This window comes from Mesocricetus auratus, unplaced genomic scaffold (genome assembly GCF_017639785.1).
Source record: "Mesocricetus auratus isolate SY011 unplaced genomic scaffold, BCM_Maur_2.0 Super-Scaffold_100008, whole genome shotgun sequence".
NCBI lineage: Eukaryota > Metazoa > Chordata > Mammalia > Rodentia > Cricetidae > Mesocricetus > Mesocricetus auratus.
In genome coordinates, this window is record NW_024429192.1 from 77,492,251 (window position 1) to 77,555,338 (window position 63,088).

At 51.6% G+C, this 63,088-nt stretch overlaps 1 protein-coding gene and 1 long non-coding RNA gene across 4 annotated transcripts; one reads left to right on the forward strand and one right to left on the reverse strand.

Annotated features, from left to right (window-relative positions):
• Positions 1-33,788: 33,788 nt before the first annotated feature.
• Positions 33,789-54,173, reverse strand: Pdgfa (platelet derived growth factor subunit A). Of its 3 annotated transcripts, XM_005080002.4 has the most exons (8): positions 52,820-52,953; positions 51,800-51,929; positions 50,398-50,494; positions 45,371-45,475; positions 43,153-43,340; positions 36,536-36,662; positions 36,027-36,095; positions 33,789-34,602 (listed from the first exon to the last, which is right to left on the reverse strand). In XM_005080002.4, exons 2-7 carry the CDS (start codon positions 51,860-51,862, stop codon positions 36,040-36,042), a joined length of 636 nt encoding a protein of 211 aa, XP_005080059.3. In that variant the 5' UTR covers positions 51,863-51,929; positions 52,820-52,953; the 3' UTR covers positions 33,789-34,602; positions 36,027-36,039. The 3 variants fall into 3 exon arrangements, 2 of the variants coding, with proteins under 2 accessions (XP_005080059.3, XP_021088579.1); XM_021232920.1 differs by lacking the exons at positions 36,027-36,095; positions 52,820-52,953; XR_005879033.1 differs by lacking the exons at positions 33,789-34,602; positions 36,027-36,095; positions 36,536-36,662; positions 52,820-52,953 and adding an exon at positions 53,286-54,173 and having other exon boundaries at positions 43,303-43,340; positions 50,402-50,494.
• LOC121142020 lies at positions 53,389-57,979 on the forward strand. The gene is made up of 2 exons (XR_005879034.1): positions 53,389-53,523; positions 54,173-57,979. It is a non-coding gene; the product is annotated as an uncharacterized LOC121142020 (long non-coding RNA).
• The last annotated feature ends 5,109 nt before the right edge of the window (positions 57,980-63,088 follow it).

The following is a 63,088-nucleotide window of genomic DNA, read 5'->3' on the forward strand; positions in this document are numbered from 1 at the left end:
AGCAAGCTCTCACAGCTACCTATGACCCCTTTAAGCCTTGGGCGGAGACCCACACTCTTCCCTGACTAGCCAGACCCACCAGCATCTGGGCCACTCCAGCACAAGGAATCCCATGGGGCTGAGGCTCCTGCCTCCCCAGTGCCTGGGCTGTCTAGCCAAAGGTCAGAAGTGGCTACATTTAAAATGCAAAGACCCGAGGCACAAGAACTAGGAGAAACCCCCCAGATAGCCAGAGCAGGACACGTAGGCCGCGCTCAGGGACATGATGATCTCATCTGTGTCACTGACCTGGAGGCGTGTATGTGTAAGGTAGAAAGAAGCAGCTCACTCAGGCCACAAAGTTCCCATGAGTATCCTGGGTCGGCTGAGCCCTTGAGGATGGGCCAAGAGGGAGCTAAATGTCAGATGTCCGCTGGGCCCCTACTTCTCACACCCTGCTGGGTTTCTCCTTGGCAGAAGCTCCCACCTCTCTGGGAGCCCCTTTATCTTGCCTCCTTCTGATTCTCAGACCCTCATCTGTCTCTACCATGGTCCCCACAGCTTTTGAAATGGGCAAGCTCCAATTCATTCCGACCAATCTAAATTAAAATGGGAAACTCTACACAGCCAGGGACATCCATGAACAACCTTTTATGGATTTCCAGAGATCTTGGCCTATATTAAAGCTCTATCTGTGAAATTCAGAAAATAGAGTCAACCTAATCATCCATAGGGAGTGAACGGATGGTGATATGTCCACACCATGGACTATTGCTCAACCCTGAAAACAATGAACCTATAGTGTGCTGAAGAAGAAAGACAGATTTAAAAAACAAAATAAAACATTATGTTATGTACAGAAAAAAATGAAAAATGTCACCGAGGTACTGGGGAATGTGACTCAGTACTCCTAACATTTATGAAAGCCCTGGGTTAAATCCCCAGAACCATATAAACTGGTGTGGTGGATCACACTTGTAATGCCAGTGCTCAGGAGGTAGAGTAAGGAGGATAAGGAGTTCAGGGGCAGGGCAGATATATGGCTAAGTGGGTAAGAACACTTGCTGTGTAAGTCTGAGAACTTGAGTCTGAATGCCAGCACCCATATAAAAAGCCAGGCATGGCTGCACACACCTATTACTCTAGCGCTGTTGGGGGTGGGGTCAGGAAAATTGCAGGGCATCTTGGCTGCCAGCCTAGCTCCAGGTTCAGTGAGAGACGGTGTCCCAAGGGAATAAGATATAGAGTGAGAGGGAAAAACATCTGACATTTTCCTTTTCCCTCCGAGCATATGAGTACTGGCACTTACACTCACATGCATGTATGCATATATGCACAAATGCACATACACCACACACACGAAGTTCCAGGTCATCCCCATCTAGATACTGAAATTTGAGGTCAGTCTAGGCTCCATGAGACCCTGTATACTGTATACATGCACTGAAACCTGTCAAAGTATATGCATTAAGTATGTGCAAAATTCAGTGGTAAAGAGCCCTGTCTGCTCTTCCAGAGGACTCGGGTTCCCAGCACCACATGGTGACTCACCACAGTCTCTAGCTCCAGTTCCAGGGGATCTGATGCCCTCTACACACTTCTGGCTTCTGTAGGCACCAGGCATACAGTGATGCACATATATACAGGCAAAACAGCTAGACACATGAAAAAAAAATCTTTTCCAAAGCATTTGCTGATTCTTGTATCTCAATTCCAAGTCAACAAAGCTACTTTTAAAAGGGATGTGATCCTGGGATAAGGAGTAGACATAAGAAAAGTAACCACAATCCTTATTGCCACAGCTCAGGAAGGGTAAACAAATAAACAGAATCCGACAGGTGTGGACATTTACACAGCTCTGTGCAATGATAACACTTCTCGATACTAGAGCCGGGAGCTGTTTCAGTACATTGAGCACTCGCCAAGCAGGTGTGAAGACACGAGCTCAGATGCTCGGCAACCAAGTAAATACCGGGCGGGTGTGGCAGCCTGCCTGTCATCCCAGCACCCCAGAGTAGAAACAGAGGGAATCCCTAGGGCAAGCTGGCTAGCCAGGCTAGCCAAGTCCACAGGCTCTGAGTCCAGCTGAGAACCCCGGCTTCAAGCATCAAATTCCAGCTTCCACGAGTGTGTGCACACTAGCGCGAGCGCGCGCGTGCGCGCGCACACACACACACACACACAAAGAGTGCAAAATAGCCCACATCAATTACACATCTTCGTCAAGCACTCGGTCTAGTGCTTCATTTGAGAGTGCACTAGGACTTTCCTCTCTAGGATTGTATGTCACACATTTGACACAATGTTCATGCAGAAAGAGAGGATTTTCAAGAGTTCGTTTTTTTCCTTCCATCTCAGACTCAGTTCATTTGGTTTGGGCTTAAGTTGAGTCTTCTCACTGGCCAACAAGTAAAATATATTTGAAAAAAGTAAGTCAGCTATGAAAGCCCAGGAAGCATTGGACAGGTTGTCTATAAATTCTACATAAAAAACAAAAACCTTTTGTTTGACAAAAAAAGACAGATTAAATAAATGCATAACAAAACGAGTAAGCATTTTTAAATTGTATTATAGACAAAGGGTTAATGACTGATATATAAATAGCTTCTACAAATAAAGAAAAGGGCAAACATTAAAAGAACAGAATGAGCCAAAGAAATGAAGAAATGACAGAAAGAGGAAATGCCAACAGTCTTTAATCATACAAAACATGCTCAGAAAATAGCCTGTGGAAAAATTTTAAAACTGAAGCATTTTTGTCTTTGAGAATGTGAATAAAAATGAATATTTTGGTGTTTTAATAAAAAAAACTTTAACTGTGATTCAGGGCACCATCTAAGTGATTCAGGTTTCAATTATAATTTTTATGATAACTAGATACATGCAAGTACTTCCCAAACTGTAGCTCAGCAGTAGAGCACCTGCCTAGAATCCCCCAGTGAGGGGCTGGAGTATGGCTCAGTGGTAGAGCACCTGCCTAGAATCCCCCAGTAAGGGGCTAGAGCATGACTCAGGAGTAGGTATACCAAAGACTATATTTTTTTTAAGAATTGAGTTATCTCGAGTCAGGTGGTGGTGGCGCACGCCTTTAATCCCAGCACTCTGGAGGCAGAAACCGGCAAATCTCTGTGAGTTCAAGACCAACCTGGTCTACAAGAGCTAGTTCCAGGAAAGCCTCCAAAGCCACAGAGAAATCAAAAGCAAACAAACAAAAGAACTGAGTTATCTTGTCAGTATGTGCAGATAGCATAATTTCTAATATATTTGATTTAATAAATATATTACTAATCTTACAGCATGTTTTCCTTAGCTTTTTAATGTGACTGTGAAGTAATTTAAGTCAGCCCTCTATCAATTTTCTTATTTTTATGGATTTACTTATGTATTTTTGGTGTGTGCATGTGTGTATACTTGTTTGTGTGGGTATGTGCACATGTGTGTGCATGTATGGAGGACAGCAGTCGATTTCAAGTATCTTTCTCAGTATCTCACTATCTTTTATGAGACAGGATCTTTCAGTGAATGTGGAACTCACTGTTAAGCTGGTCAGTAGTCTTCAGACATCTATCTATCTGTCTTTGCCTCCCAAGTATGGGATTACAAGGCCATGCCTGGACACCCAGCCTTTTACATGGAGGCTGGGGATTTGAACTCAGGTCCTCAAGCTTGAACAGCAAGCACTTTACCCACCAAGCCATCGCCCCAGACCTCATTATCTATTAATTTAAACCATCCTCTCTTTCCCCCAATCCTTCTCTCACCTGTATTGGGACAAAAGCCTAGCTTTGGGGGATCAGGCTGCTCTCCAAAAGCAGAGTGACATTTCCAAGCTTCAGTCCAGCTGCCCATCCATGCTTGTCAATCATCCTGCAAGGGAGGGATCAGGTCTCCAGCCTCCTAGCATGGCTCAGGAGGCAGTGGGCCTAACCCCCTATGGCCTTTGCCAGTCAAAAGCTCGAATTGCCTATGCTTTGCCTGTTCCCAGGGGACACACATTGCTCTCCATGCCTCTTACAAGGGGTGGCCCCCGGGGCCTCCCAGGAGAGATGACCAATTTGGCCATTTAACTAGAATCACAGTCACATCCTATGTAAACAAACAAATCTCTTGCCTTGAGTTTCTGATTTTCCCAGGAAGCATGTAGACTCAGGGCCGGGCTCCTCTAAGTAAACTTAGTACCCAGAGCCCAGCAGAAGGTGAACCAACCTGGGGGTCTCTAATACTAAGTGACCCTACCAGGACCCAGCAGACACTGAGGCCATGCCTCTGACCACGCCCAGCAGAGCCCGTGTAATTTATGATGACATCACCGAGCCATGTCTGGAGAAAAGTCCCTGCTCACAGGAAGGTGACATTTGTGGTGATCCCAGAATAGTCCCAAGAGCTGTTCTCCACCCCAAACCTCCTGGAAGCCACGCCCACAAGGACAGAAATCTCAAAGCCCAGAGCCTTTTGGTGCTCCAGTGGGAACATGAAGAAACTTCCAGAAGAGCCAGGAAGTCCTGGCATCCAGAATCCTGTGAGAAACATTTGCACAGGGAAAGAATGGATGAAAAATACTAATGGATTTAGGGGAAGGATTCTGTCTTGGAACCTTAGAGGGACCCAATTCCAGATGAAACACTTCGGTGAGGCTTTCAGACTCCAATAAGAGAGGCTGAGTTCTTGTCACTGCTTATATCAGCCTCAGGAAGCATACATAGTCACCACAGAGCACCGGCCTATGCAGGAAAGACCCCAGCCACCAGGGTCCACATCCAGCAAAGGAAAAACTATTGTCATTTTTGCTAAGGGACCCTGAGCCAAGAACTGAGGATCTGTCCAAAGTCTCAGCTGCTTAGGACAGGACATTATTGAGGGACCTTGGGCAGGGGGCTCTGTGTCTTATGCCTTAGATTCTGTGTTCATGGAGTACACAGGTTCTTGTGCCACACTCACGGGGTGCAGGAGGATTGAATGGAGTTTGGGGACTGCCTGGTACAGACCCTGATAGGAGCGGAAGCTGTAGGATAGCTGAGGTTGGCCTGTACTACCAGGACCTGGCTGCTCAGCAGAGTCCCTTGAAAGTCTCCTCAAGCGTCAACAGCTTTTGTGTGGCCATGAGATAAGGACTGGATGTCCATTATTCCCACCTTGCTCAGCTGACCCTACCCTGGGCCCTGAGAATTGAACCCAGGTCCTTTGGAAAAGCAGTCAGTGCTCTTAACTGCTGAGCCATCTCTCCAGTCCTGAATCTAGGTTCTTACACATACTAGTCAAGAACTCTACCACTGAGCCACAGCCCTTAGCCATCCAAGAATGTGAGTGTGTGTGTGTGTGTGTGTGTGTGTGTGTGTGTGTGTAAGGTACATGTGTGCATGACTGAGTCCGGATTTTTACATGGGTTCTGGAATTCTGAACTCACATTTATATATTTGAGTGGCATGTATTTTACTAATGGAACCACCTCCCCACACCCTTCAAGTAGTTTTTACACACAAACTCAGGCCCACACAGAGATGTGTGTAAGAGGTATGGCAATCACCCTGGGTCCTAGAAAAACAGATGCATCAAAAAATGAGGACAAAGTCCCCAAGGCACACAGGCTGGTAACAAAAGAGTCAGCACCTGACCCTACATTCAGCTGATCATTATTTAAGTTAAACATCTTCATCTTATAGTCTGGAGTTTTATCTTGAATTAGTCCTGAGAGACACAGGCGTAGGCTAGGAGGATTGATGCCTGTGGGTCTGCATACGCCCAGTGGGGACAGATGTGTGATCATACCAGCCTCTGGTACAGCTCAGGTCTGCCCCTCAGGCCCCACCCAGGGTGCAGGCTTCTTCACAAGGGATGTTGAGTCTGTTTTGGGTCCGCCATGCTTCTTAGCTCTATCTACCAGCCTATGGAACAGGCAAACTGGTGTCCCCTTGGGGGCTGTCACATGAAAACTTCACAAAAATCCTTTACACAGGAGGTGACTCAGTTCGTAAAGTGCTTGCTGAGCACGCATAAGGATCTGAGCTCAATCCTTAGAGCCCACATAAAAATGCCAGGTAGGGTGGTACACACTTTCAACCCCAGCTCTGGGACAGTGGAGATAGAGGAATCTCTCTCTGGGTCTCGATGGCCAACCGCGTTAGCTTGCTCAGCAAGTTCCAGGCCAATGAGAGACTCTTTCTCAAAGAACAAGGTAGATGGTGCCTCAGGAATGATTCAAGGTTTCCAAGACCCCCACCCGAGCAAATGACTACCTGCACACATGCATATGAACACACAGACACACAAAAGTTCACACAAGAATTTCCACTGAGGCCTTCCTCTAGGCTTTGGGGACACCGGTATAGATATGTCACTGTAGATACCAGGTGTGATCATTGCTCATTACCTGACCCTCAGTTTCCTCAATTCTGAGTGCAGGTGACAACCGCAGCTCAGTTCAGTGTGCCTGCTGGCATTTTAAGTGTTCCTCCTGTCCTCTCCCCTGGCAGGGACAACGGAGCTAGTTTCCTGATGCAGAAGCTAGGCTGGGAGTAGAAGGATCAAGCATCATTTTGGTTGGAGACATAAACTCCCATGGGGTCTCCCAGGAAATAGCCCACTCCTTACCTCAGCCTCCCACACCCCATGGGCAGCCGCAGGGACAGGTCCTGGCCACCTGCCAGCTCCCAGACATGCCTGTGGTGATTCCTGGAGCCCAGCCAGATGCTGTCACACGCCCCAGGGGCCCCTCGGCATTCTTGGCTTTTGTTTCCGATGACGTGGGATGCTCTGGGAAGGGGGGGGTCTGCAGGGAGGAGGATTCTATGGAGTCGTTTGCAGTGACAGGACCTGGGCCTCCCACCCTGGCACCAGGAAGCCCCTCCCATGTACAATTTCTGATTTCCAATTGGGAAGTGAATGATGGAGGCGAAGAGACAAGAGGGAGGGGCGAGCACTGGGTGCCACTCTGCACACGCGTGACATGGCAAAGGCTGGGTGCAGGGAGAAGAGATCGACTTAGTGCCAACCCATAGGGGCTCAGTGGTTGGCAGGGGCAGTGGGACCAACAGACGCTGTCCATGAGCTCCAGGCCAGCTGGACACAGCTGCTGGCATGGTCACCAGGCTTCCTACTGCTCCAACATGGAGGTGGTTAGCTTCATTCCCAGCTGCTCCACCTGGTCAAGGGTGAGCCTTGAAGGATGGTAGGATCCAACCTACCCTGCCAGGCCTCCCTTCAGCACTTTGGTTAAAGACAGGAGCAGCTATGCCCTATTTATATCCCTGGCTTCGCCACCCAGAGCCTATGTCCCCACAGCCTGTGAAAGAATTCCACTCGTATCTGTTTACACCTAAACTAAATGTTTCCTTAGCTCCAGCCTGCTTGCTGGCAGTGAACTTGGGACTTGGGCACCTGTGAACACAGGTCCAGCAGCTGAAGTGGACCCTCCTTGCTGGTCACTCAAAGGAGAGCCTGGCCTGAGCCACCCCCCCACCACCACGGCAGTAGGCAGGGGCAGGGCCGTGCAGCAGTGACCACCAGTCCTGTTGTGGTCTCATGGCTCCTTTTGAGCTTGCTCTGTCTGTCTTTCTCATCTGCAGGTAACCTTGGACCTAAGCAAGACCAAGACCCGGGAAGGGGTGCCTGGGTGGATCTGCAGCACATGGCTGGCTCCTGATCACTCTCTTCTGGTCACAGCTCTTCTTTGAATACTCCAGATTAGAGCCTTGGCCATCCTGCTCCTTCAAAGAGGCTCTCTCCTGCTCTGCCCAAGCCACAGACCACCCTGGGATCCCTAAGTTGGGGTGTATGTGTATGAAAATACAGGTCTTGATTCCTGATGCTCATGGGACAAAATGAGATCTTCCAGTACCCCTAATCCCTTGCTCTCAGCAGGTGGGATTTGAAACAGAATGGAATGTTCAAAGCCCTTTGGAAGAATAAAAACCCAGCTCCTTCCCCTAACTGGGGATCAACTCTCAGCTGTCACACTGGGCTTAGGGTTTTCCCACAGAAGACAAAAACTGTAGAAGGGACCAAGTATGGAGGCCTTGGGGTAGGGTGAGGATGAGCACTTTCCAAGAGGATCCTACCCAGAGTCATTCCCAGGCCCATATTCCTGCAAAACTATCCATAATCCCTGACTCTTCCAGTGGCCTCTGGAAGAAGCCCCAGGATTTAGACACATTTCTCAGAAGGTTACCAAGAACCCCTGAGGTGACGCACGGAGCTGGAAGCAAAGCAAGCTAGAACACTGACAAGAGGGGAAGCCTGCTTCATGTCATAGACGGTGCTCAAATATGATGATCTCAGAGGAAACTGGCCAGCCCTCATGGCCCCTCTTGGCCTTTAACCCAGCCTGGGAGCTCCTAGGAGAATTGAGAAATGACTGGGAGGCCTGGGCCAGGTACAGGAGATCCTGGAGCTATTCCTTGTCCACAAATTCTGGTTACCTCCCTGGGCCCTTGCTATAGCCCTGAGTGAGCACCTTGGACCCACTTTGCAGACAGAGACAAAGGCATGAGGACAGCGTGCTCATTGCACAACACATTGCTAACGGCAACGTGAGACCACAGAGCATCTGGGTAACCATCCAGACCCCTCTTAGGAGTGAGTCCACAAGGGGTTCTGCCACCCAACCAGCAGGACACACAAACACTTCAGATAGTCACAGGGTCTGCTGACCGGGCCTCCAAAGCTGACATGTGGCTGTAAGACCTTTATCCCCGTATGGGCAGGCCTGCTCATGGTGTGTCAGACCCTCAATGCATTAGAGACTACACTGGATCCACAGGTCCACCCGGCACCCTAGACGTGTGCCCCCTTGCAGGGCCTGAAGGAGAGGCTATGACTGAACTTCACACACCTTTTCCAGAGCAGGGCTGTCTGCAGTGCTCAGGCACCACTCTGCCCTGTGGAAAGGAGAAGGGAAAGAAGGGAGGAGGGAGGACAGAGGAAGAGGCAGGGGTAACTAAGGAAAAAAGAAGATAAAAGAGAAAGGAGGAAAACAGGAAAGAGAGGGAGGGAAGAAAAGAATAAGGGAGGGGAGGAGGAGGAAGAGGGAGATGGGAAAAAGAAGACGGGAGAAATGAAGCAGAACAAAGAAAAAGAAGTAGAGAAGGAAGGAGAGGGGAGAATTTGCAAAGAGAAGAGAGAGAGGAAAGGAAGAAGGAGGGGGCAGGCTGCTAGATGTGGAGCCCAGTCCTAATGGATTCATCAGGCTACCCCTAAGACCCAGGGAGCGTCACGGAAGAGGAGGAGGAAAGACGGGGAAACCAGAGGATCAGGGAGTTTGCTGTGCATGTGTCCTAGTAAGGCCAGGAGCTACACCCATAGAGTCTCACCAGTGTGACCATCCCCAGTCATGAGCTGAACAAAGATGACAAGGGATATACCAAACTGGATGGGAAAAGGTGTTGAGGCCTTCACCCTACACAAAGAACTTCAGGCAACTGAGGAAAGATGGGAGTGACAGAGGTGGCCTTCCCTAAGGAAGAGCGCAGCAACTGGTTGTTCAATGCCAAATGGCCAGCCCTGAAAATATACATACAAGCACCATTATATGGATGCACAGGCTATATTTAGGCAGATATGTATATATGTATGCAATAACAATTAGTGAAAAAAGAGCCCTTTCATTTGAAGGAGAGTGGTGAGGGGTATGTCGGAGGATTTGGATGGAGGAAAGGGAAAAGAGAGCTGTTGTAGTTAAATTACAATCTCAAAAACAAACAAACAAAAGTCGGACTGATGGCCAGGGGTCCAGCAGAAGGACTGATGCCTTTTGGATGGGTAAAGGGAGATGGTTGCCTAGCAACAGCAGAAAGTAAGAGGTCCCCTGGTAGAAGATAGAAATTCGAAGACACAACCTAGGTAAGGGCAGAGAAACCCCAGCCTTGCTGGGCAGTGGTGGCACACATCTTTAATCTCAGCAACCAGGAGGCAGAGGCAGGTGGGTCTCTGTGAGTCTGAGACCAGCCTGGTCTCCAGAGCAAGTTCCAGGATAACCAGGATTGTTATATAGAGAAACCTTGTCTTGGAAAACCAAAAAAGGAGGAGGAGGAGGAGGACAAGGACGAGGACGAGGAGGAAGAAGAAGAAGAAGAAGAAGAAGAAGAAGAAGAAGAAGAAGAAGAAGAAGAAGAAGAAGAAGAAGACGACGATGACGACTCCAGTCTTCTCTCTCCCCTCAGCAGCAGGGACCAGCACCTCCTGTTGGCCAGCCTGGAGAGAACAGGGCTGCTTCTGGCAGGCCTCCATGGGAAGAACAGGTGGAGAGTGGGTCTGGCAGGGCTGAGCAGGGACAGTTCCCATCCACCTGTTCAGCCAGTACAGGGACTCCAAAGGTCAACCCCCATGCAGACACTTTTTGAAAGGTCACACACAGCCCCAGAGTGCCACCTGAGCCACTTCATGTCTTCCGCTGCCTGGTGCAGAGCAGTAGTCCTGCTCGGCACTCTGACCACCACCCCACCCCCCGCCCTGGTCTACCCTACATCCCTACTGCATGTAACAGGATCTGCTAGTTATGCCCACCTCAGAGAAAACTAGACTCCCTAACCCTGCCCCTCTGGGCCAGCTTGCACCCTCAGGGCTCTGAGGAGAGATAATGACTCCTCCATGAATGATGGGGTTGAAGCAAAGCTCTTTGGGGCAAGGCCAGGGGTATGGCTGTGGAAGTGCATGGGCTCAGGTTAGTCCTAGTATCCTCTCTGGGAGACTCTAAGGAGCTTATGGTCAGTGGATGGGCTGCTAATCATTTCCCCATGAGACAAAAGAATTCCTACAGTGGGTGAGGAGTTGGGGGGGTCCTCAAGTCTAGGGATCTGCAGTCACAGGGCCCTTCCTTCCTCTGTCTTTGAGCCAAGAGCATCTTTAAGGGGGTGGAGATTTATGCCAGTCCTTGTGGTGCTGAACTTCAGGAGTGTATACCTAGCTCGCCACTGACGGCTTAGTCCTCCGGTCTCCCACAACGCCTGGAAGAGGAGGAGTCATTGTATCCTGTTCAGAGAGGGAAAGCGAGGGGCTGAAATGTGCGTGGCTGAGCTGGGATGCAAACCTGGGCCTCCAGACTCCAAGGTTAGGTTGTGAGACAAAGGGAGAAGAATGGTACCCAGAATAACAGTGGCAAGGGGGGCACCCCCGAGCACACAGACCATGTTGTGGCCTCGTCCTCATCCTGCTTGCCTCTCCAGGTAACTTAGCAGTATGTGACTGAGATGACACGAGCTGCATTTCCAAGCCCAGCAAATATCTGTTAGCAAGTGTATGTCCTGCTGAGTGCTAGGGTATGCTGGGACCTTGAGAAAGTCCAACTGGGCCTCTTTTCAGGGACCCCACAGTCTGATTGGGACAATAGAAGGGTAGGTAGATGGCCCCTGTGTCAAGGTCTGGACTGTAAAATTGGGAAAAGGACACAGCATGTCTGAGGGATGGATGCTTCAGGAACAGCTTGATCCAGGGGCAATATTTTGAAAACGGAGTAGGGATTTGCCACTGTGAAAAAGAATTACAAGTGAAGAGTGCTGCAAGCTTGTGGCATCTAAAAATGCACTGTCACGAGATCACCTCAAGCATGGAAAGGTTGGGTGCGCGGGAGCCCCATGTGCTCAGCGGAGAACTGAGGGAGCACCATGTGGAAGTTAGCAGGAGCAGGATCCCACTGTCCTGGTTAAGCTCCCAGATCCCCTACTGCTCCATAGCCCTTGCAATCTATTTCTGAGTTTCTCCCTAAAAGCCTATAGCTGGGATGGGCGGTGGCACTGGGCAAGCTCCCGCCCAGCAAGGGCAAAGCTCCTCGGCCAAGACACCAGGCACTTCCTGGCTTGGCTCTGCGTCTGGGGGCTGGGGGGGGGGTCCGGGGGCGACATTCCAGCTGCCATTCCAGCTCCTCCTCGACAATTTGTCCATTTCCTGCCTTGGCTGCAAATCCCAACCATTTCCTTCTCAGCCGCCTCCGGCCTCTGCCCGCTGCCTGGCCCTGCACTGACCCTGAGGGACAGAGGACGGTCTTGTCTTGCCAGCTCTGACACTGGAAGCAGTACAGCCTTCAACCCAGCGTCTGCCAAGAAGCCCTGGGGGACTGGGAAGAAGTGTGAGCCACTGTAGAGGGGAGACCCGACCTCCATGCCCCCCGGGTCATCGCCCTGCCACTCACCTGGCCCAGCAGGCATATCATATCCATAAAATCTGCTGTTCACATCCAAGAATCTAGGCTGCACCTGGCAGTTACAGCTCTCAGTGGACAGGGTGCTATGTGTAGTGCCCGCTTGGCCTGGGGACCCCATGCTCAACTAGGAAGGCTCGGTACCCAGATTGAGTCGACGAATGTTGTGAACTTGCCAGATGCATAGAGAGAAGGAGGGTCTGCAGACCCCAGGGGAAGGTTGGATACACCTGTTCCTCTGAGGAGGGCAGGAGCCTGGGAGTGTCCTCCAAGGAACTTCTTTAGCAGCCCAGAATTGTGCTGGAGCTCCAAGCCCCCTTGATGGCAGACATATCCCCCAATGAGCTCCTGAAGCCTGATGACAGAGAGTATGGTCAGACTGAGGAAACACACACACACACACACACACACACACACACACACACACACAGTGTGTGACCCTGACATAACAGGATCCTGGCTGCTCCCAGGGGAGACTTGCCCTCATGCTAGAGTTTGCACAGAGAACCTTAAAGGGCCACAGGAAAAAGTCTTGCCTTTAAAAAGCACACCGCTGTCCTATGCGGGTAACCATGACACTACCTCCTTGCTACCCACCAGTGCCTGTCTATGGGGTAGCAAGGAGGCGAGTGTCATCCTGATTCAGGGACATCTGCATTCCTCCTTGAAGGGTACAAGGAAGATTCTCTGAGATGTAGGAAGACTCCTGACCACCTGAGGTCTCTAGAGAACAGGAGGTCACCCTGAGAATCACCACCAAGGCATTGGCCAGGGCCTGTTCGTCCTGATCCACACGGCTGCACCTTGAATAATGTCCTTGAGGTTGGCAGCATGGGGCTCCAGGAAAGCAGGGAACATCCCATTATAGAGGAGTCAGAACATGGGCAAAACGTTGGTGACCTTCACATATAAAGGATGTGTTCATGGTAGCCACTCTGGCTGGGAGGCTTCCAGTAAGAGCTAGAAAGATTTTCCATGCTGGGCCCATTGTCCAGTTAATGAAGAGTATTGAGGCTGAGCTGGCCTCTGAGCTTTGGTGTAAAACAGTGTTCCTCAACCTTCCTCTTGCTGCAACCCTGTAACACAGTTCCTCCTATTGTGGTGACCCTAACCATAAAATTATTTCATTGTTACTTCATGGCTGAAATTTTGCCACTGTGATGAATTGTAATGTCAATATTTGCTATGCAATTCAACGGGTCACAACCTACAGGTTGAGAACTGGTATAAGAGCTCAGAGGAAATTTAAAGGCTGGACTGGACTACCATGCTTATTTGAGAAACTAATCCATAGTGGAAAGGGTTAATATGTCACCAGAGGTTCCTCCCAGACTCACCCCTCCCAGCCCCACTCCCCAAAGCAGAATCCTGAGAAAATCTCATTTCATAGTTTCCCAGAAAACCAGGTGCATGGCAGCTGGGCAACTGCGGCATGCGTGGCGGGGAGCAATTCCGAGGCAGAGGAAAGTGAAATGGAGACAGCGCTTGGGCCGGCTGCTGCTTCCAGGGTGATTCTCAAGTCCCCTAGAACCAGAGAGAACTGCATGGCCCCACCTACAACCTCTGCCCAGCGCTGTGCAAGAGCATCAACTACCCAGGACCAAAGGCCAGATATAAACCTAAGAGTGCAGATCCACTCTGCAGATCGCAGCATCTGCAGAGAGCGCTCAAAGAAAACTGTGTTTTATTCTGTAGGCCAGGGTCTCCCACATGCTAAGCAGTGCTCTACCACTGAGCCACACCCCAGCCCCTCACTTGGGGATTCTAGGCTGGTATTCTACCAATGAGCCACACCCAAGCCCCTCACTGGGGGATTCTAGGCTGGTGCTCTACCAATGAGCTCTATTTCCAGTCCTCTTTTAAAAATAAAGGTCTCTGTAAGTTACACCAACCAGACTTGAACACATTTGATAGTCCAGGTAGGTCTTGAACTTATGATCCATTTGCCTCAGGCTCCCTTCCAAGTACCTGGGATTACAGACCAGTACCACGAATGCCTGGCTGGGAAAACTTAAAATCTGCTTTTGGGCCAATGAGATGGCTCAGTCAGTAAAGTCACTTGTTGTACAAGCCAGATGACCTGAGTCCAATGCCCAGAACCCACAGTGGAAAGAGAACCAACTCCTGAAAGTTGTCCTCTGACCTCCACATGTATGCTGTGACACACAGACACACACAAACCACCACCACCACCACCACCACCAACGATAAGTAATAATGCCAATACATAAAACCTGTGTCTCAGTTAAGTACTCAAATATCCTTGGACCAAACCTTGATCCCAGTGAAACAACCAGCCTTTAGAGTTGCCTCCCGCTGCACCCATTTAGCCCAGCTTCACCCCAGCCTCCTGCGGGAAATGAGCCAACGGCCATAGGTTTGGGGTGGAGGGTCTCAGGATATTATATCCCCTTCAGAGCTGCACATGAAAGACTACAGACCCACCAGAAGTTCTGACTCTGGGAGTCCTAACCCTCACGACTTAACCAGACGTCTGTCACACACCGGACTCTGCAAGACAGCAGTGGTCTTTCCTCATGTCAGTTGAAGGCGCAGAGGCCTTCACAAGAATGGGTTTTGTTCAGGGTCCCAACCAAACTGTGGACACAGCTAGGAACCAACCACAGCTGGAGGAGCCCCTGGGCCACATCCTCACCCATGCCCATTGCAGAGCAGATGTGGCCTAGGGTGCAGAGGGGGTGGACTATGGTGGCCCTGGCTCTGTCCATATCCAAGAGTCTAGACCAGGCTGGAGTCCATGTGGCCCAGCCCCGCCACCCATCATCATACACAGAAAGAATAAACTGGCGGAGCCTATGACCATTGCAGGCATCTGTCGGCCTCCCTGGGGCCTCCGGAGCTGCCGGTTGGTAGCAAACACTGCTCTCCTCTAATAAAACAAATCATCCGAGGCTGTGGAAGCCACAAGAGGAAACAGCTGTGCGCTGCTGGCTGCGAACACGTGTTTCAACGCCCATCTCCGCTCGCCTGCTTCACTCCTGTGGAATTCTGGATGACTGGCCATTCTTTGGAGCGCTCATGCACCATCAGTCAGTTCAACAGGCTGCCTCAGAGAACCTACTGTGTACAAGACACTGTCACCAATTCATAACCATCACGTCCCCACGATCACTGCTCCTGATGACCACTCATCACAGTTGTCACCCCTCCCAACTACAACCTCCTCACAGCTGTCACCCACAGCCATCCCATGACAGCCACTCTTCACCACGACCACATCCTAAAAACCATCCCTCCCTCACAACCACGCCCCCAGCCACCACCTCTCCATCAGTATCACCTCCTTATGACTGCCCTCTCTTCTGAACCGTCATCACCCCCATAACCACTGCCATCTCTCACTGTGCCGCTAACCCTGTCACACCACCATCATGCTCAGGAAACTATTCCTTTTATAGTAAGGTGTACAAGGCAGCCCTGGCACTGAGCCACCTTCAGACTCCACCTGTTGGCCCTCCCCTCACCTGGATCCCATTGCCCATGGCCTAGCTGAAGGCTTGGTCCTCAGATGCTCACACTGGGGCACTAAAAGCATAACTAAGTCCCGTGTATGTGGAGGCTTCTCCCTTTGGATGACCCTAAGGATGCCAACTACATGGTAACAGCTTAACTACATACCCCCTTGACTTCCTAGGACTGGTTCAGGCTCTCCCTGCTTGTGGAGCTCCTGACTGGTGTTTATGCAACCTTGAAGGACCCCTGGCATGACTGTAGCCTGTAGGGAATGGTTACCATCCTAAGACTTGTTGTGGATGGTACAGTCTGTGTAATAAGCATTCCTGTCAGTCCTGGGAAGTGGGTACTTATGAGGGTCTAGCACAGTTTACTCCAGAAGTCAGTTTTCTGCAGCCTCCTGTGGTTGATAGACTGAAGAACAGATGGGGTATGGAGGGAGTCAGGTTATTTCACGACAGTCCAGCTGAAGACTCCTACTGAGATACAAGAAGCTGAGGTCATAGACAGGGTCAGAGAGGCCACTGGGGGCAGGCTAGTGTGTGCCAAGGATCTGCGTGTGCATATGTGTCTGCAACTGTGTCTCTTGCTCTCCCTAGGACAGCACTCATTCCAAGATGAACTTATCTCAAACTCAATGCACCTAATTACAGCTGCAAAGACTATGTTTGCAAATAAGATCCTTTCAAGCAGAGGACTTCTCAACCTAGCTAACGCTGTGACCCTTTAACACAGACCCTCACGTTGTGGTGACCCCCAACCATAAAATGACTGTGTTGCTACTTCATAACTATAATTTTGCTACTGTGATAAATCATAATGTAAACATCTGATATGCAGGATATTTAATATGCAACCCCTGTGAAAGGATCTTTTGACCCTCCAGGGGGTCACAGCCCACAGGTTGAGAACCACTGTTTTTGAGGGTACTACTCTCCAGCACACCTTTTTCCATAGCTCTTTCCTGTCCTTTATGGCTCTCTAAGCCAACTGACTCTGTCCCAAGAACATGAGTTCCCAGGATAGACACAGACCTTGATCTCCAGTGGCCAAGAGAGCCTGGTCCATGAAGCACACTTCAACCTTGATAGTAGATGGAGGGAGGGTGGCTGGGTGGGTTAGTAGGTGGATAGATGGGTAAGTGGATAAGTGGGTAGGTAGATGCATGACCTGATAAGTCAACACAGAGGCCATGGTGGCTCTGACTTCCAGATCTCTGAGGAGCCCAGGCATGTCTACCCCAGTGATGAACTTCAGAGTCTAGGACAATGACATAGAATCAGCAGCATGACCACACATCTGAGACCCCATTTCATTGACCCACAGGCTTACCTTGCTACATTCCTTCACCTTTCCCAGTGATGTGGGTAGGGCTGGGTAAGTTGATGGCCAGAGCTATGGAGGGATCTCCTGGGTCTCCAATGTGTCCTTGGATAAGGACAGTATCAGAGAAGCCCTGGGCATCCCTTGTGTCAGGACCAAGGCTGTAGGGCTACTAATATGAACAGCCCCAGGGACCCCGCTGTGGAAGCCAGGCAAACTTAGCAAGAGTCCTCCTCCTGCCCTTCCCAGGATTCCTTGGGAGTTCCATGGAGGGCTGCTAATGCCCAGGAAGCTTCCAGAAGGCAATCACTCTGGAACAGCAGTTGGAACTTCCTCACATGGCCTGTTCAAGCCAGACCCCGTATCTCCCTCTTGGAAAGAAGGGAAGGCCAGAGGGCCGGTGGTTCCCTGGGGCAGGCTGGAAGATCTGGGGAGTGTAAAGTACATCTTACAAATTAAGACAGTGGCTAAAATGAGAGAAAATGCCAGAAATAGCTCTGCTGACTCAGACCCCGCTCAGAGTTCTGTGGGAAAGCACCATGGGCCAGAGGGCTCACACCCCCCAAACCCTCACAGTTCCCCCCCTTGCCCACCCACCAGATTTCACACTAAGTCTGCCACAGCTCAGGAAAGAGGTAGGAGGGATTTTGGAGGACACTTTGGGTTGTGAGTATAGAAGCACCAACCAAGGACAGATTTAAACTGAGCCGTGGATCGTATCACATGACAGGAAACGTGGGATTCTCTGCTCTACTGTCCTCACTTGGCCTCAGACATCAGCCATGAGGTCTCATGGTTGAAAAATGATATGATAGCCAGGGTTCCAGGTATCACATTCTCATCGACCAACCTCAAAAGGGCTTCGTGTTCCTTTGTAAGATCCAGGAGGATGTTTCCAGAGCCCTCCTCGCTAGCTTTCTCAGTTGGTGGATGGAACAGCTATGTGTGCTTCTCCAGGCTACCTGGAGAAATGTTTACTCTTGGGTATAACTACTGAGTCGAGGCTGCCTGATCTACACTCCTGGGCTCAGAAGTGGGCAGAGAGATCTAGTTATGGCATGGGAGTTAGGCCTGCGAGTCTACCATGACTTTTCAGCTAGCATGGCTGCCCAGAGGAAGATCAGGCCTTACTCGGGTGGTCCAGCATCCTGTAGCTCAGTAACTTGGAGGGAGTGAGGTAGTGACATGTCCCTATAGCTGGATAGTGACTCCATGCTGAAGAGACATCCAGACAGGTTGTCACTATATCTGTCTACCATGAGTCTTCTCACAGTTGACCAGGGATGTGTCAGCCGGCCCAGAAGAAGGTATTAAACTTAACTAGCCCAGAGATCTGAACAAGAGAAGACTAGAAGGGCATGTGCCCATGCAGCAGTTCTGAGATGGATAGACATTGGAACGTGATTTTCTTCAAGCCACCTTGTATAAAGTAATAGCGAGGCAAGAGGCAAGGGATTGTTTTGTTTTGTTTTTTCTATTCCTTGCCTTTTCAGACAGTGTCTCCCGTAACCCAGGCTGACCTGTAACTCACTATGTAGGTGAGGATAGCCCTGCTTCACCAACCGAGAGCACAGATGACAGGCATGTGCCACCACACCCAGCTTGACCTCTGTACTTGTTAGAGGACCTCTACTTCCCGTTCTTTCACACTGCTGAGAGCCCGTTTCCACATCTGTAGGTGATGCTGACCAGAGCATTTCTGAAAGCAGCTAAACTGCATGAGGAATGCTGGCGGCCACCTTCACAGCGCTTGGCTACGATATAGAAGAGCTGTTCTTTGTACTATGGTTGATTGCTTCATTTATTTTTTTAGACGGGGTCTCATGTATCCCAGGCTGGCCTCAAATTCACCACGTAGCCAACGCTGGCCTTGCATTTCTAATCATTCTGTTTCTACCTCCCGAGTTCTGGGACTACATGCATGGACCACCACACCCAGCAAAATGTGACAGTTTCTTTTGTGGTTGAATGAGGAGGCATGTGCATAACAGTCAGGAGGCCAAAAGAGGGTGCTGGGTGGCCGGGCGGTGGTGGCGCATGCCTTTAATCCCAGCACTCGGGAGGCAGAGGCAGGCAGATCTCTGTGAGTTCGAGGCTTGGCTGGACCGACAGCCTCCAAAACAATACAGAGAAACCCTGTCTCGTAAAAACCAAAAAAAAAAAAAAAAAAAAAAAGAGGGTACTGGGTGGCCTGCTCTGTCACTCTCCATCTTCTTCTCTGAGTTCTCTAGGAAAGCACAGAGGACCAGAGGGTCAAACCTGGAGTTAGGCTAGCAGCCAGCATGCCCCAGTAATCATCCTGTCTCTGTCCCCTACAGTGGTTGGGTCACAGATGACTGTATGGTTACACCTGAACTTTCCAGGGGATGCTAGGATTTGAACTTAGGTCCTCATGTTTGTACAGCAAGCTCTCTTATTCACTGAGACATTTCTTCAGCTACTGAAGCAACACTCTGGTCAGAGAGCACGAGATCCAGAGCCAAACATTCCATGAGTCCCTTTTGGGACAATTCCAAGGTTTGCAGTGGGGGTTGGGTGGGGTCTACAAAGAACAGTAGACTGGATGCTGGCTCTCCTCTCCACACTCCAGCACCCAAGGCAAGATGAGCATTCTCCCTCCCACCCCACCCCTCTACTAATGAGCCATATAACTGTTTCTGAAAGCAAGAATTGTATTCTTTGTCACCCGTGAAATGACTCTCTTTCAACCTAGATCCCAGGTTCTATTTGTAAGAAAAACCATGTTAGGTGAGCCAGTGAGAGGCTTCAGCAGGTAAAGACACCTGTTGCCAAAGCCTGCAGCCTGAGTCCATTCCCAGAACCCACATGGTGAAGAGAGAAATTGTTCTTGACTTCTTGATGTGTGCCATGGCACATTCACAACATAGCCCGTGTAAATAAACAATCAGTGGATATACTTAGTAAAAGAGTGACGTTGAATAATGACCGAATCCCAAATCTCAGAGAGGTTTCCTTCTCACATCTGGCTTAAGAGGATTAAAGCCAGAGATAGTAGGACATACCTGTAATCTCAGCACTTGGGAGGCAGAGGCAGGAGGATTGAAAGTTCAACGTTAGCTTGGGCAATACAGTGACTTTAAGTCCCGCCTGGGTAATTCACTGCGACTCTCGCAATTTCAAAAAGCTAAACTAAACTAAAAGAAACGTAGGGGACCCAAATATTGGATGCAGGTGCCCTCCTAAGATGAAAGAAAACATTCTGGAATGTTCTTGGAGATTTGACTGTGCTCTCTCCAACTGTTGATGAAAGTTTAAACTCTACAACACCCCACTTCATAGTTGTGCTTTGAATTATGTCCATCAAAAATTCATATGTTAAAGTCTCAAGCCACCAGGACCTCAAAATGTCATCTTGTTGGAGATGGGGTCATTTGAAAGACTATAGAGGCCATGAGTGTGTCCAGGAAGAATGGAAAGGAGAGATTGGAACACATGACAGTCACAGACTAAGGAAAGAGGGTGTGAATGGCCAGGAGACAAAGAGGTGTCAACAGTTGCTCTGCAGCCCAAGAACCCTGTCCTGCCCACACCGTGGCTTTGAACCTCAGGTGTTATGGAAGACTGAGTTGATTTTGTTGTTGCATTCTGGTTTGTTTAGTTCACGCTTTTTATTTTTTGTGGGGTGTGTGTGTGTGTGTTTGTGTGTGTGTGTGCGTGTAAGGATACCCTCAGGTGTCAATCTTTGTCTTCCACTTTGAAAAGGCTCTCTTTGTTGCTCACAGGGGTAACCAGCCCATGAGCTTCCAGAGATTCACCTGCCTCTGCTTCTTAACCTGCTTTAGGAGCCCTGGGATTAAAGATACATGCTACCACACCTGGCTTGATATGGGTTCTGGAGATCCAAACTCAGGCCATCATGCCTGTGTGGCAAGTGTCTTACCCATTGAGCCATTTCTTCAGTCACATCTGTGGTTTAACCTGCTGACCTAAGGTCCTCGGCAGGAATATCCTAGGAGACACATATAATTTCATCCTCTTCCTCCTCTTCACCTCAACCCAGCAGAGGCCTCGGTGGACCTTAGGATGCCCACAATGGAGCCCCTGGGGTATGGAAGGTCATCCACTAGCCATAGATTGGGAGTTCAGGACTTGGGGTCCCAGTTCTCAGACAGCAACAGAAATATCTCCAGGGATCTTCAGAATAAGAGCAGCAGCCACCCTAGGCACATAGAAATCAGGGCGTAGAAATGCTGTCTCCCTAGAGCCTGGTTCATTTAGTCCCCAGAGAGGGTGAGAAACACCTTCTTTTCTAGGCTACTGGTCTCAGCGGGGCACCCTTGGTTCCTTCCACACCAACTGCAGGTAAGTGACACCTCTCCATACTCACTGTCAGGTTACAGGTCACAAGGTACTGATATCCTCAACTGACTCATCCATTGGCAAGTTCCGAGTAATGGGCGGCTAGGAGATCTGGCTGGAGAAAGGTGGATGAATGGATGGGGTCATCAAGGGTACACCTTTGAAGGGTATGTATCATCTCTAGAACCTTCTTTGTACCTTTGCTGCCTGATCACTAAGGAGATGAGCAGCTCTTCTCCACTGTGCCCTCTGCATTGGGCACCTAGGATGACGGGGTTGCTCACAAAGCAGGAGCACAGCTGTATTCCTAGTGTGTTTGTCCCACTAAAACACCAAATGAATCCAGCCTTTTCTCCTGACCCCAAAACATCTGAGGAATAGAACGAGAGGCGAGATGAAATATTCATAGCTTTGAGTCTATTCTCCCAAATGCGTGCAAATATAAATTGGATTTTCCTGAAATGGATATGTATTGCCTGAGGGCCATGAAACTGGGGACAAAGGCTGTGTAGGCACACACCACAGGCCCCCTTGAGGCTACACAGCCACACAGGCTGACCTGGGGACAGATGCTGGAGGTTGCTGGGAAATAAAGCCACAGTGCCTCTTGACCTGGAAAGGGAAGCCAAGGCCACGGACACTTGGCACAATAGAGAGAGTGAAGTCTAAACCCCTTAGGTCCCCATGGCCAGGCACCATGTGGTCAGCAAGTCTTCACCTGGTCTTTCTCATAAAATGACTGACAGCCAAGGGCTCAGTATCAAGTCTGGGGATAGGGACCAGAAGGTTCTGGTGAGGAGCTGGGCATGTAACCAAGTGGGTAGAGAGGTTACTACCCAAAGGATACCTACAGAGAAGCCCTGACTTCTGTCTCCAGAACCATATAAACCAGGCCTGCTGGTCCAGGCTTGTAATCCTCAAACTGAGGAGGCTGAGAGGAAAATTACCAATTCAGCTACACAGTGAATCTGAGGCTAAGATGTATGACCCTGTCAAAAAGAATTGCCAGGAGAAAGAGGAAGGTTCCGGTGGTTTTCTTTCCATTCATTGGATCCAGTAAACCACACTAGAAGACTCCATCACCCTTAATAGTGATGCCAGCATTGCCATTAGTGGATGAATGAGGCTTTCCAAATGCTTTTATATGAAGGACTTGATGGTCACGTATCATAGATGCTCACGGTTAACATATAGAATATCCCCCACAGTCTCTTATTGAAGACTTGACCCTACATGGTGATGCTAAAGAGGGGCGATTAGATCACAAAGGGCACTGGCTTCATCATTGAATCCATCCTTTCATGACTCCAGAGCAGAACTGTCGTCTAGGAAGCTAGTCTTGGTTGGAGACAGTAGATCATGAGAGTGTCCCTTGAAAGGTATATCTCAGGTTGATGGGATGGCTCAGTCACTACCTTGGTTGTCCTATGTGTAAGGGTTAGTCATGGACAAAAACTATCTCACAGAGGGGTGTGAGAATTCAGTGAGCACCACACAGCAGATGGCCCACGAAAGACAAGCCGTTGAAGCCCCTTGACTTGGTCTGTACTAAGGTGTACGTGTAAGTGACCGATAAGATCAGTGCCCATTTTCCCCTTGGTGGTTAGCATCAAGAAGCATAGTACCCAGCATAGTGACCAACCACTGGGAGGATAGGTGCATGGTGAATGGATAGGTGCATAGGTGGGTAAGTAGATGGATGGTAGATGGGTAAATTGGAAGGGAAGATGGATGGATGGATGATAGATAGATGGGTAGATAAATGAGTAGATGTGTGAGTGTATGGGAAAGAAAGAGGATAGGTGAATTAATAGACAGACAGACTGATGAGTGGATGCATGGAAGGATGAATGAATGATGGGCAAGTAGGTAGATGGATGGGTGAGTGGATGGGAGGGTAAATGGGTAGGTGAATAGGTGAGTGGATTGGTAGATGGGAATATTGATAGGCAAGTGTGTGGGTAGATAGATGGATGGGTGGATGGATGGATGGATGGATGGATGGGTGGATGGGTGGGTGGATGGATGGACAGATGGTAGAAGGATGGAGAGTTGAATGTGAAGCTCATGAGACCAGAGGCATTCCTCCACTCTGATGCCCGACTGAGATGCAGGACATCCTTCCCAGCCTGGCAACAAGGGTATCTCTGGGCTGGAGCTGGGCAGACTTCCCCTTCCAATACTGTTGGAAGATGCTAAATGAAGTTTGCTACCTGGGCTTCCCATGGATGTCAAGAAAGCACATGCTCTCCTCCATGCTTCACACCCATTTCTCAGCAAGGAAAGCAAGTGCTGGCTGACTTAGCAGAAAGCAGGATTGGAGCAGCTATACACAGAGGGAGTGGGAGCTCTGCCTGGGCCTTTTGGGAGGGGCCTCTGCAGCAGCTATATGGATCAGGATGAAGGATTAAGTGTTGGCCAGCTTTGTCTTTTTCCTATGTCCTTACCCCTCATGTTCCAGGCCCCCTCCCATACTGCAGAGAGAGACAGAATTTGCTCTCAACTGTTGGGGAGGGGGAATCCTGATTGTCTTCCCTGCTCGGGGAAGTTATGATCTGAGGCTGCAGCTTCCTAAGGTGTTGCCATGGAGACGGATTTTCTGTCATAAATAAAAGTGTTCTGGGGTCAGAAGCTCTCAAGCATAACTAGGCCAGATTTTTAGGGTGAAATGCCAGAATTCCAAGGCACCCCAGAGGATGAGCAGGGCAGACTCTTCCCTGAGGGTGTCCTTTAGGCTTTGTCCAAGTGGCACAAAAAGTCCCTCTCCACTTGCAATGGTGCCTGCCCTGCTTCCCTCCCCACCTCCACCTAAATCTAGGTTACGTTGTCAGGTGAGTTCTGAGGGGACCCCAGAAAGGAGTTAGCTCCTAGAGGTAGTACTGCCTTCTGGAACCCCCGCCCCCCTGTAGCTGTGCTGTGTGTCTTCAGACAAGTCCCTGCCTGTCTCTGGCCCTGGACCCCGTCTGGACAGGAACCTTCCCTGCAGGATTCTTAGTGCATTCCTCTGGCACCTCTCCAGTGGCAAAGATAGCTCAGGAATGAGCTTAGAGCAGGGCAAGAGACCCTCCAACTGGCATGCTGGTCACTTCTGAGGCCTGACCCCCCATCCCCACCCCACCCCCAACTTCTACCAGGCTTCTCGTTTCCCACCAGCCCTTGGAAGTTGGCTTTAGGGATTTCCTTCCGCTTGGGGGTCACTGCCAGGCAGTGTTTAAAAAGGTGGGAGAGGGGCTGCATCCTGGGAGGAAGGTATGCAGGTCTGAGGGGCCCCTGGACGCCACCCAGGCTGCGGTAGGGTGGCTAGCAGCCCAGGGCTGTTTGCCAGCTTCCCTGCCCCCACCCTTTCACCCCCACCCCTTACCCCGTATTAGGCTCCTCATGGCTTCAGGCAGGGCTCAGTGCCATCCCTTCACAAAGAGGCCCTAGGGTCATGAGAAGTTGCCAGGTACCCCATTTCCCTAAGTGGCTCCAGGTCCCCCTTTCTTACCCCAAAACAATGGATGTGGGAATCAGGGAGAATAAGGAAGGGAAAGAATGGAACTTGGAGCTCAGGGTAGGGGACCCTTGGAAATACAGACCCATTAAGATCTTAGTCTGTTTATTTTTTCTGCATCGGAAGCCCCGCCCCCAGTCAGGAGGTTCCCTAAAGGTGTGAAATCGGGAGACCCCTTCACCTTTAAACCATACAGGCCTGGTTGCCCCACCACCTGGGGTCAGTCAAAGCCCTTGCCAAGAGTCCCAGCCACATATTAGTGTGACACCGTGTGTCTGTGCCAGTGATTGTGTTAATGCACGTGCACAGGTATGCAGGTGTACACTCTTGTATGTGTCCTTGTGGGCGCCAGAATTGACATCAGAAATCTTCCTTTATCATTCGCCACCTTAATTTTTTTTGAGGAAGGATCTATCACTTAACCTGGAGCCCATCAATTTGCCTAGACTGGCTGCCAGCCAGACCCCTAGGAGCTTACTGTCTGTGTCTCCCCAGCCCTGGGGTTGCAGGTGCATGCCCCTATACCTGGCTTTTTAATGTGGGTGCTAGGGAGCCAAACTCGGGTCCTAGTACAGCAAACACTTCACTAACTGAGTCAAATCCTCAATTCCAGTGACACCGAGGTTTGGGTCATTGCTCAAACCCCTTGGTAAGGAGAAGACCCAACCCAGGGCAGGTGAGACCTCATCCACACTCCCCCAAGGATGTGTCCAGAGCTTCTGAGCATACAGCACGGCTGTGGAAGAAAGCGAGAGCTGTCCCCAACCTATGGGACTAAGACAGCAGACTCAGGCATGCCGGAACCCACACTGTCACAATGAGAAGAACCTGGGACCATGCACACAGTCCAGCTAGCCTGGGGATGTTGCCATGAGGGGGAATGGCAGGAATCTGAGACCTAGCTTTGGGGGATATTTAAAAACCTAGAAAGTTATTTCTCATGAGTGCAGATAATGTGTGGATGCACACAGATGTAGCCAGGGCACTCAACTGAAGGACAACAGGACATAGTAGGTATCCATCAGGGCTTCTGAGATTCCTGATCAGGTATGTAGCAGAAGCATTCTCTGTGTCCATGTCTATATGTGTGTGCACTCATGTGTGCATTGGTGTGTATCCGTGTGTTCCAGTGGAACCTCAACAAAAGAATACACATTTTCCCAAGAGCTCATGGAATTTCTATCTACCATGGGCAATATGCTAGGCCATAAAACAAGTGTCAGTATGTTTAAAAAGAATCAAACGCATGTGATTATGTCCTTCAGCCATATTGGAATGGCATTAGATGGTGGGTGAGTGAATGGATGAGTATAGATGGGTGGTTAGTAGATGGATGGATGGATGGATGGTAGAGTATGTGGAGGGTGTGTGGGTGAATGGCTAGGTGGCTGGTAGATGCACGGATGTGTTGATTTGATGGATAGGTGGGTCAGTGAATGGATGGTTAGGTATATGATGGTGGATGGATGAATGGGTGGATAGGTGGATGAATGGTAGATGAATAGGTAACAGATTGGTAAAGGTTGGTTAGGTAAATGAAGGATAGATGAATAGATGGGTGGTAGACAGATGGATAGGTGGTTAGATGGCTGAAAGGATGGATAGTGGATGGCTGGCTGGCAGAAAGATGGTGAATGAGTAGATTCATAGATAGATGATGGATGGTAGGTAGTGAAAATGGATAAGTACATAGGTAGATGGATGGATAAATGGTAGAAAGATGGGTAGGTAGATGGATAGCTGGGTAGATGGTGGGTGAGCAGATGGATGGAGAGTGGGTAGGTGGGGGGTGAGTGGATGGGTGGGTGAGTGGGTAGGTGGTGGGTGAGTGGATGGATGGGTGAGTGGGTAGGTGGCTATGAAGAAGATGGTGGATGACTGGGTGGGTGGGTAGCAGGTGGGTAGATAGATGGTGACTGAGTGGATTGCTAGGAAGATGGCAGCTGGTAGATGAACTGCTTGAGACTCAGCCGTCATAAGCCTTAGCTCTTTGCAGAGGCTAGTGCATGCCCTGGGCATTCTGGGGAAGTACTACTCTCTGGATGGTCCCTGCTACTGGTGGGAGGGGCAGTAGCCTCTGAGCAGTCGCAGGACTGGGCTCTGGAGGCCCAGAAGACCTGGGAGATAGCCAAGGGCCTGACTTACCAAAAGGTGAATGTGGCTCGGGGGTCATGTAGGATTCACAGTGTGTTCCCGGGTAGTTCTGCCTGACATCAAATCCCAGCAAGTCTGCAGTGACTGCCTTCTCTGGAGAAAGGCCCAGACCTTGGGGACCAAGCACGACTTCAAACCCCTGACTGGATGTAGCCAGCTGTGTGTAGGCTGCTTGCCCATCTCCAGGCACCCACAGTGTCAGGGGACCTGCAGGGCTAGGCTAAAACAATAAGCCTCAGAAATAGAGGCTACAGAGGAAACTTCAAACAGGCCAGAGTGCCAGCTGACCGTTGCCAGCAAAAAGTTGTCGCAGCCCACTCCAAACTGGCACAGCACAAGGGCCTTGAAGGAACAGCAGAGTGGCCACCCCGCCTGGGATTGCCCCGAAGGAGGCTGTTAAGTGAAGGCATTTCTGTCTGTGCATTCCTCATACACCCTGAATACCGGCCTTCTGGGCAGCGCAGTCCTAGCATAGGGACTTTGCGCACCTGCCCCAACTCAGGAGCCAGAAGGGGCATGGGGAACAATTCTGTCACCCCAGTAGAGGCAGGGGTCTTGAGCCACAAGCACCGTGGAGACGGATGCCCGATGCGTGGCAGGTCAGCCCTCCAAGGAACGTTGCAGGCTAGGGGCCAAATCATGAATACTCCACATTTTTTGGCAACTCAAAGGCCTGGCTGGAAACAGTGGCTGTTTTATTCTGCAGAACTCTTACAGTTTTCGTCGTCTGAGTGCCTGCAGCGAGAGGGTGGACTTAGGCAGTTGGGGGTGGGGGCAGGTGGCAGGCTTCTTGCACACTGTGGCCACCTCCCCGGCCAAGCTGGGCCTGGCTCCCGACCAGGCCCAATCAGAGTTATAAAGAATGCTAAAGGCCACGCCCAGGAATAAGAACCTGGCTCTGGGTACACTTGGCTCTTAGGGCCGGAATCTATTCAGAGATGCTGGGGGAATCCCAGCCCTTCCCCCCAAAAGTCCCGGTGCTGTGTGAAGAAACTTCCAGAAGTCTCTATCTGAAGGTTAACTAGCCCAAGTCTGTCCTAGGGGAAATGTAGGATGCACAGAGGCTGAAACAGGGTCCTCTCCTGCCTCCCTATGCTTCCTCATGGTAGGGACCTATCAACTTGCCCAACATCCTTTCTGGACCAAATCCTGCATGTTAACCACCAACCCCTGTCACAGCATGGACACCCAAGGGTTGCCAAAGGCCACAATGAGATAAGTGAAGGTGAATTCACACAAGCTCACAGTGATGTCACCTAAGGTCATAGCAAGATGGCCAGGATCAAACAACAAAGCTACCCAAAGTTACAGTGTCACCTATAGTCATAGTGAAGACATCCAAAACCACCATGTGGGTCATAGTGGGTTACTTAAAGTCACAATAGGGTGTCCTAAGGTCAAAAGGAGGGTTTATTCGAGGTCGAGTCACAATGATACCACCTGAGGTCACAGTAAGATAGCTCAGGGTTACACAGCACTCTCCTGCCCAGTCCTCAATGGCAGACAGATCATGAAAGAGGTGAGCCAGTGGCTCCCAGTGCCTACTTCCCAGAAACAAGTTCAGGTCTTCAAGTTGTAGGTGGGTGGTCCCTGTTCCAGCCCCAAAGGCAGGGTAGGGTGAGGTGGAGGGTGCTTCAGTTATTCCATGATGTGGGCAGGCCTTATAAAGGTCCTGACTGGGATCGGGGCCCTGTCTGCCCAGCCTGTGCCACAAGCCATCAGCCCCCATGCCTGCTTTCCCGCTGACTCTACCCTGCCACAGAGAATCCACATGGCAGGGTTGACCAGGGCTGAGGCAAACATGGAGCTGGAGAGGTTCCTGGTCAGACTGCTAAGATCCATCAATGTCCTCAATGGGGTTGAGAGGCGCAGGGGTATGGGTGTGTGTGGCCTGTAGAGGCATGGCCTGTGATCTGGCTGCTCTGTGGAGGGTTGACAGGTGGGCTAGAGTCCTTAAGTATGGGGTAGCCATGTTAGCAGTGTGACATGAAGGTTCGTGCAGGGCCTAGCACTGTGTACAAACACTCAAGGAGATGTTGATCATTTGGACGGCTTCTGGGCCCCAGGGTACTTTCCCCACTCACCCTGCCACAGCCCGGAGGCCACAGAGATACCACTGGGTTTCCCCAGCTTCCTGCTTTTGCGGCCTTGCCTGGGACCGGCAATTTGGAGACACCACAAGGTTGAATTCACCAAAGCCTGCATACCAAACAGTATATAAATACACCTTTTGCCCTTGGGTGGACAGTCTGAGCTCCTCAGAAGCTGACTCAGTTTCCCCAGGCTGACCCTCTTTCTCCTTACTGGGATCTTATCAGTGAGAGCCACTTACCCATCCTTCATCCTCTGCTTCGGGGGCTCCCATGCCCATGCACACCAGGAGCTCAGGAAGGAGCCTCCCATCTTTGCACAGGGACCCTCGTGACCCCCCTCCCAGATCTTTCCCAGCACCCTTAGAGCTGTTCTGTGCTGCAGCTGGGATGTCCATGGGGGTCCTGGGATTCCGTAGGTGAGAAGCAGACATCAGCTCTGGGGTGGTATGTCCAGCTGCCTCTGGGCTAGCAGAAAGCAGAAACCAGGTCTCTAGATAGATAGGCAGGAAGTTGTGGCTTGCAGGTGACCTACTTTCTCCTTTGCTTTTTATGACAACTGGCAAAGATTGAGGGAGCAGGCAGGCAGGCACCCCCGTGTAGAGACATATCACCCCCATCCCCCAGGAAGTTTACTATCCTTAGGTGTAACCCATGTTCAAAGCATCACGTGTGTTCATGGAGAAAAGCATGAAAGCAGTTGGGATGAGACTGCATGGGGATGTCTGTCTGACTGAGAGGCAAAGGGCTGTGGGGTACCAAGAGGCTAGAGGGAGGCTGGGGGTGGGGAATATGGAGGCAGCCCCTGCCCAGGACAGAAGTGGACACTGTAGTAGTTCTTAGTCTACCTGATAGCACTCCCAGCATGTCTACATAGCCTCCAGGAATCTACAGACCAGACAGCGACCCTGAACCCAGAGTGGCCATAGTGCCAGGCACAGCAGCCTGGAATGGGTCCATGTGGGTTTTGAGCCAGCCAGGGGAGGGTCTAACAGTACACCCAGGTGTAGCCATCCTTGAGAGTTTCCTCTCAAGGAACTTCCCACAGGCTCATGAGGCCCTGGCAGCCATTCTGAAGCCACCATCATTTATGATTACAGTGGTCCGGAAACCAGTTCTAAATAGTCAAAGGATGCTCCTAATGGGGACTTAACTCCTCATGCAACTGGGTCCCATGTTTCGGCCCCACAGCTAGTACACTGGTATTTGAAGGGACCACCTTCTGTTCACTGGCTTGCTGTAAGAAGAGCCACGCACTCAGCAGGCACAAGAGGCTGGCCACGCCCACAACCTCCTGAAGCTTGCCTACATCCCGTGCTACCTAGATTTTTATTGAAGTCAACACTCTTTTAAAAGAATGAAACTATTTTAAACTTCATTATCGGAGCCAAAAACAAAATATCACAACATGGCTGCTAATTAGACATACAGCTTGGGTTCTGAAACCTACTAAGGAGACCACTTCTTACAGCTCTCTGGAAGTTGGGGGAGGGACCATCCCATGGGAGGGAAGTTTCTGGCTGCATTATAATAAAACATCCAGCATCTGGGACTCCGCTTCTCAGACCACTCTGAGCTCCTGAAGCACCATTATAGACCATCTTGCCTTGTGTTAGCTACTTTTGGCTAGAGTCGTTTTAGAAGAGGGATTCTCGATTTAGAAAATATCCCCACCAGATTGGCCTATGGTGCATTTCCTTATTGATGACTGCTGTGGGAAAGGCCATCCCATGGGGGTGATATTATCCCTGGACATGTAAACAGCATTCCTCCATGGCCTCTGCATCAGATACTCCCCTGATTTCTCTGGATGCTGAACTGACTACAACTAGAAACTGAAAGAAATCCTTTCCTCCCCAGGTCACTTTTGGACAAGGTTATTGTGTCACAGCAATAGAAACCTAACTTAAGGCACACCTGTAGCTGAGACTGCACACAGCTACAAGTTGGCGGCAGCCTAGAGCCCAGGACTTGGGCATCATGCATCCAAAGTGACCATGCTCAAAAGGCACCTCCAGCATCATGAACCCCTGAGCCCCTCGTTACCTCATTCTCCAGGGGTTAGTATCCTTTCACCATCTGACCTGGCCTCACTGGGACCTGGAGAATGGGTGTTTCAGGGAAGTGGAAAAGCCATTCCCCTGGCTAAGGGACACCAGGCTTCCTCAGTAAAGAAAGCAACCCTTGAGGTAACCGCAAGGCCACTGCCTAACTCTGCCTCTCACTGACGAAGGTATACAAGTAGTACCCACAGGGTTCTGTTGACCTCCAGGCTGGATCTCAGGCCATGCTTCCTTTCTGATGCTGTGCATTGTGCTCGCTTGGGGACTATGGCTCCTGGGAGGATTCAGCTATGAGTCTTTTTGGACCATGTAGCTTCAGTAAAGGGCCCTTGAGACTAGGTCCAGCCAGAATCACAGCTTGACATGGGGTGTGCTACATCTTTGCTTTCCTGGGGCAAGGGAGGCAAAGGCTTCTGACAAGCCAGACTCAACCCAGTCCCCTCTGCTGCCCCTAGAATTGTGTCCCCATGCTGTCCATACAGAACTCTCCTAGAGGGTTGAGGGAGTAACCCCATCCTTAAAACAGTGACTCAACCAGGGCCAATTTTCCATCCCCAGAATTCCCAGGGAAACTGAAGGTAAGGACGAGGGGTAGCTGGGCACTCTCGGAGCCCATACCAGCTCTTGCCTATGGGACTGCTGTAGAGAAGCCATCAAGTGGTCCAGCTGCAAGAGCTGGGTCTGGTGTGTCAGCACAGCACAGCCCACCCATAGACCAGGGGGGCACGAGGCCAAGACAGAGGACTCCAGCAAGGGAAGACAGGTCTCACAAACCCAGCTTCAGGAATAAGGAAATGTGGGGCCTCCAGGCAAGTGTAGGAACCCGTCTCCATGGAAGTGCTCTGTGCCAGATGGGGACAGGTGTGACACACCTCCAAAGACAACAGAAGACATCAAGCCCAGCCAAAGCTCTGTCTTACAGATGCACAGAGAGGGCAGAGAGAGGCCACAGGACTCACTGGAGGAAGCCTGAAGGTCATGACCCAAAATTCAAGGTCATAAGTTCGTAGAAAACCTCAAGGTCACGGTAGAAACCATCAAGGTCACAACTCAAGAAGAAATAGAAGACCACACAGCACAGGGAGAAAGGTCATAGACATTCCAAGGTCATGGACCTCAGAAGGAATGTTGAAGGTCACAGAGCTGAAAGAAACCTCAAGAACACAAGAGGAAACTTCAAGGTCAGGGGAAGAACCCTGAAGGCTGGGTGTCAGGAGGAAGGTTCAAGGTCAAAAAGTATATTCAAGGTCACAGGTTCATAAGAGGAAGATTCAAAGTCACAAAAAGAAACACCAACGTCATAGGCACACAGGAAGGAATCCAAGAGTCATGACACAAAGCTCAAGGTTACAGGACAGACCATTCAAGGTCACAGTTCTGAAGTAATCCTCAAGGTCACAAGATACCTCAAGGACAATGGGGAAACATCAAGTTAACAGAGGAAAGCTTAGCCACTGAGTTAACAGCAAGAATGCTAAGATCACAGAAGGACATCCCAAGGTCACAGGAAGAACCATCAAAGCCAATTATCAAGGTCACGAGAACTATCATGGCAACCAGATGAAACAAATTAACAGCCGGAAAACTGAAAGCCAAGGGACTACTAGAAGAGCTTTGGTGCTCAGCCCACACACAGGTGGCGCTTGGGGAGAGGTGAGCAACAGCAAAAAAGCTCCAATAGGGCCAACATGCAGCAAAGTCTGTAGAGCACCCAGCAGACCATCACCCACCACGGCAGCGCAGCTCACTTTTGGGAGTGATGGGGGCGTGGGATACAGGGATACTGTCTATAGGACTGAGTAGTTAACATTAAAAGGCCCACAGGCCAGTCCTTGGGGCTCCCAGGCCTGCCAACCTGGGGACTTTCCCGTGAGCACCAGCCTCTGGCTCCCCTAATTTAAGGGACATGAAACACTGAACCAAGTGGTTTTGCACAGAGCAGCCTGGAGTGTGAGAGGTCTGGGTGTGTGGCTAGTCTCTGAGCCATGTTGTCACCTGGATACTGTCCGACTAAAGTAAGTGTGACCTGTTAAACTCCTAGACACTTCTTATGAGAATGCACAACAGCCCATGGGCAACAGGGACCTCTGATGGCCACTGAGTCACAAGGCCACAGGCTGCCCACGTTGACCCATCCACTGATACCCACTTTGGCACATGGTTGACTGGCATCTGGCTCTGTAGAGGGTGTTGTCCTCAAGCTTGCAGGCAGGACAGTCCCCTCTGGTCTGTTCCCATTTCAGTCAGGAGCCAGGACAGATAGCCTGTCACCCTGTCACTTCTCAGATCCCCAAGTTTTCACACCCCCAAATCAACCAAGGTGAGAGTGGGGGATGGTACGACTCCAGGAAGCAATTAGAAAAACAGGACCACAGAATGCCTGATGTGCATGAAGTTTGTTGATTTTTTTTCTTCTTTTAGTTCAAAATAAAAAATATATATATATAGCAGGCTCTCAGGTATATAAACCGATAATATTAAAAAATACAAAGTTCACCTTTACAAAAACAAAACAAAACAAGGAAACCACGCACACACAATTCTGTTTAACAGTGAAGCCCAACAGCTTATCCCAAAATAAATCTCAGTGCCATCTCGGCACTGCCATGGAAGCCATTTAGCAATGGGGGTAGCCACTCAGGGTTGGGGATGTGGGGGGATAATCCACAACTGAATGACTCCCACATAGTCCTCTCATATGACTCAAGCTAGGAGTTAACTCTAAAGGGACCGAGGAACACAGGAAGCCAGAGGCGCATCAGAAATGATGTATAGGTAGGTATACCATGTTTATTTTAATACACCTCATTAGTTTGGCTAGGAAAAAAATAACCGTCTCGCTGTCCCAACTTACAGCAGCCTCGTGCATGTTATCGACGAAAATGTCATCCAAGAGATTTAAAAAAAAAAAAGAAAGAAAAAAGCTTGGCAGAGAATAAAAAGAAAAAGCTTAATCACTTTATGGTGTAAAAAAAAAAAAAGGAAAAAGAAATTTCACGTAAGGCCGTCTGGAAGGTCCTAGGCAGACTCAAGCGAGGTGGTGGCTTCCAGGCCCGTGGGCATCTCCCAGCTGTTCAGCTTCCTTGCCTAGAACCAGCGGGCAGCATCCCAGGCAGGCTCCGGGTGTCCTCAGCGAAAAGCACCTGTGCCCACGGGCAGAGTCCAGGGCAGTGGCCAATACTGGCCACCACCAGGGTCAGTCCTGCAGGACGGCCCTCCTGCCACCCACGTCAGTCTCTTTGTTTCTTGTGGTGGGGTTTTTGTTGTTGTTGGGTTTTTTTTTGTTTTGTTTTTTTTAATTTTTTTAAGATTTTTTTTTTGTTATTTTTTGTGGTTTTGTTTTCGCTCTGTGACAAGGAAGCTTTCTCACTGTCTCTCCGAGTGCTACAGTACTTGCTTTGATGTCACACTGAACAAACGGACACTGTCTCTTTGTCCTCAGACACAGTTTTTCACGGAGGAGAACAAAGACCGCACGCACATTGGCAATGAAGCACCATACATAGTATGTTCAGGAATGTCACACGCCACGTACATCCGTGTCCCGGGAGAGGGCAGCCGGCTCATCTCACCTCACATCTGTGGGAAGAGAGATGAGTTGAGGTTATGACCAGAGAGAAAACACTGGGGCCACTTGGCCCCACACAACTTATGTCTTAAGATATGAACTTTGATGTGCAATTTTAAAAAATAATCAAATTTTCATGGTTGAGAATTGGGACTAGGCTGGTTGCATTTCACAGAAGAACCCATGCTCCCATTGCACAGATGGAGAAGCTGAGGCATAAAGTTTCTTTTGCCCTTTCTCTTATCTTTCTTTCTTCCAGCGTAAGGCTTGTGCTACTAGAGATTTGGCAGACATTTTGGGGCCATGAAGCAACTCAACTGAGAGAATAGATGCCACCAGTTACACTCTGTGTGTGTGTGTGTGTGTGTGTGTGTGTGTCTGTCTGTCTGTCTGGTGGCATTGGTGAACAAACACTTGCTATCACAAAGCTATACCCCCCAGTTCTATAACGAGCCAACAATGCCTCCACTCCAGGTTGCCAGCAGGACACAGGCAGTCATGGGAACAGCTGTTCCTCATTTGGAGAGGGTCTCTGTCAGCAGCAGGCCCATCAGAGCCACATGGAACACCCCAGGGACCTGCTCGAGGAGACACATGCCCAAAGCAGGCATTTCCAGCCACACTCCTGTGGGAGCCAGGGCTCTCAGACACCCTATCTCTGAGGACTCTCTTGCCCAGAATAACTGTTTGTCTTGGATGCCCCTAAGTCCCGTGTGCCAGGAGGAAGGGCTCAGCCAGACAGGCTCCAGTCCTCTGGGCCAGACAAGCTGACACTCAGGACAGGCCTGGGAAATGACATGCCTCACCTACATTCCCTACACTTCCGGGGAAAAACAGCCGTCACAGGGTGGGTTTGGAATGAGCATTCCTAAGAGGCTCTACGGCCCTTCTTTATCCAACCTGAGTCTTCCAGCTTGGAATATGAGAGCGCTAGCTACCACCATGGGGCCCAAGAGTCATTTTGAAGACAGAATCTAAAGTACCAAATAGAAAGGGCCACCAAGGACACCTGCTGTGGCTTCCCCTCCTGGTCTTACACAGATTGATGTCTACCTCCTTTTCCCAGGCTGCCACTGGTTTCAAAAGTCAACCGCCCCATCCACTTAAAGCTCTTCAGATCCACACAGCCTCCACAAGTCTCACCCGTCACCTTTAAAAGCCTCAGTCCTTTCTCCTGTCAGTGCAGTGGGCTGCCTCTCCCCAGGGAACTCCAGCAAAACCACCAGAGCCCCCTACCCTGCCCGCTGCGGGGCACCTGAGTGCCTGACCAATGACCAAGAGAAGGGCAAAGCTGTAGCTGCGAGGAGACCCGGCCCAGCAGCCCCAGAAGCACAGAGCCTTGAGCCAATCAGGGCCCATGGAAGCTGATTCGCTGATGTGATTGTATCCCAGCCCTGCGAGGGAGTCCCCAGCACACCCAGCGGGCAGGGCCTACCTGGTTGGCCGCCTTAGGTGGGTTTTAACCTTTTTCTTTTCCGCTTTTTACCTGATTCCCTACGCCTTCCTGTCAAGGAAAGGGCAGGGAAGGTGAGTGGCCTCCTGAGGGCCTGGGGTGGGAAGCCATGGCAATAAATACTAGAGTTGTTTATCTTTCAAAAAGAAAGCCTGATCCACCCTGGAGCATACACTTCCGGGTCTTTCTCTGCACCTGGACTGCCTGAACACTGGCAATGTACAGGTAGGCTGGGCAGGAAGAAGGTCAAGACCCCGGGCAGCAGGGCACAGTCTGAGTCCAGTGTCTACCATCCCATCTAGATGTGGCACTCCACAGGCACAGCTTACCTGACTCTAGCTCTGTAAGCCAGTGCGGACGGCTGGGAAATCTGGGCCTACTGCCTCACTCAGAGGAAGCAGCTTCCCCAACACTCTGTGATTGATTGACTTGGCTAGAGCCCACGTCCCTCGGGACCCACACACAACAAACGAGCAGAGCCCACTACTCACCTGTCTCCTCCTCCCGATGGTCTGGGTTCAGGTTGGAGGTCGCACATGTACACTCCAGGTGTTCCTCTAACCTCACCTGGACCTCTTTCAATTTTGGCTTCTTCCTGACATACTCCACTTTGGCCACCTGCCAAGGGAACAAAGCCAGTGTCAACACCATGTGCCTGAGGGGGACCTGCCAGGCTCACCCCAAACTGGGACTCAGATTTCTAACCTCCCCAAGGCATCTTCAGGCTTGTTTCCATTCGAAATAAGCCCCAATGATGCTAGGCCTGCAGATGCCATCCCAGCACTTGGGAGCTCAGAAGTTCAAGGCCAGACTGGGCTACACAGCAGGGGATGTGGCTCAGAGTAGCTTGCCTAGTATCCACAGAGCCCGAGTCCCAGCCCCAGCACCACATAAACTGGACGAATGTGGCAGCCTGTAATCCCAGGACTCAGGACAGGGAGGCAGGAGGATCAGGAACTTAAGGTCAACAACACAGGGTGATGAGGCCAGCTTGGACTACAAAGAGACTCCTAAGTGCCCCAAAAGATCTGAAGGACATCGGCAAAGAAAGGATGAACTGGGTACAGGGTGACAGAACACAGTATTGCTCTGACATTTGTGTTGTTAGTGAAGAAAACGGAGCCTCAGACAGGGACAGCCACCGTGTGGCTACAAAACTTGCAGAGGGAAGAACCTCCCTCAAAGAGTCATTTCCCACTCAACCCAGGGTCCCTGGAGACACACCAAAACAGCAGGTACCAAAAGCTCATATTAGACTCTAGAATCCCAGGCAAATCCTTCCATGGTCGTGGCCAGACGCTGACCACTACAGCCTGTCATTCCCAGGGCAGCACTGTCATGAGTGCACCACCCACACACAGATACAGACGTGAGCGGTGTACACAGCTCCCAACACAGGAATGCAACTCCACACTCCCTCACCATGCTCACAGAACAGTTGCTTAACCCCCCCACACACACACACCATCAGGAGCTGCACCAGGAGGCAACCTTGGGCCACATACCCTGCTCTATTCCAGCATGAGGTTGCGTTAGGGAATGCTCCAGGCCACCTCCCTCAGAGTCCAAACACTCATTTAACCCGCCTGGCCAGCCAGTGAGGAGGCAGGATTGTCACCTCCATGGATAGAAAAGAAAACTCAGGCACAGTAAGCCATCTCCTGAGATGACCCGGGGATCATGATTGGCAGCTTGTCCCAACCTTGATGCCCCCTGGGACATGTGCCACCCTCCCAACCCTGCATACAATCAGTGACAAATCTGTGTCCACCTCCCAGAACAGCCCTCAGGGAGCTCTACCTCACATCTCACCATACACTGGGGAAACTGAGGCTGTAATAGTGCTCAACCTACCCTGGGTGGCCTACAGCTTCTTGGGCGTTCAATGGTGGGGACAATGCCTGGCCCACCCAGAAAGCATTTTCCACTGCTCTCCTAAGGGTATTGAAGCCCAGGAGCCAAGAGGACCCAAGCAGGGGTCAGCCCTGCATTCCCGCCAAGGAACTGCTCAGAGCTCTGGGGACCAGACTCATCCAGACTCTGCTGTGGCTACCACCTTGGCTACATTAATGGTTAACATGGGTGCAAAGGGTGCCAGGTGCCTGGCGGGCATGTGAAGTAGTGTGGGTGCCTCAGGTGTGAACACAGTCTGCCAAGTATGAGCTCAGCATGTAGGGCGTGGGGCCAGGGGTCAGGGGTCAAGGGCCAGCCCAGGAGGTTTCGCTACGTCAAGAGGTGGGAGGGACAGCAACTAGGAAGAGTGAGGGCAGGGGCATCTGAGGTGTAGTTGAGCCATGCTGTCCAGACACCGACAATCTGACCAGTGAAATGGGCGCAGTTGTCACACCCGCCCAGGCAGGTCTCCAAAGAGCCCTCTGTAGAGGCACTCAAAAGTCAGGGGGGCAGGCCTGGAAACCCAGCACTCAGTAGGCTGAGGCAGGAGGATTGCTGCAAGTTCAAGTCCAGCCTGAGCTACATACTGAGTTCCAGGCAAGTCTGCTACAGAGCAAGACAATGTATCCAAAGAAACAAAAACCAACAACAAACAAATAAAAGACATGACATTAAAGAATCACCTAGACATGGGACAGGGCCACCTTGCAGGAGCTAGCTTCAACAGAAATCAATATTCAGACAAAGCTTCTGACTAAACGAGCCCCCAAGTTCTGTTCAGGAAGTCAGCATGTCCCCAGACGCACTGCAACCCCCAGGTCCTAAGCTCAGAAATGTGGTCTCACACTCTACCCCAGAGAACTGAAGGGCAACCCTTGTCCCTCCCCTGAAGGGCCTTGGGGTGGGTCAGGGAGGAGCGAGTTCTCCCAAAGGAAAAACATCAGCTAGTTCCCAGAGGAGCTGTGGGCGGTGGCACTGTAATATACCCCTGCCACAGTCCCTAGCCTCCAAAGATGTCCAGCAAACTTCAAGACTGCCCAGCTAAACCCTGGCCTGAGAGAGACCCTGGCCACAGACACCAGCAGGTGGGTGCTCTGCCCTTCCCACCACCACCTCTGCGATGGGGACCAGGTGGGTCCCAACCCAGGCGTCAGAAGGGCATTTGGCCTGGTCTTAGCTATAATCCTCCAGCCTGACTAGGCCCTTAGCTTTTCCCCATGGGCCAGACCCAGACCCTGGCTGCAGGGAAGGTACAACTTTCCCCTCTAAGCCTAGGGGTCCCCTGCATGAGGGGCAATTGATGAGCCGCTCCTGCTGGGGAGCCCCCTTTCTTCCAGACAGGCCCGTGTTTACCAGACGAAAACAAACAGTGGTTTATAGGAGCACCTGCGCTGGGAATGCAAAGATTCCAGCCGCTCTGCCACCTCTGTCTGGCCAGGAAATGGCTACCCCCCTCCCCAAGAACACGTTAAGAATACTAAATTTTCAAAACTGCCTCCTTGGAAGTATAAAGGGAGATGGTAAAGTCCCAGGCGCCCCACAAGCTATCCACAGCTCCCTCAAGTTCAACGCAGTGTCACCTGGCCAGGATATTGTCTGAGCATTGTTCCCCCAGGAGGGCTTGCTTAACCTGACTGCTCCCAAGCCCCAGGACAGTGACATCTATGAGAAAAGCCACTGTTGATTTTGAGCTGAACTTGGAGCACAGTCCCTCCTGCAGGTCAGCTGCACGGACTCTATGACAGCCTGTTTTAATAGAGGAGAAACCGAGTACAGCCAAGCGGACAACTTGCCCAGGTCCCTCCACACTCGTTTCTGCTTTCTAATAGCCTTGACTTAAAAGGAGCGAGGCCCTGAGGCCACACAGACACAGGGGCCTTGCCAGGCCAATAAATCCTCTAACTTGACCAAGAGGGTGTTACGTTCTGGCTCCCCAAGTGTCCATGGACATCCACTGAGGAGGGAAGCAAGGGGACAGACCCCTGTCCCACCAGCCTGAGGGCACCACACACAGCAGTTCAAAGGCAGAGACTCACAGTTTGATGGGCATCAAGTACACCCAGGGTGTCTTCTGCCATGCTGCCCCAGCCTCCTCAGACCCCCAGGCTCCTCACCAGACAGAGCCCAGCTGGGACTCCCCCTAGAACACAACTCCAGACCCTACCCAAGTTGGGGGCACCTTCCTTCTAGAAGCCCAGAGTCTGACCCAGCAGAGCCCTGAGCACGAGAATGAACCTCCCGACACAGCTCAGCAGCCAGTTACAACCCCTAACCTCTTGGCAACCCCACTCCCTGGTCCCTTGGCAGCCCCATATAATGTAGACAGGAGAGGCCTCACCTCTGTCCAGGCCAAACACCTCAGGTAGCTCCACGAGCCTGGCCTATGCTCAATGTGCAGGCCCACAAAGCATTCTTCAGCCTCCACAGCAAGGTCTGGAGAACACAGCTAGCATTTGGAGTCAGGCTGAGCATAACAGGCAGGGCCCAGGAGGCCAAATAGGTAAGGTACCAGGCTGCTCAGACTGGAAGGCTAGGGCAGTAGTTCAAGGCCTGCCTAGGCTACAGAGTAAATTCAAAGTCAGCCTGGGTAACTTAATTTAGACCCCATCTTACAACAAAAATTACAGAGAGTTGGGGCCTTGGCTTAGTGGTTGAGCACCTGCCTAGAATTCCCCAGTGAGAAGCTGGGGTATAGCTCGTGGTAAATGTTTGCCTATAATGAGAAGTCCTGGATTTAATCCGTAGCACCACAAGGAAGTAGAAACACACAAACTGGAACCAGGATTGATGGCACATATCATACAGGGTAGATATGGCTACTGTGAGTCTCATCATCAGCTCCACCCCTGCTGACCCTAAGTCTGGGACTTTTGGGCCCATCTCTCTCCATCCAGGTCAGCACAAGCCTCCACTCCAAATGCTGCAGAACTCAGCTCCTGTTCCGCTGACCTTCTGTCCCTTTTGCCTGCAGTACCTGGGGCTGGATGTCCCCTCCCAACCTTGGATGGGTGTCAGTGATGGTGCATGTGGGTAGGTGCTTAGGAGGGAGTATGGGATTGACTAGCCCAACCAGGACTAGACTGGTCCCTTTTAACCGACCAGGCTCTTACTGGGCAAAATGAGCCCTAGGGGGTAAAGGCACAGTCCCAGACAGCACAGAGAAGGAGTCACCAATCCCAATGGGCAGCAGTGTCAGTGAAAATGGACAGTCCCTGTCTCAGGGGCCGGAGACTCTGAAAACCTCCAAGTCAAAACCCCCACAAACCTCTCCACACCGCTCACCCTTCAAGCATGTCTCCAGCATGGAAAAACTGTTCCTAAACTCACATTGTCATAGTTCACTCTTGTAATCCCACCAGTCGGGAGTCTGAGGAGGTTTAACACCAGCCTGGGCTACATAGTTCTAAGTCAGCCTAGACTACACAAGTCCATCTTGGGAGGGAGGCAGGCAGGCAAGGAATGGTCAGACGGATTGATAAACAGTCAGACCTACCCTGGACCAAACCTATCACCTGTACTCAAAAGAAAAAGATAGCAGTTTCCAGACTCCTCAATACACCATCAGTGGGAACCCTGAGGCCCAAGGAAAGGCTGAGGCTGGTCCAGGTCACATGGGCTACCAGGGTGCTTGAACCAGCCATCATAGTATAACACTGCTGGTAGCCAGCATGCTATCCAACCTCTGAGGGTGGCTAGCAAACCCAGAGAGCACCCCAGACAAGTACATGGAACCCAGGGAAAAGTTCAGGGCTTTTGATGGGCTGTCCAGTCCTGAAGACGCCTGCAATAGTATGTGGGGTTTGCTCAGTCAAGCCCTGGAACTCTCGGGAGACTAAACAGCAGCCAGCAAAGTCAATCTCAACAACAGGTGCCCAGGTTGTGGATCACAAATGAGCTACTGAATACAGGTCCCTACGAAGAAAGAAGTTCTCCTGTTACCTCCCTACCACTGGGGCTAAGGGTCACGGCAGGGTTGGGGGTTGAGATGGATTTACCAGCATGGAAGAATGGGATCTGAAATCCTCATGCATAATTCTGGGGACCCTTCATCCAAGAAAAGTACAGAAGCCTGGCTGTGTCAGAAGTAGGTGTTATCCTCAGAGGCATTCTAGCCCTTCAGCTGTCTAGAGTCCCTTGTGCCAGCTCAGCCACCCAAATGGTCACACATTTAGCAAAAGGGCCTCAACCAGGCAGAGTCAGTTTTCAGACTGCAGAAGTCTAGAACAATGATTCTCAACCTGTGGTCACCACCCCTTCTAGGTCCCATATCAGATAGTTACATTATAATTCCTAACAGTAGCAATGAAATAGCAACAAAATAATTTTTAGTGGGGGGGGTCGCCACAACATGAGGAACTGTATTAAAAGGTTGTAGAAGGTTGAGAACCACTGTCCTAGAGTGACTGATGGAACACAAAGGCTCCAGCCTTGGCAACATAGACAACCAGCCTTCAACCATGCTCTCAGATTTATGCCCGAAGAGGGACCAAACCCCTGGTGGCTAGAAATCCCCCCTCATCCTGTAAGGGCGCTAACAACCGAGCCCCAGGAAGGCAGAGAGACATGCAAGCTGACAGGGGAACAGACCCAAGTTCCACCGTCATCTATAAAGATAATGACCACGCATGCAAACCATGGGCCCCCAAATACCTGCCATGGTGACTGTGGCTATTTCCTCTGAATTAAAACATTCCTTCCTAGAGGGAGATAGTAAGATCCAGGAAGCTAATGAAATAAGCTCAAAAAGTCAAGAGTCTCAAGAAGCCCTCTACACACATATGAACAGTAAGGACTTCTGGGGAGAAGAGACTCTACGGGAGAAAGCTCTAGGGATGTGGACATCTCCAGTCATCACCAATGCCAGGGCGGAGTTTTCTGTGCTACAGTCACCACACTTCAGTAAAGAGTCAAAATAGCTTCCTTGGCTCAGCAAGCTGGACTTGGATGGACTACCTTCTTTGGTTGACCATCAATGCTCAACCCAGATGCTACCCTATCTAGGATAAAGAGACATTCGTTCACAATTCCTCAATGACAGAAGCACACTGTAACCACTGAATGTCCCAGTCACTCCTGAAGGTCACTGAAGTCAGCCCCCTGGCTTGTACAAAGTTGTATGCTAACAACCTTAAGTCATACGCCCCGCCCCCCTCAAACTATCCTACCAGCCTAAGAGCATCCTGCAAGGCTGATGGCCAGAAAGAGCAGGGCTTACCTTGACACTACGGTGGTGAACCCTTGAGGGCTGGCACTTGACACTGCTGGTATTGCAGCAGCCGGTGCAGCGTTTAACCTCCACACACGGGGGCCAAATCAGAAAGTTGGCCGATGTGGGGTCCACCTGGCTCCGAGGTATCTCGTAAATGACCGTTCTGGTCTTGCAAACTGCAGGGATGGCTTCCTCTGCAAAAGCAAGAGTACATACGAATGAGAGACCTAGAAATCTACCAGTAGCACACGAATGATGACCTCCATTCTCCCCACCCAACCCAGAGATGTCCACCTAACCTGGGCAGGATGCATCCCTGTGGTAGCCTCCAGTATGACAGAACATGCTGGTTGCCAATAGGTTCCTGAATGTACAGGGCTGATACTCTTATCAAAGCTACAGACATAGTTCAAGGCCAACCTGGGCAGCTTAGGGAGGTCTTGTCTCAAAAGTGAAGAGGGCTAGGAAAATGACTTCAGTGGCATAACATTTGCCTAGAACCATTCCCACCACCACCGTAAGAGGCTGGGGGTGTGGCTCAGTGGTGGAACACCTGCCTAGAATCCCCCAGTGAGGGGCTGGAGTGTGGCTCAGTGGTAGAGCACCTGCCTAGAATGCCCCAGTGAGGGGCTGGGGTGTGGCTCAGTGGTAGAGCACTTACCTAGTATGACAAGGCATTGACTCTTTCCCTAATAGCCTTCTATTTGCTTTTGCAGACGAAGAAGTGAGACAGCAGAGGAGCAGCTCAACCCCAGTCTCCACATAGCCTGGAGCTGGGGACATGGTCATGAGAGCCAGCAAAACTACACTTATTTGTCTCCCAAGGAAGAGGCAGCTATTTCCTGCTCTGCTCTAATCACATAGGTGAACACAGTCAGTCTGGGGCCATCTGCTTGCCAGGTGTGTACAGTAGAAAAGAAATCCCCTCAGGACCCTGGGACACATACCCTTCTCTACCTCAAGCAATCTTCATTGACCTATTGAACTCTAACCCCCATTAGTCACTATATAATGGCTGCCTGGGACTAGCTCTGGGACTAGCTAATGTGGGGAGAGGCGGCTGAGGTACCAGGAAGCCTTTGGGGCCTACCTACTGACTCTCCCTGCTGCCCTATCAACACCGAAGGGTTCCTCAACCCTAGACTCAGAGCTGGAATGAGTAGAGGGCCAGGTTCTTCAGGATAGAAGAGACTCAGGCCAGCTAACCAACAGGAATGAACCATGCCTACGAAACACAAGAGATATGCAGATATGCATACCCACACCCCAGGAGCTGCACAGGTGTCTACAGACTCCCTTTGGGGTGAGAAAGGAAAGCATGAATGAACAAAGAGGCGGACCAGATTCCTCCCTGACCTCAGGGGCCTGTATTGTCCTCCTGGATTATGAGTCCCTCTGACAGAGGCCCCAAACACTGGGCCGGGCACACTGGGCAACTGGGCTTGGCCCCTTTGCATCTCATCACAGACCTTGTAGTCTTCTAAGTGACTCCCACGCAGAGGCTTTATCCCCCTATGCAGCTTGCAGACAATTCCCTGTCGTCGCCACCCCCCCCCCCCCAGCTGGGAGTAGGGATTCTATTCTCACTTCTGCTAGCAATGAGACACTGGTAAAATAAATCTCAGAGAGATCCACTTGCCCAGGGTCACATAGCAGCCAACAGCCAAGCAGTATGTAGGCAGCACCCTTAGCTGAGCCGGGACTGGGTGGGTCACACCTGCAACCCCACCCCAGGAGAATGCATAGGTCTTGAGAGAATCTAGTTTTTCCCAGAACGAGGGCCAGGTGGAACCCTAGAGACAACAGTGAACGAGGAAGGAGCACTGGAAGAGGAGTCCAGCACAGCCAGGCTGCACCCAGCTCGGCAGCTGAAGCCCAGGAGCATGCTGGAGCTCCATCAGGAACTGGAAATTAAGCTTGGCCACGTTTTCCAACGAAGCCTCCTCGCAGACAGGCCCTGACAAGACCGGGCACTTAAGGAATTTATAATGTTCCCCTCCTGGAAACTCTTGGCCCAGGCACAAGACTGCAGAAGGGCAGGCAGGAGACACTCAACAGAGGAGAAAGAGGGCAGCCTCCTCCACGGGGAAGGCAGGAGGCCAGCAAAGCCTTTGTTTGGTGGAGGGATAGGGGGCTGTGCCGAAGCCTCTGAATTAGCAGGAGCATTCACAGCTCCAGCAGTGACCTGCCCGCCTCCAGCTGCTGGACACCCTCCCATGCTCACCAATGCTTCTCTTCCTGCGAATAGGCACAGGCCGCTTCTCCGGCACATGCTTAATGGCATGGGACCTGTGGGCTCTCAGGCTTGTCTCCAAGGCATCCTCAGCCCCTACAAGTGGAGAGAAGAATATGGTAACCAGTGCCCACGTGTTTTATGTGCCATACCGTTGGGACCTGAACAGCTGAGGCTTCCACAGCAGCCTGCAGAGCAAAGGGACAAGGCACAGTGGCTCAGTCCCCGACCCCAGTCCCTCTGATCCCATATGGTTTCCAATGTGCATCTCCAACCAACTCCCTATCTTGTCAAAACGCAGCTCTCCTGTGAAAATCTGAGGTCCTTCCAGGAAGGCATTTAGGTATCCTCCCTTACCATGTGATCTCTGAAGGGAGCCCTTGGAGGGTAGCACCGGATCAGGCAGGTCCCAAGGCCACCCAGCTGGGCCCGGGTCTGAAGCACTATCCCTATCAGCTGAAGCAAAGATGGGAAGGGCGGCGGCCTCTCTCCTGCTGTTGTGTGCACAGGGCCTCCCTCTTGTAAAGCAGGCTTTGATGAAGTGTCCTAACCTCTGAGGGGCATCGGAAGCAAACGCCAGACTGGGCTGCAAGCCAACCTCCACTGTTCCTGAAATAAGCCTGCTCTGAGGGCCAGAGGCCATGAGAAACAGCGAAGGGGTGCGTCTGCCAGGAGAGTAAGAAGTGAGGCGTGCAGTCACAGGCCTGGGGCTAGCGTCCTGGGGGCCCAGTGAATAAGGTCTACAACAGGGAGTGGGGGAAAGCCAGTGCTTGAAGGAGTGCTCACACATTGAGGGCCACCAGGTGTCCAGCAAACATAGGGCTACCCTGACCCACAGAATGGAGGACAGAGTTAAGATCGGCCTGGAGAACGAGCCCCTGGAACACACTGCCCCCAAATTCTTTGGTTCCTGGGGACAGGAGGACATGGAGCTCCACCACATGCTGTGTAGACAGATCAGCCCCCAATATAATCTATACCTACCTGGCTTTCCCAGACTGTACCATGCAGACTCTATGCAAAGTTCCCCCTCCCTCCTGCTTCTTCCCTGGGGACACTCATATCTCCCCTGGGTCCCAACACTTAGTGACATTCCGCCCAAATGGAGGGCCCTCCTAGCAGGAGATACAAATGCCACCAGGTACCACACCATCCACAAACCAACAGGAGACATGCCAGCCTCCTCCACCCTGAGATGTCTGCTACCCACACATTTAAGATGAAAAGCAAAGACTCTCCTAAGGTGTGAATGTCAACGATGAATCCGAGCCCAAAAACTATTTAAAATGACTCAATGTTCCAATGGCACGGATTTTTTTTTAAAGACCCAAAATAAGATCAGAACTGCTCATGCAGTAAAAATTTCCCGTCAACCAACTGTTACAGAGAAGCATCTCTTCAACAAAAAGTGACATGATGAGTCATGACCTAGTGATGACCATCCTGCCATGGCCAAGCTAACAAGAGATGAATGGACCATCCACTCAGGGCCAGGGAGAGTGGGCAACGATGCCAACTGTGGTCCTTGGATGCCTTGGGCTTGCCTCAACATGCACACAGTAGGTGTCACCGACTTTGCATAGGCCAGGGCACTAGAATCTAGAGATACTGAACAGGACAGAGGACAAGTCAGACATGCATGTGGTGAATGAACCCCCTCCCTCAGGAGATGGAGGCAGGAGGAGCAAGAGTCCAAGGCCATCTCCAGATATAAAGTAAAGTCAAAGCCAGCCTGGGATACACAGCGTCCAGCCTCAGAAAAATAAAAATAAATAAAAATTTAAAAATCCAAACACCAAAAGAACGCTGGAACCCTCCAGGCCCAGTACACAGTAAAATTCCCTGACACAAGTTCTCCTGACTAAACTTAATGCAGACAGAAACTTGGCCACAGAGACTGGCCACAGCTCCTACTCAAGACAAGCCCAGATCAAGATAGTTGGTCATGAACCAGGTGTGGTGGCATTAACAGGAGGATCTGAAGTTCAAGGCCACCCTTCTCAGAAAACAAAAAAACAAACAAAATGGCTGCGAATGTAGCTCAGCTAGAAGAGGGTCCAGAACACACAAGGCTCTGGTTCCATGCCCAGCACTACATTAAATAAATGGAATTGGAGACAGGAGAGCATCCTCGGCAACATAAGGGAGTTCAAGGGCAGCCTGGGCTATACGAGACCCTGTCTTAAAAAAAAAAAACACCGGGCGTTGGTGGCGCACGCCTTTAATCCCAGCACTCGGGAGGCAGAGGCAGGCGGATCTCTGTGAGTTCGAGACCAGCCTGGACTAACAACAACAGGTGGTCACAAGCTAATGGCTGATCCACTACTGTGAATCTTTGATGTGTGGCAAGTGAGTTCTTTAGGGGCTTGTGAATGTTATCCTATGTGACACCGCAGAACCTATCATGAATTAGTGGCTAAGCCTCTATCAGGTCAAGTCAACTCCCTTTGTCCTATGTAGATGTCTCAGTGACAAATATCTGACGACTGCTGGAGGAAGGACAGACAGAGTCCACTAGCCCTGTTCTGACTACAGCGTTATGAGTAGCCCGGGATGGGATGTTTATGTATCAGTTACTCAATGACCCATGGGCGCCTGGCCAGCGGCTCTAGAGAACAAAGCTCCCGTTACACACACACACACACACACACACACACACACACACACACACACACACACGAGTCAACCTGAACTCCTGAGCTGTAGTTCACAGCAAGACTGGATGCCAGTCTCTGGACCCAAAAGCCACTTAGAGCTCCTTGACTCCACCATGGAATGCTCTGGGCTCAGGGACATTCTTGGCAATGTATTGGAATCCTGCCACCTCTGGAGCTGGGCCACACAGCTAAGGAGCTGCAAGGTTGGGAGGAGATGCCTTCAGGGTTTCCCCATCTGGAAAATGGGGATGCTGCCAGCCCATTAGACGAGCCATGTGCCAATCACAAAGCTCCACCCACTTGGATGAGAAGTTGGCTTGGAACACCCCTAAGCCTTTCTCTTGCTGCCTGCAACCTAGATAGAGGGACATCGAGACTCCACCTGGAGAGGCCACCCTTGGGAACATCCCAGTGATGATCCCTTTCAGCTAACTCTAAAACTGACCGACCACCACCACAGCTGCTTGCAGCCAGCCTTCTGCAGCAGCCTGAGTCACAGAGCTCCTCACTTCAAGAAGGAACTGAATGGGAATGAGGAGAGCTAACCACTCATGTCCACAAGCCAGACTAGACTCCAGTTAGTTTCCACACCAGAGCAGGGGGATAGATGGCCCATCAGGGAGACCCCATTTGGGGTTGATGTCACAAAGGGCCCTCCTCCCCCTAGCAAGCTGGGAGGGCGGCAGAAGCCCACACACACACTTGGTTCTCATCAAGTTTCCCATGGAGAACCCCAAGTGTCTGAAAGGTAGAGTGAGGAGGATGGATATTCTAAATCCCCTGGGACACATACACACACGTACATACACACATACATACATACATACATACCACACACACACACACACACACACCATTCTTACAGAAGCAATTTGAAACCTCCAGGGACTGCTTTTTCTTTTAGGACCCTCCTGAAGAGGAGGCCCCAATTCAGAAGCCTCCAGCCCCCCATTGGGCACATCAGCTTAACCTAACAGAACTGGTGCTAAAAGCATTAATGGTGGGGGGTGGGGGAGGCGTGGCTGCAAAGAGCAGCATAAGAATGGTCCCAGCAGAAAAGTGAATGGCCCATTTCCCCCAGTGTCCACACAGCAGGCGGCCCAGCCCTGGTTTAAGCAGGGCCGGAGAGGAGTCCGCCGTCTCCAAAGCCTTTGGGGACCAGCAAAAAACTCTGGGAGCATTTCCCCAGAGATCCAAGCCAAGTCCTCCAATCAAGGGATCAGATCAAAACCCCCTGTCCCACTCTTGAGCTCTAAGTGAAACCCTAGGCCTGCCACTCCTGATAAGGATCAGGCCAAGGATTTCCTGGGTCAAGAAACTACTGAAACGGGGCCACCTTGTTAAAAAATGATTTTGGCATGCAACAAAAACAGTTCAGGCCTCTCCATCACCATAATTAGGTACAAATTTCCAAATGGTTAGACCATGTGATTTTACTTAATTCTCTCACCACTCCCCCCTTTCTGAAAAGTTTGCAAGGAGAGGGAAATCGTCACTTAGAATTCTTCACTTTAGCGGCCTTTAGTTCCTCCTGACAAAGTCATCGGGGCCTTTTTTTTTTTAATGGTAAATTTTATCCCAGTGCTTCAAAAAGAATACCCAGACCAAGCATTCACTTTGCATAGGTTGTCACAAAAGACAGAGAAGACCTTGTCCTCCAACACGGTGTGCCTCTCCCACCCCCATCCAAGACCCTTTATTTTAGCCCTTGTCGATCCGAGTCTAATCCAATCCTACATTTACAAATTGTTTTCTACAGTGGCTTGGCTCTAGCCTGAGGCGGGGAGCCCCCAAAATAGCCCCAAGCGCATGTGTCCCAGGCGCGCATTTTTAACAGGATGATGTTGAGAAAAACATCGACCTCCTGTGGCCACCACTGGGACCCAGCCCGGGGCAATCAAGGCACCAATGAGAGTTTTCAAAAGGCCGGGACCAACCAGCTCCTCAAGCGCTCTGGGGGCCCTCGCGAAGCGGGAGACCTGCTAGAGCCGCGCGCCCTGCGGGCGAGGTCCCGCGCTTCAGGGTCAGAGGCGGAGGTTGACCCGCACACCTGGCAGGGTCTTTCGGCACACTCTAAAGCTGAACTTTCAGTGACACACCCGCTGTGATTCCCTTAAATGCAAAAACAACCCCCGGGCGAGCAAGCAGCCCTCGGCTGCCGCTGGGAGAGAAAGTGGCTACTGCAGGAGAAACGCCTGACTCATACGCCTGGGCGTTTATGGCCGGCGAGTGGAGTCTGACCTTTCGGTGCGCTCCTGCGCAGCACCCAGCCCGGTCGAGCGCTGGGTACGGTTCCTCTCGCAGGCTGCCCGCCCCGCCGCCCGCGCCCTTCCCGCAGCCAGGGGCAGGGGCGCGATTTACCTACGGAGTCTATCTCCAAGAGTCGCTGGAGGTCCCGGATGCTATGGATCTGACTTCGAGCCAGTCGCTCGATCAGCTCACGGGGTATCTCGGCTTCCTGCAAGCAGACCACACAGTCAGGACGCGCCCAGGGGTTCCAGCCCGGTCTCAGGGACCACGCAGCCCCGCCCGATCCCCGCCAAGCACTAGAACCAGAGGTTCGGGTGGGGCTAGATGGGAGCCCCCAAGTCCTCCACCCATTCCTGTCTGTCTGACCTTGGTTTAGAAAAAAACAGCACCGCCTTGACATGTTCAGACAAAAAGCGCCCGCGCTCTGGCCCTCCCCAGGGTGTCTGGGGGCAGCCAGGGGCCGGAGGAGTTTCTGATTTAATAGCTAAATCGACATGAAGAGAAAGTCGAAATGCGTCACGGATGCACGTCTGGAATCACAGCAGCCCCAACACTTTAATCTAGCCTTAGGGTTCAATTTCACTCCCGGGAATCCTGGACCGAGCCCGCAGGGGAGAGGGTCTTCGCGCACCCCCACACGCACGCACGCGCGCGCGCGGTCGCCCCACCCGGCTCTGGCCCAGGCATGGCCCTAGCGCCGACTAGGACGCCCAAATCCAGCGGGGTTTAGAGAGGCTGCAGGGAACTCAAGGGGTTAAATATCCACTCCGGTCTCTGCCCAGACCACCCCCACCGTTCAGCCTCCCCCACTCTCCCTCCCAGTTTTTTAAAGGGAGTCGGGGTCGCTGGGGGACTCAACCACGAAGTTCCCACGACAGGGGCTGTGGAAAGTCATTCATCACGGCAAAGCTCCCGGAATCTGGGGGGGGGGGGTAGCGGTGGGAGGGCGCGGGCGCCTGGCCCGGCCCCATCTGCCTCGCTCAGCCACCTGTAAGCAGGCCCTGGGCGGGCGGAGACTGCTCCAGCCCCGCGTCCGACTGGGCTTGGGGACCGGGAACTGGGGACTGCGGCTGGGCGCTGCCCACCCTGCCCTGTCCCGGGCTTCGGCCGCACCCTCCTCTACCTGCTTACTGCCCGCCCTAGTCCCCTCCCAGGGCACGGTCAGTTCACACACACCCCCTTTCCCGCTGCCCGCACCCCGTTACTGCATTGTCCGCTGCGTTTGGACTGCCCCTTCTGGAAAAGCACCCACAGCCCCCCCGAAGTTTCTGCCCACTGGTTCACCTCGCGGCTCCCCCGTCCCTCTCCAAGGCGGAGCGACGCAACGCGCTGGAAACTCACCAGACACACTTGGGCATGGCAGAAAATAGAACCCAGTTGGGAATTTTTTTTTTTAAATTACACCACCCTGGCAAAAAATCGAAATGCTCTTTGCAGAGCTTGAAACAGGTAGCCGAGGGGGGCGTGCGCAGAGGGAGCCAAGAAGGGACGGAGGCGTGGGGGTGGCACCCACCTCGGCCAGGGCATGGGCGAGGTATCCGCAGCCGAGGAGCAGCAGGCAAGCCCAGGTCCTCATCGCGTCCCGAGGCGCTGGAAGCTCGGCAGGGAGGCGAGGCCGCGGGGCGGGCGCTCCAGCCGGGCTCCTGTGGCGGCGAAATTCAGTACCATCCCTCAGGGAGCGCGGCCCGGAGGAGGGTGGCGCGGAGAGCAGGGAGCCTGCGGAGCGCGCCCGGCGCGAGCAGCGAGTGCAGAGCCAGCGAGGAGGAGGAGGAACAGAGTCGCGCCGGGAGCCTCCTGGGCCGCCGGGTAGGGGGGTGGGGACGGAAGGGGCGGAGGGCGGGGGCTGGGCTTCTTCCTTGGTGCGTTCCCCGTGCTGGCCGCCGCCGCGCTCGCTCCCCGTCGCTGGCTTTAGGAGCGACCCGGCCGGTAAATCCGCATATTTGCTGCCGTCAGCCCCGGGAGGGGACCACGGAGCGTGATTGCAGCTCCCGCCGCACCACCGATCACCTGTCTGGACGCTCAGCCCGGTACCAGCGGCCGCCTCGTTTCTCCCCGAAGGCTACGGGCAGCCCCGAGAGCCTGTCCCCGGGCCTTCCTCTCGCCGCTGCCGCCCCGGGCCGGGCACGGCGCGGCGGCCCAGCACAGCGCGGCCCGGCGGCCTGCGTGCGCCCCTCCGCGGCGCGCCCTCGGCTACGGCGCCGCGCTCCGCCCTCCGCCCGCCGGGGCCGGGCAGCTCCCGCGGCCGCGCCGCCTGGCAGCAACCAACCCGCCCGGGGCCTCGCTGCGCCGCTCGCACGGGCCGGAGGGCGGGCGGAGGGCCGAGCTGGCGCCGCCGCAGCAGCCGCGGGAAGACCAGAGGAGGAGGTGGAGAAGGAGAAGGCACAGGCAGGCCGGGCTCCCGGAGTTGAGCGGGCTCCGCAGGACGCGCGTGTGGAGCCGGCCGGCGACAGGGAGGGGGTTATAGCGCCGCCACCGCGCCCCTCCCCCCGCCCCCGCCCCCCGCCTCCCCCGGATTCCGGCCCGGGACCCGCACCTCAGAAGCGCGCAGGGGTCTCGCGGACCAGATCGGGCCCGGCCACCACCGCCACTGCAGTGACCACACACGCGCTCACGCAGGCAGCTAAATCCACCCAAGCTCGGCGCCCGCGGCTCGGAGCCCACAGGCGCCGGGGCTCCCGGAGCGCCCCTCCCTCGAGCTTGCCCACCCTTCAGTGCCAGCTGCAATCCTGCGGCACCGGGCGGGGAGGGGAGGAGGCCGCTGCAGAAGCACGGCCGTCTCCGGCTCGCCTCTCTTTCGGGCCCCAGCGGCAGTAAAGGGCAGCGCCCAGAGCTGCTGCGCCAAAAAAGGGCATGAGAGCCGGCCCGGCCCCCGCCCGGCGCTCGGGCCGCTTCCCACCGTGCCGAACCAGGGCTCCAGCCTTCCCCTCTCCATAAAAGGAGGGGGAGTGAGTCTCTGCGGAGAGGCGGGGCGGGTTTAGGGGCGCGTCTAGGGCACTCACCTGACGGCTGCCACGCGCCCGCGCCCCAGAGCCAAAGCCTGGGACACCTGATTGAGGAACTTGCACTCTTGTGTGGAGGTGGAAACGAAGCCCGAGTCGGAGAGGAGGCTTCCGCCTGCCTCATCGCCACCTTGACACCCTGCACCCTCCAGATCCCTAGCCCCTGGCCGAAGGCCCAGTCGCACCCTGAACCCGGGGAGCTGAGGGAGTAGAAGGAAAGACAGAAAAGAAGCCACGGGTGAGGAACTCCTGGGTTCTGCTTTGGGATCCAAGGGAGCGCAGAGCGCCACCTCCGGCCAAGTCACAGCACAGACCGGGTGGCGGGGAAGCGACACGCGGGCAGAAGTCTGATCAGGGTTAGACGGTTCTCCCACTTCGAGAGAGGGATTTAAGGAGGGAAGTGACCCGACGGCGGGGCCAATCCTACCAGCGATCGCCATGCACCAGGGTTAGGGGATTTGTGAACCTTTCGAATCCCAAAGCTAGACAAGCTTAGGGCTCTGAAAGCTGTGAAGCGTTCCATGGGTCGGGGTGCAGTAGAGAATACTGCCCATCCAGTCCTTATCATGTGAATTAACCCGTGCACCCTGCCCCGGTCGCACACCCCTCTCCCCGTCTCCTTTGTCCCCAGACAAAGGCGCAGTCAGGCAGGAGCCTTTTATCCCCAGCTCCCCTGGTTCCTGCATTTCAAAGGCCAAGTTGGAAGAGCCCTACTAGGGCGGCTCACCTAGCCCCAAATACCTGGGACTCCCCTGAGAATCCTTGCAGCCCGCAGCTACTGTTATTACACAGGCTTCCATAGGCCTTCAGTCCCCCATCGCCACGTCTCTGCCCTAACACCTGGGGTGCTCAGGAGATAAGATGACACCCTCTCTTGGCCCAACCAGGGAATCTGGAAAACGCTGGGAAGCGCCCCCACCTCGAGGTCCTCGAAAGCCAAGGCCTTATCCGTACTGGTGGAACTTTGTGCTGTTCTGAAGATGGAGATTCACTCGATGGCTTCTTGCGGAGACTTTCAGGACCCAGCTGGACCTGGGTCGAGTTCCTCACCTTCTTATGCCAAGAGTACTGCGCGTCCTGTCCTGCAAAGCCCTCGGGCTCCTCGCAGGCAGAGAGGACCAGAGGATACCTCTTTGCAGTTCGACGACCCGGTGTGACGGTGGATATGGGAATCCAGGAAGAAGATCGGGTTGCATTGCGGAGGGGATGCCGCGCCCGTCCGGCCACCACCTCCGCAGCAAGGAGGCCCGCGGGTTCCTAGGGACCCCGCCTAGCGGTGTTGTTCTCTCCTCTTACTCTCTTGGCGCAGCAGGGGCGCCCAGCTGGAAATTAGAGCAGGGAGGGAGGAATTCTGAAGGCGCGAGGGGATGATATCTGGGGCCAGAGTGAGGCTAGGCCTGGATGCTTCGCCGGGGACGCGGGAGCTGCAGGGAGCTGGGCGCAGGCACTGCTCTAATCGCCGACCGCTATTAAAAATAAAACCGCGACCCGTCGTCATAGCGACCGCAGCAACAGCGGCAGCGCGAGGGTGGTAAGAGCTTGTGTAGCCCGGCGCCAGCCGCCTGAGGGGACTGGGGCACGAGCCCTTAAGCTTACAGGGTGCTCTCATGTGAGACAGCGATCCCTAACCCCTCACCTCCATGGGTCCTCGGAAGACTCCTAAGAGATGGACGCCTGATCTCTGAAAACTGGGACTGGCTAAATCATGTAGTCAAGGGCCTAAAGGAGAACTAGCCAACTCAGACCACCCCCTTGCCTCGGTTTCCCTTGGGACCCGCTGCTCCAGTCCTCATTTTGGTCTCTGGAGAAAGGGCTGTATGAGGGGGGTGAGGTTCAGGTGTCAGGCTTCCAGAGAACACCAAGAAACCAAGCCGAGCTGGTGGCGTTGCATGCGCTTGAGGCCACCGCACCTGTCCCGCCCGCGCCTCGGTGATCCCTTCTGGTGGGAGAGATCACGTGCTTCCCTCTGGCTGGGATTCGAGTTTCACTTCCAGCCGCTATTAGGCGGTTCGCTCGGTTCACTGCAAACATTTGATAATGAGGCTAAATATACTTTAGAGTCGGAGGAGACGTGGGCGGCTGCTGCCCTAGCCTGTAGGTGCGTCGCTCCAGGCTCCACGGGGCATCCCTGCCCCAGCCGCTCAGAAGAACCCCCAAGCCTGGTGCCAGAGAAAGACCCGTACCCACTCCCAAATAACCCTATCCCCACCAGGACAAACATCTTAGAGGCGGTGGACACCTGATGGTCAGCTGGAGGGTCCCTAGAGGAAGAAGGCATTAGCAGCCGGGAGCTCGGAGACATAGGGGAGGAGGTGGAGAGGGGCACCAGAAGGTGCACCTGGCGGTGACCGGGGATGTCCGGTCGCCCCCGGAGCGGATGCTTCCGGCCTGTCTCCAGCGCCCCTGGCGCTGCGCGATATGTCCGCCCGCCCATAATTAAAGTGTCAAGTGTTTGAAATAGCCCAAAAGAGGCCTGAGCAGCTGAGGTGACCATCTAACCCTTGATGATGCCCTCTCCAACCAAGACTCCGAGCACACAGGGGGGGGGGGGAATAGACACGGCTTTGAGAGGAGGGAGACCATCCGACTGGACTAAGAAATCACTGCATAGCCCAACATCTTAAACGTGAAGCACTTAGCCAGTGCCCTTCAATTGCTTGGAACTCAATTATCCGTGCTCAGTTATTGCAGTCGTTGTTACTTATTAGCTGCAAGGACCGATACTGAGCCCTGATACTGATGCAGGTCTTTTCCCCTGTGAAATAATTTCATACCGAGGCAGAGGGACTTAGACACCCCTTCCAGTCCACAGAGAACAGGTGAAACTAAGTCCCAAGCACCAAGTGTCCCATCCCTTGGGAGATGCAAGAATACCGGAAACTAGAATGGATCAGGTTGCATTTGTACTAGGCAAGAATGTGAAGGCTGTATGGATGGGTAGCTCCAGGTCTAGACATCCCATCCCAACCCCTAGAAGAGAAACATCGAAGCCCTCGGTTCTCTGTGCTGTTGACTTTATTCTTGATGTGATCTGTCCCTGGCTCACCTTGAATTTGGTTCCTTTATCTGGGGAAACAAAAAAAGAAGCAAAAAAAAAAAAAAAAAACCCTGGAAGCCAGTGTACCACCCTGTAGGTGGTCTCCGCACCCAGCAGCCCCCAGGAACCCATAGGACCCTCTCTATGTGGGTGGGGCCAGCTGGGCCCCAGGCATCCAGGCTCTGCCAGAGCCATCCCAGAACAATTTGTAATGTTGAAACACCAGTTTCCCTTTATCTCTGGGCAAGGCTTTCTTGGTTCTGGGCAATTAACCCAAATAGAGCCTCAGCCATGTGGGCTCTGGTCCTTGAAGATCAAAAGTGCCCAGCCACAAGCCTTAATTATGTCATTATCTTGCCCCCCTTCTTCCCCCAGGCTAAGGATCGGGCCTTTCCAGTTCAGGCTCCCCAGAAAGCAAGATAACTCTGTGCTGGGGTGGGAGGGCACCTCCAGGATGCTTTCCACTCCCTAGTATGTGCTTTTATTTTCACTTTTAAATACACAAACAGAAATTATGTTTAAAATAGCCTATAAACCCACAATAGACTTGTGAATATTTTGTGAATGAAGGCCTACATAAAGGAATGTATGGTGGCTTTTTAAAAGGAAAAGCCTAGGCGTTAGGGAATGCAACACAGTTGATAGTGTGCTTGCCTTAATACACAAGACCCTGAATTCTGTTCCCAGCACCAAACAAAAACAACTCCAGTAAAGCATGCTTGTAATTCCAGCATTCTGGTGGCAAGAGATTGGGAGTTCAAGGTCATCCTTGAGACACAGTGAGCTCAAGGCCAGTTGGGGATGCATTAGACCCTGACTTAGGAAGGAAGGAAGGAAGGAAGGAAGGAAGGAAGGAAGGAAGGAAGGAAGGAAGGAAGGAAGGAAGGAAGGAGAGGAGAGGAGAGGAGAGGAGAGGAGAAAGACCAGCCAGGCATGGTGGTACATATCTATAATCCTAGTACTCATGAGGCTGAGGCACAAGGATTACCTCAACTTGAAAGATAGCCTGGGCTACATAGTAAGATTCCCATTTCAAAAAAACCAAAACAGCAAAAAAAAAAAAAAAAAAAAGGAAGCCCAAAATGTAAATTCTGTCCTGGTCTCAGAAGTTGAAGCCACATGTGGCCGCTGGGATTTAGGGGTGTCTGATCACAACTGTTGCCTGCAAAGTGTGGGGGTTTAAGAAGACTCAAAGCCAGGCGTTGGTGGCGCACGACTTTAATCTCAGTACTCGGGAGCCAGAGGCAGGCGGATTTCTGTGAGTTCGAAGCCAGCTTGGTCTACAGAGAGAGTTCCAGGACAGCCTCCAAAACAATACAGAGAAACCCTGTCTCGAAAAACCAAAAAAAAAAAAAAAAAGAAGAAGAAGACTCAAGATTCTAGATCCCATGCAGGGTAGAGAAAAACTTTATTTTTTTTTTTTAACATTTTAGGTGTGTGAGTGTCTTTCATATGTGTCTGTGTACCACATGCATGCCTGGTGCCTGTAGAGCCCAGAAGAGGGCATCGGATCCCCTGAAAGTGGAGCTACAGATGGTTGTGAGCTGCCTGCCATGTGGTTGCTGAGAATCAAACCCAGGTCCTCTGGAAGAGCAGCCAGTGCTTGTAACTGCTGGGGCATCTCTCCAGACCCCAGAATAAAACTTTTTGTTAGTAACTTTTGTGCTATGGATTACAGTAGTAACATTTTGCGACTATGACATTAAATTTATAATATGGTTACTATTCATTTCACACACATACCCCATATCCCCTGTTAAATGTAGTTCAAATACATTGAAAATGACCTGTGGAAATCACTCTGGTAAAGGCACCAGGCCATCACCCCAGTACTCAGGAGGCTGAGGCAGTGAGATCAAAAGATCCAGGTCAACCTGGCCTACACAGACCCTGTCTCAAAATAAATAAACAAACAAATAAATAATTTTTTTTGCTTTCTCAAAAAAAAATCCCCAAATCAAGGAAGGGAAGTTGTGTTCATGTATTTCCTCTGTGAGCCAACAAGTAAGGATTCTGGCTCCTGAACTTGACCTGAGCAGGGGCTCAGCTGTGACCCACACTGCCCTCCCAGCCCCGCTGCTGTGTTACTCTGGGTAAACTGGCCTCTCAGAGACTCAGATTTGTCTGTTTCTTCAAACGGGCAGCTCTGCAGGAAGCAATAAACCAAGCAGCAAGTGGCTGTCACTTCAGGTGGCTGGGAAGGGTGCATTTATGAAAAGATCCAGACCAAGAATTCCAAGGCGAGATAACAGCAGCAAGTGTTAATGCCCTGAGGCAGGAACCGGCTTGGCAGGTCCTAAATTCTACACTCAGGAGAGGGTGATGGGACCAGGCAGTTGCTGGGATGGCCGTGGGCCTTTGAGGCCAAAGAAGGAAGTTGAATTTGTTTGGGTTTCCCCCATTCTCTCTCTCTCTCTCTCTCTCTCTCTCTCTCTCTCTCTCTCTCTCTCTCTCTCTCTCTCTCTCTCACACACACACACACACACAGGCTTATCATGTTGAGTCAAGGCATGGCCTCAAACTCACAATCTCCCGCTTCGACCTACCTTCTGAGCACTGAGATGACACGCAAAGGCTCGGCTGAGGTTTTTCTCTGAAGAGGATGAAGCCATTGAGGGGAACACAGAGTGTAACGCTGCAATGGGTACCAGCCATCGTCTCTAAAGATTTCTACACAGTGAACTGGGAAGTGTCATGGAGGCAATAGGTCCCATTGTGACCCTGAATGTGTGTTCAGAGCAGGTGCTGCATTATATTGGGGACTTGTTCCCTCAGGCAGACCAATGAAGGCTTCTTCAGGGCACAACTACCTCCGCATCACCAGCAGCTTCCACGGTCCTCAAGCCCAACCCTACCACCACCTGAGTCACACACCAGTGTCCAAGGTGGAAACTGCAGCCCCGTCAGAGTTAGTTAGCCTCCCTATCCTTTGATGTCAGCCCTCAGATTTCATGAGTCTCAGCTGTGCTCAGAACACAGACAACCGGACCCTGGGGCAGGAGTGATGGCTTTGCTTGAGGGTCTGTCATGCGTGTTGGAGGACAGACTCCAGGAAGAGAAGGGCTATTGCAGGGAGAGGACAGGGAAGATAGTGACTAAGCTCCAGGTTCACAGGCCCCAGATGGGACACAGGCACAGAAACACAACATGAAGAAGCAAATGAAAGGTATAGCCCCACACACTTAACTTTGGTCACTTGGCGTGGTGACAGGTATGTCAGGGGGGCAAGGAGAGGCCTTGGAGTGGCTCTGAGGGGACGTGGTGCTGGGCAGGACCACTTAGATCTCAAGGATGGCCCTTAAGGCATCAAGCTGATAACAAGGAGGTCAATCTCCTCAACTGCTGTTAGTCCTGGACTCCAACCACCCCTCCAAGCTAGCAGCAACACAGAACCACCAGAGGTGCTAGGCTGAACCAGTGATAGGTGTCAGCCCTTAAGTCCCTGGAGTGTGCCAACGGTGTGATCACCACACACCCTGGAGAACCTCACAGGAAGATTGATACATAGCTATATAGATTATAGACACTGATAGATGATAAATAGATACAGACCTTATAGACACAGGAGACAAATGACACACAGATGCTAACAAATATAAGACACAAAATAGAAAAATGATAAATGATTTTACAATTAATGGATAACAGATGATAGATGATTGATGGATAGAAAATATATTATGAAGCCGGGCGTTGGTGGCGCACGCCTTTAATCCCAGCACTCGGGAGGCAGAGGCAGACGGATCTCTGTGAGTTCGAGGCCAGCCTGGTCTACAGAGCTAGTTCCAGGACAGTCTCCAAAACAATACAGAGAAACCCTGTCTCGAAAAACCAAAAAAAAAAAAAAAAAAAAAAAAAAAAAAAAAGAAAAAGAAAATATATTATGATTAGTAGATAGATAAAAGATAGGTAGATAAGCCAGGAAGTGGTGGCCCATGCCTTTAATCCTGGCATTTTGGGAGGCAGAAGCAGGTGAATGTCTGTGAGGCCAGCCTGGTTTACAGAGCAAATTCCAGGACAGTCAGGGCTACACAGAGAAACCCTGCCTTGAAAAAAAGATAGGTAGGTAAAACAAAAGGAGATAATTAATAGATATATAATAGCTGATTTATTAATACATTCATAATAAACAAATAGATTATATATATATAGAGAGAGAAGATTGATAGACAGATATAGATGATAAACAGAAGATAGACAAACACATAGATGATAGACAAGTATGGAGACAATTGGTAAATTGTGGTGAAAGATACTATTTCACATTACTTTCCTTTGTCCTTTTTTTCGTTTATGTTTTTGTTTTTTCTTTTTGAGACAGAATCTCATGTTGCCTAGTCTGGCCTTGAACTTACTAAGTAGCTGATGCCAATGTCCTAATCCTCCTGCCTTCAACTCCTGAGCGTCAAGATTCTGGGTGCATGCCCCCACATATTCTATGTCCTGCTGGAAATGGATCCTAGGACTTGCGCACTCTACACAGGCACAATCCCCGCTGAACCACACTCACAGCCCTCACTGTCTTATTCTTACTTCTCTGCAAAATGGAAAATTTGCAAAAATAAAAAGTGGTGATGAGATGATTCCTACTTCACTCATCAGTTTCCTAGGAGGCCACGAGGTTCCAGGATGTAGAAAGCTCAGCATAAGTCATTGGCCACAGGCCAATGGGAGGGTACTGATTCACAATCTGCAGTGAAAAGGATACTAGGCTGAGTGTGGTGGCATAGGCCTGCAGTTCCAGCACTCAGGCTTGCAGAGAGCTGCTGCCAACCTGGGTACACAGTAAGACCCTACCTCCAGAAGAGAAGAACTGAGAGAGGGGGCCAGGGAGAAAGAAGAGGGGAGGAAGGGGAGGAGGCAGAAAACAATGATGATCTGGTCTCAGTAATACAAAAACATCAGACATCTAAGACAAATGTAGAAGCCTGAACAACAGAATCCTTCAGCTATGTGTTGCAATAACATGATTCTCACTGTGTGTTTCATCTGCATCTTTATCATATTAACCTGACTCCAAGTCCTTGGCTCCATACATACTAGACCAATCTGAGCCACACCTCCAGTGCCTCACTGGGGGATTCTAGGCAGGTGCTCTACCACTGAGCCACACACCGGCCCCTTACTGGGGGATTCTAGGCAGGTGCTCTATCATTGAGCCACACTCCAGCCCCTCACTGGGGGATTCTAGGTTGGTGCTTTGCCACTGAGTCATAACCCAACCCCTCACTGGGGGATTCTGGTCTACTGCTGAACTGTATTCCCAGCCTTCTTTTTACTTTTTTATTTGGAGACAAGGTCTTGCTAAATTGCCTAGGCTGGCTCTAAACTCAATTTGTTTTTTGTTTCTTGTTTTTTTATGGGGATTTGAACTGACTTTATTGATTGGGCCATCTCCCTAGCCTCCAGGAATACCTGTTTTCACAACCATCTTCCCAAGCCCCAGTCCCTGCTGCTGCTGAACTATTACCCAGTGACTTGTCTGGCTGTCCTGCAACCCCACAGGCATCTCCAGCCTGCTAAGGAGACTTCAGAGCTAGCCTCTGCTAGTGCTGGGACCTCGGAAGCCTTGACTAGAAGAAAGGGAAATGCAGAGATGACACAAAACAGTTTCTTGGCTTCACCTTCCTCCCTCATCTGCATCCTGTTTCTGGGCTGTACTTCTTATACCAAGGCCATTTCCTGCCCCTGGGGTGTCCCTCGCCTCTCAGCCACAACAGTCGACCATGGCGGCCCTGCCAGGCAGGCCCACACAGAGTACTCGAGGGATTATCATCTGTGGTCATGTGTCCTTGGCCTGGTGGGTTGGTCACACTCTGTTGGGGGCTGATGAGGTGAGGACAAAGGCTTTCTTGTCAAGAAGCGCCCACAGGTAGCTTGAGTGGGCATGGGGTGGCCTCCTACAGGCCAGGACACCTTGTCTTAGGTCAGGAAGCAAAGGAGTCATACAGGAATCTTCAATGAAACCAAAAAAGGGGAATGGGGTGAGAATGTCAAAGGAAGAAATATGAGAGGAAAAAAAAATGAAACTAGGCCTATTATCCCAGCATTCAGCTCAGAAGCTGAGGCAAAAGGATGCAAGTTTAAAGACAACCTAAGCAATTTAGTGAGATCCTGTCTCAAAAAGTAAAAAGAAACAGGCTGTGACCAAAGCTCCTGAGTTCAGTCCCCAATGTATGTGTAAAAAGCTGGGTGTGATAGCACATACTTGTAATGTTGGTGCCATGGAGACAGGAGAATCCCTCATCAGCCAGCCTAGACTCCTGGGCAAAGTCTAGGCCTGTGAGAGACCCTGTCTATACACACACACACACACACACACACACACACACACACACACACACACACACACAAATAAATAAAATTAAAAAAAGAGAGTCCCCTGACATTTCCTCATCTGTAATAGTGTCCATCCCCCACTCTGTCTAAAGAGAGACCAGGTCTCCCCAACCCAATACAAACCAGTCAAGGAAGCCAGAGACTGTGCTGGTCCGTGTGGTTTGCATTTGGGTACCACTGGTTCAGGTCTCTCAGCTGCACCCCAACAGCTTCCCCTTCTTACTTCATTATAACCATCCCACACCGTCTGAACTGCAGTGCTCCTAAGGACACTGTGACTATGAGAAGACGGGACATGCCTGGACCAGATGCCCAGCCTGCTTGTTCACCAAGGAAAACTGCCCCCAGATAGCAAGGACAGCCCCAGCCTGTCTCAGCTCTGAACTTCAGCCTCTCTCTCCTGGCCAGCTATGTGTTCTGTTCTATC

Excerpts from the sequence above, each read along its gene's own strand:
- Pdgfa (XM_005080002.4), bottom strand. The coding sequence starts at position 51,862 with ATGAGGACCTGGGCTTGCCTGCTGCTCCTCGGCTGCGGATACCTCGCC. Across the intron at positions 50,495-51,799 it reads TCGCCCATGCCCTGGCCGAG|GAAGCCGAGATACCCCGTGA; the intron begins GTGGGTGCCACC and ends GTCTGCTTGCAG. Across the intron at positions 36,663-43,152 it reads TTCACCACCGTAGTGTCAAG|GTGGCCAAAGTGGAGTATGT; the intron begins GTAAGCCCTGCT and ends TTCCCTTGGCAG.